The sequence below is a fragment of the Barbus barbus genome (genome assembly GCF_936440315.1).
Source record: "Barbus barbus genome assembly, chromosome: 32".
NCBI lineage: Eukaryota > Metazoa > Chordata > Actinopteri > Cypriniformes > Cyprinidae > Barbus > Barbus barbus.
The window spans coordinates 28,435,589-28,496,536 of NC_136760.1; the positions used below are offsets into that span (position 1 = coordinate 28,435,589).

At 36.0% G+C, this 60,948-nt stretch overlaps 5 protein-coding genes across 6 annotated transcripts in view; 2 read left to right on the forward strand and 3 right to left on the reverse strand.

The window, feature by feature from the left end:
- The window catches only part of ctbp2l (C-terminal binding protein 2, like), a gene marked incomplete at its 5' end in the record, with an annotated part of 43,472 nt that extends 32,969 nt beyond the window's left edge, over positions 1–10,503 (reverse strand). Inside the window, one exon of one of the 2 annotated variants that reach the window (XM_079388438.1) lies at positions 10,217–10,503. The remainder of the gene's footprint in view (positions 1–10,216) is intronic. The other variant, XM_079388437.1, reaches the window with a different exon arrangement.
- Positions 10,504–21,763: 11,260 nt separating this feature from the next.
- On the reverse strand, positions 21,764–28,831 carry mmp21 (matrix metallopeptidase 21; the record flags this gene model as incomplete). Its single annotated transcript, XM_079389819.1, has 7 exons — positions 21,764–22,048; positions 22,172–22,344; positions 23,237–23,494; positions 24,079–24,220; positions 25,864–26,003; positions 26,594–27,221; positions 28,685–28,831. The coding sequence occupies 7 exons, from the start codon at positions 28,829–28,831 to the stop codon at positions 21,764–21,766; spliced, it is 1,773 nt and encodes a 590-aa protein (XP_079245945.1).
- An 875-nt stretch (positions 28,832–29,706) lies between these two features.
- On the reverse strand, positions 29,707–35,848 carry uros (uroporphyrinogen III synthase). The gene is made up of 10 exons (XM_079388984.1): positions 35,755–35,848; positions 35,425–35,508; positions 35,266–35,349; positions 34,218–34,314; positions 33,271–33,342; positions 31,954–32,028; positions 31,791–31,874; positions 30,839–30,924; positions 30,566–30,664; positions 29,707–30,078 (listed from the first exon to the last, which is right to left on the reverse strand). Exons 2-10 carry the CDS (start codon positions 35,497–35,499, stop codon positions 29,953–29,955), a joined length of 798 nt encoding a protein of 265 aa, XP_079245110.1. The 5' UTR covers positions 35,500–35,508; positions 35,755–35,848; the 3' UTR covers positions 29,707–29,952.
- A 2,172-nt stretch (positions 35,849–38,020) lies between these two features.
- On the forward strand, positions 38,021–49,820 carry LOC306852189 (very long chain fatty acid elongase 6). Its single transcript, XM_079388867.1, has 4 exons — positions 38,021–38,178; positions 39,385–39,516; positions 46,821–46,972; positions 47,947–49,820. The coding sequence occupies exons 1-4, from the start codon at positions 38,090–38,092 to the stop codon at positions 48,375–48,377; spliced, it is 804 nt and encodes a 267-aa protein (XP_079244993.1). The 5' UTR covers positions 38,021–38,089; the 3' UTR covers positions 48,378–49,820.
- A 4,211-nt stretch (positions 49,821–54,031) lies between these two features.
- On the forward strand, positions 54,032–60,531 carry LOC306852190 (transmembrane protein 150A; the record flags this gene model as incomplete). The annotated part of the gene is made up of 7 exons (XM_079388868.1): positions 54,032–54,152; positions 54,595–54,642; positions 55,005–55,091; positions 55,177–55,244; positions 57,438–57,565; positions 60,074–60,251; positions 60,344–60,531. Exons 1-7 carry the CDS (start codon positions 54,055–54,057, stop codon positions 60,529–60,531), a joined length of 795 nt encoding a protein of 264 aa, XP_079244994.1. The 5' UTR covers positions 54,032–54,054.
- Positions 60,532–60,948: the final 417 nt, after the last annotated feature.

Below are 60,948 nucleotides of genomic sequence, written 5' to 3' on the forward strand. Positions count from 1 at the left end.
TACGTTTAAATGGATTTTTACCTTTTATGGGCATTTTTAGCATTATAAAGCCATTTTTCGAAAAGTGTGCTTTATGTTTTGAGTCAAATTCTTAATTTAATCATTGAAATAGAATAATAAGACATTTGGGCTGTTACCAAGAAAATGAAATATGTCTCAACAAACTCCATCTTTACAATGCAGAGGAAACACAGAAGCTGCGTCTGAAGTAATGTTTAGATGCATTTACACACTCTTTAATGCAGGACATAACATCATTACAACTGCATAAATAACATTTAATATTATAATGAAATTATTTACATAATAAAAAGTCAAATTAAAACAGCCACCAGGTGGCAGCAACTCACTGTAAATAAGTGAGTCATTGCGATTGAACCGAATCATTTAAACGATTGATTCATTCAGGAACGAATCACCATCATGTTGCTCAGAGACGCAAAACAGTGCTGTGGCTGTGTTTGGAATTATTATTGTTGTCGAAATACAGCAAAAACAGGCAATATAGTGTCTAAAACGTAAGTCTCTTAATTAACTTCTTGTTTTTTGAACTGTTGTAAAACAAATCAATATTATGTTGGTAATCATGGTAATTTTTGGAGAAAGAAATGGCACTCTTTGTGTGATATTGATTGACTATATGAAATGATATAAATATCTACATTTTCTGTCCCCATATCTTGAATTTGTGATCATTCTAAATGTATTTTAATAGACTGACTCATGCAGTGAAGGAACACGCTATAATATAAGCGCACTACTCTAGACTTCGATTAATGCGCTCTTTAAGTGTGTTTTCAATGGTTTTTGCAAAATAGGCTACTCGATAATGTCAAATCACACATCGTTAAAACAACAATTACGATATTATCGCAGACGATATATAGGCTATCGCACACCCCTACGTTCCGCTTTCTCCAATAGTAAAGAAATCCAGAGCCTCTCCTCTTCCTATAGGCTAAGACAATCTCTGACGCATCATCCAAGCACTTCCTGTCTGAGTTACCTGTCTCAGGTAAACATGATGGACAGACGAACCTGTCAGCTTCACATCAGCAAACGCCACACATTCGTCTTTCATCAGCACAGGTTAATGAAGGCTCTCCATCGGGTCACAGCAGGTTAATTACAGAACGCCACGCTGAAATGCAAAGCAGCCGCTCACAATTACTGCACTGACAGATGCACAGCGAGCCTCATTTATTTGTCTTTATGGTCACACGAGGGAGGCTGACATTTATCCATTTTTCATGAGCCGACTTCTGCATGCAACAAACAAATCAATTTCCCAGTGCTAGATTACAGCGCAAAGACAATATTGGCCCTTCTGCAGACCACAAGCAACCAGAACCCTCCAATCACAGCCACTCTACACACAACGCCTGGCGCCTGATTGGCCGATCTGTCGCATGCAACTAGTGGCACCTCAGATGCAGATTTATCACTGAAAAACTCAATTAAGTGTTTAATTTCAGATTTTTTTTAGTACATCTCATTTGCTATCATTAAACTGTATTCTGTCACTTTTGATCAATTTAATGCATAACAAAAATATTAATTTCTTTAAAAAACAATACATGTGTGCATATCAGTAAGTTTTTTTTAAAGAAATTAAGATTTGCATGCATTAAATTGATGAAAAGTGGTAGTAAAGCCATTGATAATGTTACAAAAGAAATGTTGCAAAGATCAGTATATTATTATGATTTCTGAAGATCATGTGACACTGAAGACTGCAGTAAATTCAGCTGCGCATCACAGAAATAAATTACAGTTTAACAGATATTTACATAGAAAACAGGTATTTTAAATTCTAATAATATGTCCCATGATTATGTTCAGTTTAGTTCAGTTTCTGTCATGTCAGTTATGAGCTCTCATTAGTTACCATGGTTTCTGATTAGTTAATCCCTGTCCAGCTGTTCCTGTTTATTTCCCTCGTTTACCATCTGTATTTATACTCCTTATTCCAGTCGCTCCGTCGTTGATGATTATCTTGTGTTATGTGTTGTTACACACCAGCATTCTCAGTAAAGTCTGTTTAAAGTCTCACAGAGCACACTTTTGAATGGTAGTATTGTATATACGCATACCATAATCATAGCATACTGTAAAAAAAAAAAAAGAAAAGCTGAGCAAGCTTAAAAAGTTTAATGTAATCAGCATTAAACTTTTATTATTGGATATTATTGGATACAAATATTATTGGATAAATTGATATACATGTGTTTTTGCATGCATCTTGAAATTAACGTTATTTAATAGTACATTTTTTAGTAATTAAAATGGCCATTTAATTGTGCGCAATTTAAAAAAGTGTTATTTACTATCTTTAACTAGTGTGATATCATATATATATATATATATATATATATAGTGCTGTCAAACGATTAATCGCGATTAATCGCATCCAAAATAAAAGTTGTGTACATAATGTGTGTGTACTGTGTATATTTATTATGTATATATAAATACACATTACACACCCATGCATGTATATTTAAGAAAAATGTTACGTTTATATATTAAATACATTTATACATAATATAAATTATATGAACATACATATATACATGTAAAAAAAATAATAATCTTAATAAAATAAACTACAAAATAAAATACAAAATATTTTTTAGTATATAATAATAATCTTAAAGATAATCTTTACAATACTAATATTTATGGCTGTCTTAATTTCTTAATTTTTAAACATTAAACCACTGAGTTTATATATTTATTTTGCATGTTTCACACAAACGAAAACCACTGAGACACAGAAGGTCCTGCACTAACACAAGCTTTGTGATCTTTACCAAAGGAGTCTCAGATCTTAAGGGTTCACTGCAAACACTGATCTTCTTCTCGCACAGTACTTCAGTCTTGTTTAGTATTGTTTCAGAAAAATAATCCTTTCTTTTTTAATTAAGTTGATTTCTCTCCATCAGCAGATAAACTCACTACATTTATAATTTCTCAGAAAACAAGACAACTTGTCATTTTACATCTTTAGTAAATGCATCTTGATTTAAGGATGCTTAACCAAACATAAATATTGAGCAAGAACATCAGGTTATTAAAATCAACATCAACTCACAACCAGTATTGTTTTAGATACTATTAAAGTTTTTATTTAGGTTTATGTTTTCATTTCAATTTTACTAAAAGTTGTAATAATTGTCATTTTTATTTATTTGTTTATTTTTTAAATATGAAATTTGAATAAATTTGAATTTTTTTTTTTTTTTTTTTTTTTTTTTTTTTTAGTACACCAAGTGAAACTAAATAAAAATGAAGTAAAGCTATAGCTGAATAAACAGCTGAAATAAAGTTATAGCTTTTTTCAATATTTATTTTTGTTTTAGTCAAAGATGTATTTTAAGTAACAAAAAATATTTATGGTTTTTGTTTTGCTTGACTATAATAACCCTTATCATAACTCATTTGTCTTCCATAATAAGATGCATTTCATAATAAAACATGATATTTCATATAAATTGTAAGATGGGACTTTACTGGATGGTGAAAATGATTTCTTTGAATAAAATTCAAAGAATTTAAGCTTTTGATAAAAAATTATGAACAATACATATACTGGTAAATCATTAAAATAATTTTAATGTCAATGTTGACTTGAACCCCTGCTGAGATGATTAGTATTGTCATTTTACAGTTTATTATTATTACTAGTATTATGTTTACTTAAATACTTGATATTGTTTTAATTTACAGTGAAATTATTTTTAATTTTCTTTACTTTTTAGTAATAATAATCCTAATACAATAATAATGATGATTTTAGTCCTAGCTGAGTTAACGTTACACATGATAGTTACAGTTTAACTAGCACTGAAACTAACCCAGAACAAAGACCTGCTCCTAAACAAACAGCATTAGTGTGACAGAAGCGCAGCGGTTAATATTTAACCAGCGGGACTATAAATCATTAGCTAACGAATCAAGACTCGTTCAGAAAGACACCGTTTATTATTCATGAGCATCTTTATTCCTTCAGCGTTCAAACAGCTAAAGCATTTCCTCCAGAGGGACACGCGTCTCTCTAATCGAGGGAAAATAATGTGCAATTTAGGCCCACATTATTTCCAGAGGTCAGCGTGAGGCCTTGAGAAATTACAGGCTTTATACAAAATTGTTACATAAAAAATCACTCGAGACTGACTACAATCGCAGCTCTTCTTCCACTCTCTCCCCACGCACGTAAATATAAAGGCTATTTTAGGGCTCTGAGTGTGAATCTGGCTCTGGTGTAGTAGAATAAACAGAAACACAGCATTCATGGGAGTCTCTAGAATAATCTGAATAATCAGGGTCATAAATTGTGGCTGAATCGGGGAGATGCTCGGACCGTCACGCGCTCAGCTAAAGCAACAGAAGCAGGGTTTGTGTCTTCAGAATGAAGAGGAGCGTTTCAACAGGAGACGCATTCACACACACAAAGTGACATTTAAATACCGGTAGTATGGAGTCGTTTGACACACTGTAATTTACTGTAATGCCGTCACAAACACATCTTCCTGCAGACCTTTGCAAATGTCAAGATGATGATGATGAGCTCTCGTGTGCATATTTATAAACCGTTCTGAATCCGCTCCCTGTTATTGAAGCACTAAATGCTGAATCTACACATAATGAACCTGCATGTGATCAGAAAGCATCATATTTCCTTCATAACTGCTCAAAAATATCGCAATCATGTGTCAATCCTGCCAAGGCTTACATCCACATGATATTATAATCAGGTTTGTGCAAAAATGAAGAATTAAAGAACTGACTCCATTTCAGTAAATGAGTGTGAATGTGAATTTAATTGCATGCAACACATCGGAAGTTGAATTGCAATAAAAGGAAGAGGAATTTACTGAATTGCAAATCAAAGAAATGCAACATTCTTCCACTCTCGGCCCAAAAAAGTTTAATTTGCAGTATTAAATATGATGAAACACTACTCTTGGTAAACCGTTTTTAATGTTTCTTAGTCTCCTCTGCTCACAGAGGCTGCATTTATTTGATCAAAACTACAGTAAAAATTGTGAAATATTATTATAATTTAAAATATCTGTTTTCTCTGTGAATATGTGTTAAACTATAATTTATTTCTGTGATCAAAGCTGTATTTTCAGCATCATTACTGCAGTCTTCAGAGTCACATGATCTTCAGAAATCATTATAATATACTGATTTGCTGCTCAACAAACATTTCACAAGATTATTATAATGTTGAAAACAGTTAGGGTTAGTTATTTTTGTGGAAACCATCATACATTTTATTTCTCAGGATTCACAGATGAATAGAAAGTTCAAAAGAACAGCATTTATTTGAGATAGAAATATTTTATAACATTATAAATGTCTTTACTCTCACTTTTGATCAATTTACAGTAATGCATTCCTGATGAATAAAAGTATTAATTTCTTTCAAAAAAAATCTTTCAGACCCCATACTTTTAAATGAAATACAAACTTTTATACAGTGTATGTAACATTTCAAAATTACAATTTGCTACCTAGAAAAATCCATAACATTACAATGGTACATCCAAAAAAATAATTATGGTACCACATTCCACAAATGATAGTATTACTTCATTCACAAACAACAATGGTATTATCATAGTACAAGTCTGAAAACTGGACATGCCGTCCCATCACAACTGCAGATTGTCTCGACAGATTGTGTCCACGTGTGTGTGTGTGTGTTTGAGTGAGCGAGTGTGTGTGTGTGTGAGTGAGCGAGCGTGCGTGTGTGTGTGTGTGAGTGAGCGAGCGTGCGAGTGTGTGTGTGTGTGTGAGTGAGCGAGCGTGCGAGTGTGTGTGTGTGTGTGTGTTTGTATGTTTCCACCCCTCCTCTCTCTCTGTGTCTAATATAACGCTCCGTCTCTCTCTCTGCTTCCCCGTCGTGTGCACATGGTTCATTGCCTTCAGTTTCCGAAAACATTCCCAGTCCAACAGGACACAAAGTCCAGCTGCACACCACTGCTGTGAGTGTGTGAGGTTAGAGCAGGCTTCTCTCACGTTAACACTGACGGATGAACAAAACCAGTCTCAGTGATCTGGTCTGCACACTGAAAAATGGTTTTACTTTTAAATAACTAGTAAATTAAATAATTACAAAGAAATGGCAAATGAAAAACAGAAAGCAGTTATTTTAAATAGTAAAAATATTTCACAACATTACTGCTTTTGCTGTATTTTGGATCAAAGGCTTGGTGAGCAGAAGAGAATTCTTTAAAAAACATTAAAAATCTTACTGTTCCAAAATTTTTGACTGGTAGTACACACACACGTGTATATATATATATATATATATGTATGTGTGTATGTATATATGTATGTATGTGTTTTTTAGTCCAGCAGAGGAAAATTGTGTGACACATGCGATTTGAGAATAACATTTAATAACAGCTCACATTTACAGCACAGCAGAATCAGGCTGTTATTTTAGTATAATTATAATTTTAAATAATATTTTCAATCAGTTTTATTTTTATATTTTCCATTTTCATTTTAATTTCAGTTGAAGTTTTAGCTTTTTTTTGGTAATTTTTAGTAGTTTTTTATTTATATATTTTATTTTTTATTTCCATTATAGTTCAACTAAAATTAGACATTTTGCCTAGGCAACTAGCTGAAATAAAACGTTTTTAATATTTTAAAATAGAGCACAGTTAATATTTATTTTATTACGGGTAATAAAAATGTTGTTTTTTTTTGTTTGGTTTTAATTTTACTTAATTCAATTCAAGTTTATTTGTATAGTGCTTTTAATGATGCAAATCGTTGCAAAGCAGCTTTACAGAAAATTAAAGTTTCTACATTATATTTAGTAATAGCTTATCTCAAGTTGATGTCATATGGCAAAAATGTACGGTAAAAATCAAGCAGTTAGTTAATGTCATGTAATCAAACAGACGGTGAACACTATTAACAGCAATGATTATATGTTGCGATCAAACTTATAGCAAAATGTGGTAGTTTTGTATGTTGTCTGAGGGTTGGCATCATCTGAGGTCTTCTGGGGGGTTGGCTTAACTATAATAACCTTGGCTCAGATGCAAATGAGGTGGAGCTGCTCTCTCTCAGTTCCTGTTCATTAATTCTCTGGAGGAGCGTTTTATCACAGAGCTCATCATAAACCAATCTGCTACTCAACAATCACTCCATCACTTCAGAGAGCTGCTCTTAGAGCGGAGGATGAAGAGACGCCAGTCAGAGAAACTCTCGTCAGCTGGTTGTTATTCGAGAGTGGTTTGATCTGACTTCATATCGACATGCTGGAGTTACATTCAGAGGCGTTTCCACCGATACGCTTCAGCGAGGGGCTCTTATGTTCCTGCACCGAGAGCGAAGGGTCGCCATCTGTCCGGCCTCCACAGGAGAGTGTGTGTGTGTGTGTGTGAGAGAGAGAGAGATTTCAGAGCCAATCAGATCTCCCGGAATCGACAAACAAACAATCATTAAGAGCTTATAAAGCTGGAGAGCTGCTAAACACCTGATCGTTCCCAGAGAGGATCTGTGAACACATTCAGAGCTGTTCCTACACAAATCCATCAGGCCTCCGAGACCAGACTTCATCTGTTCTGTGAGGTTTTGCAAGAAACTCGTCGCACAGAAAGCGAGAAACTTTCGGATGCCAGAACGAGAGAAATACAAACGCTCGGCTAACACATTACAAACTTCACTCGTTCACAGAAACATGAAGAGTCTGTCATCATTTACTCATCTTCATGTTGTTACCTTCTTTCTTCTGTTGAACACAAAAGGGTCAGTTTTTGGAATTGAGATTAATCTGAAAGCCAAATAAAAATATAAATATAAACTCAATTTCAAATGTACTTTAAACTGTTGCTTTGTCATGACAATAGTAGGAAACTGTCTGAATGTCAAGCTAATGCCTGCTTTAGTGCACCTTTCAGCAATGCAACATGTACTTACGTTATAAACCCACGGAGTTATTTTGAAACACTTGAAATCAAAATTGTGCAAGCCTGTGTAGAGTTTGTATATAGAGGCAGTATTTTATTTATGCAGTGCATATTCTCTCCTGACATTTACAGAAACGAACAATAAACATCTGGTTGATTGTTCATTTAAAATAAGCATAAAGTTATTTTCCAGACCCTTCACCCTCTCTGTTGTCTGAGAATAAGTGTCTGGTTTTGCAGGTTTGGTGTGTGCTTCTGCTGTTTGAGTGACATCTTTCAGAAACTGTGTGACAAGGACAGATTCTGTGTGCAAGCAGCTGAAAACACTGTAACACCGGTGGAACGAGATGCAAACATCCACAAGATCTGCTGAGACCATCACAGCTGTTAAGAATCATGTGCATTTCTCCTTTGCTCTTGTTTGTGTACTAATCTACTATGAATCTTGAGGTTTTCATGGCAAACTGCTTGTGATGTTGCTCATTCTTAAAAGCGTCTGCTAAATGAATGAATATAAACGTAAGCCCGGCATGGCTCTCAGATCAGGCCTCCGTTTGCTCCGTCTGAACCTCGTCCTGCTTTAACCTTGAGACTGATCTGAAGTCCTGCTGACAGCCACACAAAAGCCTGAAGGATGAAATCATCTAACACACTTCTCCTAGCTGATGATATGTAGTATTTCCATTTCACTTAACGCCGCTTTCATACAGCCGCTCACAATAGAGATTTCTCCTTTACATGCCAGTAGAGACTCTCATTCTTTATCATGGTATAAAAGGCTTTTGTCATTTGCCTTTGAGACACCCTTGGAAGACTGTGTGAATGCAAATTCTGGAGTGCATCATTAAAACGAGTTAAATTAGAGCTGGATTATGTTTGAAGCTAATAATAAGTGTAATCGCGGTCAAGACAAATGATGATGACAGCGAGAAGACAGTTCACTAATATTACGTGTACAACCATTACAGAACAGCATAGATGGCATTAGATTCATAAGTGCATCAATTTATTATTAATTAATGTTATTTATGAATTTCTGTGACATTTGGAAAATATATATTTTTAAATAATTCAAATCAAGACTTATTACAAATTACTCCAGACCACTGATTCATTTAAAAGAACGATTCACTGTGAAATAAACCTGAATCAAGCTGTTTTAAACTGTCTTGAAGGAGTTCACTTGTTTTCTGGAGGCTTTTAGCTGCTACAACTCATCCAGCCATATTTGAATAAAAATGTGTGATTTTGTACAGAAATGTTATTGGCATTTAAATTCCTTGAGAAAACTAATTACAAGCGTTTCAGCAGAACCCATTTATATTTAATTTAGCAAATGCTTTTATCTAAAGCAACTTACAAGTGCAGAACATCACAAGCCATCATAACATCATGAGAATCATAAAATCATTCGAGTGCATCCAAACTTTCATCTGAAACGGAGTCTGTCAGAAACACAGAATGACCTCAGATGAACTGAACTACAAGCAGCCTAAATGTGCTCAACAAAACACAAACATCTGAACACGTGTTATTATTTAACCACAACTCAAACCTTCCGTAATCAACCATTCCTATTCATAATTTATGAATAATTAAGGAATTCACAGTAATTCACCTCATCATCATCATCACCACTTCAGACTCACACATTGAGCTCATACTGAACATCTGAATCCAAATAATGCATAATTCTATTGCAATAATGCTATTATTACAAGCAACAGCATCATAATTTGATACCATGGTCCTGAATGATCGGCATTTTTAGACCATGGCCTGTATGGTCCTGTAAATTACAATAACACGGCATTACCATCATGCATGCATGTCAAAAACATGCTATTATCATGGTACTTTTTGCCACTTTTTTGTAAGTGGCAATGGCAATAAATTAATCCAACTTCAAATTTTATGGTTGAATATAATGTGAAAAGCACACATTTAGATCTGAATGCACATTAAACAGCTCCTGTATTGTTTATTAATAATAATCAGATCAATAATTCAAAATTCTCAACCTGAGAAAAACTCTATATGTATCTGGATTATTCACATTTACAAGATTTACAACATTAAAAATAGTACACCTGAAAAATAGTTCATCATCAGAATAGTAATGCAGTATCTCTCTCTCACACACACACACACACACACACAGGTTGCGCAGCGAACCAAACACACACACATATCAAACACGCCGTAAAACCCGATCAGACCCGATTAGACCCGATCTCGATGGATCGATCAGACCCGATCAGTCCCGATGGTCTTACCGTTAACGGCTGATGTCAGTCAGCGGTGAGTTTATGAGCTCATCCTCCTCCAGGAACCGCGTCCAGCTCACAAAGCTTCACACAGCGCCGAGAAACTTCATCATCATCATCTTCATCATCATCGGGAGAAAAATCCAAACCGAACCGGCTCCGGTAACCGGAACGAGTGTATGTGCGCAGGAAACGCGCGAGTGTTTGTGTTCCTCTCTTCCTCTCCTGCTCTTCCTCACTCTCGCTTTCACCTCACACACACACACTCTCTCCCTCTCTCTCTCTCTCTCTCTCTCACACACACACTCTCTCCCTCTCTCTCTCTCTCTCTCTCTCACACACACACTCTCTCCCTCTCTCACTCTCTCTCACACACACACACACACACCGTTCTTCATCAAGGCGGGGTCTTGAGTCGCCCAAACCAATGACACAAACCACACACACACACACCTCATATCTGCATAATAAATCATAAATGCAAACTAAGAATAAACTGCCTCACACGTTGCATTATCTGTATATGTATAATGTGCATGCATTTATGTAGCTATGTGCATAAGAATATGTTGTTATTTTTAAAAAGACAAAAGATCTTCTAAAAATATGAATATATATGAAACTAGTTTAAACTAGAGATCATAACATCAATAAAACGTGCATAGTATTATTTCAGTATCACTGAAATACTATTATAGTTTTTATTTATATTTTTAGTATTAATACATTGGTTGTGTGTTTTTGTCATTTTTAGTTTTTGTTTTTAATATATCTTACTTTTATTAAAGTTTAGTTAAGTACATCAAGATAAAGTTAAATGAGAAATAAATAATTTTTTTTTAAAATCCAGTTATTGTTTATTTTATTTTTATGCATTTAGATTTTATTTTAGTTAGTTACTATAATTCCCCTGCATACATGAACGAGTCACTGTGAGACTGTGTTTAAAGATCATTATATTTGATCAGTATTATTCGTAGAGAGCAGATTTCGTTCTCTAAATGGATCATTTAAATGTGTCAGATGAGTATATATATATATATTATAAGCTCAACTACAGTTGACATGAATTATTCACAGATGTCTTCTGTCTTGTAAATGTTTAATGAAGACAGCCGTCAGATTAATCCATATCTGTATTCCTCTGGGCGTATTATCTCTACGGAGAATCATGAAAACAGCTCAATGATCCTCATCTCTGGACAAACTAACACTGAGTGAATTCATATTATTTAATGAGGCCATATTTTCAGATTTTATGTGTAGCAAGATAGTAAAGAAAAGCTCAATATGTGCTGCACATTCCTCTTCTCTCAGCCTGAAATATGCAGATTATATTTCAATATCGATGGTTTTCATCAAGCTAAATATTATTCTCATGTTTCAACAAGTTTCAGTGGTTTAATAAAACTTTACTATGAAGTTTAGCGGTGAGAAAACTGCAAAAAGTGATGTTCTCATTCAGTATTTTGGTCTTGTTTTCCAGTACAAATGTCTAAAATTAAGATGCATTTACTTGAGAAGCAAAAGTAATGCAAAAATATGCATCTAAATAAAGTGAGTTTATGCCTAACAGGAACAATATTTGCAAATGGGGTCAGAAAAATAGGAAAGGATAGCATGATTATTTTTTTCTGACCACACTGGCAGATGCTAGCTCTTGTTTTAAGCATAAACTCATTTTATTTAGATGCACTTTCTTTATAAAACGAGACTTTTTGCTTCTCAAGTACATGGAAAACAAGTCAAAAACACTGAACAAGAACCATTTTGTGCAATGAAGAACCTCACAGCCAGACATTTATGAGGAGATCTTTACTGATGTTCACATGAACCTTGTGTTTTTGCAAATGTTTGAGGATTCTGTCAGATATTTATTGATTTATTTATTTCTAGCTGAGACCTTCGTCTATCAATCTGTCAATGAATTATTGAACACTTTTGTTCTAGAGAGTGTTTTTCTCATGTGGTTTGGCTCTGCAGCTCAGAGACTTTTATGCCAAATTTACACTGCAAAGGTGGCTCAGAAGCACTTCTGAAGCGGCCTGTACTCAGACTGTTTAATGCTGCTTAGAGGTGGCATAAATGCATTTCCACAGCAATTAGAGCTGAATACTTTAATATAGGAGCTGAGGTGGGTCAGAGCAGGCTTCAGTTTGTCTTGTTTTTAATGTGGCAGTACATCTTTGAGCAAAGCAGCTGTGTAAAGATGCCTTTAGATTCACTTTTCAAACATGCGATGTATTATTCAGCACCATTCACACTGAAGACATCTAGCCTCTGTCCAGAGCTGCTCATTTGCATATTAATGAGAAGGAAGGGGAGGGGCTTCGGCAGCTGTTGACCAAGACTAACAAATAGTGTCTTAGTTTAAATTACACTCAACAAATGTATAGACAGAGAACGTGTCTTTTCTTCTGCTGGAATGAGAATAATTACTGTACCAATAAGAACCGGCTCTCCTTCTGTCTGTGAGATCATGCAAACAGGAGGCTCGCCGCGAATCAATTCTGCTAATTATGTTTGTAATTTAGAGGCTAATGACATGCTCGTGAGCTGGAAGATTGCGTCTGTGAGTCCCTCTTCATGTCGAGAGCTGAAGTCAAACTCACGCTTTCATCTCTGAGCAATAACAGATGAAATATGAACTTTCTGATGTAAAAATAAACGATACAGAGATACTGTAAGACTGAAGACATTTATGTTAAGACATGTCTGAGATGATGCTAATGTTAATGTTTAATTAGAATGAATTAGATCACAAGCTATAATGTTTGCTGTTTATGAATCATCTCAATTAAGGCTGTTTGCTGTACACTAAGTGTTTTAATGTTTTAATGTCTTCTGCTCAACAAGGCTGCATTTATTTGATCAAAAATACAGTAAGAATTGTGAAATAGTATTACAGTTTAAAATAACTGTTTTCTTTGTGAATATGTTGCTAAATGTAATTTATTTCTGTGATTGAAGCTGTATTTTCAGCATCATTACTCCAGTTGCAGTCACATTTATTATAAATGTATTATTATCAATATTGAAAACAGTCGTGCTGCTCAGTTATTTTTAAAACTAAAATAATTTTAAAAAATCATAAATTCAAAGCAACCATTAACAGAAATTACATAAAATATAAAAATATTAATTGTAAATATTTTTTATAAAAACGATTATATATATAGAATTTATCAAATATTTTTAGCTATTTGCCAAAGCAACATTATGTTTTTTGTTTAGTTTTAATAAAGTACAAAAATATAGTAAAAAAAAAATATATATATATACAAAATTAGTTAAATAAATAAAACTAATAAAAATGACAAAAACAAATTACTAAAACTTTAACTTATATAAAAATAAAATGAATGAAAAGTGATAAAATAATTCAAAACAAACTATAATAGTTTATCAATGATACTAAAATGGTTCTGCTTCATTTTTTTATGAATAAAAAGTTCAAAGGAAGAGCATTTGTTTATTTGTTTGTTTGTTCATTTATTTTAATTAATCAATTTAATGCATGCTTGTTGAAATTAAACATGCATTAACATGTGTTGCATCAGGTTTGATGTTGAATAAGGTTTCAGAGCTGCAATAAAAGGACATATTATTAGTGAACAACACAGAAAAATATAGTTTGGCTCACAGTTTGCTGGTCCAAGTCACCAATTCTTTTCACTGTATGTAAAACAGCTTGTTTTTTACCTTCAAAAGTCCTCCTTTTGAGTTTAATTGAAGAAAGAAAAACAGGTTCAGAACAGGTAAATGATGGCAGAATTTTCATTTCAGGATGAACTATTCTTGTAAACATGATCATTTATTACTACAGTGATTATCAGCATAATGAACATGTTAAACGAGGTGAAAGTAATGCAGAGGAAATACTGATGATGATGATGATGAGTGTTTTGTTTGTTGTTCTGCTGTGTTTGACTGTAATGAATCGGAGAGTCATCGTGTCAGAAATCATACACTGCTTTTATCAATCAGTCGCTGTTTATGCAGAACACAGTGATGATTTCCAGCAGATGTTAACGGCCTGGTCTCATTAGCACACTCCTGAAACACTGATAATTGTGTGTTTACACTGATGTGTGTGTGTGTGTGTGTGTGTCCTGTGGGACGTTTATTAAGAGCCTGATCATGAAACACAGAGACTGTAAAACACACAGCGCTGGGATTTGATCACTTTTGCTCTGACTGAGTCGTGCTGCAGGTCATTAAGGGAGTATTTGTTAGTCTCATTAATATGCAAATGAGCGGCTGTGACAGGCATTCAGTGACAGCGTGTAGTTGGAGTGATTCTGCATGTCTTATCTGTGCTTAGCCCCTGAATCCCATCATGATTGGACACGCCTCTTACTGCTGATTGGCTACAAGTGTGTACTGTTGCTCGGTGCGATCCAACAGCGTTCCTCAGGAATCACTTTACTTTAAATATATGCACCTTATGAATAAATTAAATTAGTTATTAATCTATGAGCCTGGTTTGATAAATAGATTGGATGTCATGATATATAAAACATGGTTATTGTGCATTTATTTCAGTATATTTATTAGTATAATATTTAGAATTAGATTTTATTTTCTGTTTTCACATTAAATTTTTAGCAGGTTAATTGTGTTTTTGGTATTAAATTTTTTTTTCATGTATTTTATAGTGCTGTCAAATGATTGCGATGCATCAAATATGATCATCATATGAGACACAGGGTATTCCAAAAAACACAAATGCAAACTTCTTTAAGTAAGCTTTTTCATTTGTAGATTTGTCATATGTTCTCAGATGTTCAGACCAAGCATGCTTCTGTGTGTGGATCAATGTGAAGTGTGTTGAAGGTCAGATCTTGGACTGTTTGACCTGAACTGAGCTTCATTTCCCTCCAGGAGATACGATCAAACACTGAGATCCATCCACTCATTGGATTCTCCTCCTGAATGAGTATAACAGATAAAGCGGGTGGTTTGAGGGTCTCTGTTTATCTCTGTTATGGTGTCTGTTCTTCAGTGTGCGGCCGGCCTGCACGGGCCAGATAACAAGGTCATGTGACCAGAGCACAAAATAATGAAGGACAATAAGAGCCGTAACGACATCATTATCACCGCCTGCAATGACACACATTTGGGGAAAGTGGAATCGGCCTCATAATCATTTTCTTTGAGACGTTCTCCGGGCGGGACGGTGCGCTTCATCTTTATGAGGCGAGAGAAAAGAGAGACGTTTACATCACTCCTCACAGAGCAGAAGAAGACACGATGTGTCTGCAGTATGTACTCTGTGCAGTACGCATGCATGCATACTATGTGCTACAATCATGAAATATCATGCAAAATTCAGAATTTGCTTCCTTTTCATTGCATACAATTTCACACTCTTTTTTCAAAACTTTACACACAAATCCAAGAATTGCACACACAAAATGCCTCACATCTCTTAATGCATTCAAAATATCACAAACACATCTCAAAAGCAAACATTTGCAAACACCTTTGCCATAATATTTATTAATGTTAGATTTGTGTGTGTTACATAGAGAATTGTGTGTTGTGTTTTGCAAAAAGCTGAGAATTAGTGTCTGGTTTTGTAGATTTGGTGTGTGCTTCTGCTGTTTGAGTGACAGCTTTCAGAAACTGTGTGACAAGGAGAGATTTAGTGTGTGAGCAGCTGAAAAACACAGAAAAAACACTGAATTGTCGTATTTAATGCACGCTGATTACACTGATTTTTTTCACAATTAACCAATTTACGCTGAACCTAAGGAGTTCAAATTAAAATGTTGTGAAAATATAATTATTTAAATCAAATTAAACTGAACTGGAATTTGAATTGGAATAAGAGGAAGAAGAATTTATTTGTAATTGAGATGTAAATGAAAGAAATGTATCTTAATGTATCTGTAAGGCATATAAACTTTTAAAATCATAAAAGATAAAAAAAACATACAAAAATTCTACATTTGTACATTTAAATTAAAGTTGCTATTCTGTGTCTTAATTTTGATGTGAATAAAAAATGTGTGATTTTTTTTCCATCTCCGTCACTCAATATTTGGTCAGACAGCCAAAAGGGATGATATTTTTATTAAAAATAAAACTTTTTTTTTTTTGATTACTAGATGCCAAAAAAATGTGAAAAGAAATGCTAAAATTTTAGGTCCTGTAACTAAATTTTTATTTATTTATTTATTTTTTGCTGTTTACATCAATAGTTTCAAGCGTTCCAAAAGTAACTATTCATAAAGTAAGTAAAAATCATAAAGTTGATGAAAACTAATTTGTGACACACAGCATGGGATCTGCTCATGGACTCTGATCATCTGTGAATGCTGGAAATATCGTCTGCAGATGATCTGAAGAGATGAGCGTCAGAAGGACACAGAGGGAGGAACGGGACGCTTTCTGTCCCATTTTCTGACTGTTTGCCCGAAGGATGGCAGTCACACGCCGCCCAGAGGGATTCAACCTACTTTACAAACCAGAATCACAGCACAGACAAACACTCATCAACACAGTTACTGCTTCAACAGAACACACTGACAGACAGAAGTAATCCAATAGAGAAAAAACAGCCATACAGACAAAAGAACTGAAGGGCTTAAAATAATGTGACCCTGGACCACAAAACCAGTCATAAGGGTCCATTTCTTTAAACTGAGATACAACTATTTGAAAATCTGGAATCTGAGGGAGCAAAAAAATCTAAATATAGAGAAAATCACCTTTAAAGTTGTTCAAATGAAGTTCTTAGCAATGCATATTACTAATCAAAAATGAAGTTTTGATATATTTATGGTAGGAAATGTACAAAATATCTTCATGGAACATGATCTTAATATCCTAATGATTTTTGTCATAAAAGAGAAATGTATAATTCTGATCCATACAATATATTGTTGGCTATTGCTACAAATATACCTGTGCTACTGATGACTGCTTCTGTGCTGCAGGGACACATATATAGAAGACACCAAACTGAATACAAACAGGTGTGACCTAATTAATGAGTGTCCATGGTAATTAACAAGTGGCTGGAAAATGAGAGCAAAGGAAAACAGGAAACAAGAATGAGCAAACTAAAAGAAACTAAACTGAACAGTGTTAAGTGTGACAGATCTGACATGAATATGAGAATATTCTGGAATATCTGATCTGAGGAACGCTCTGGGAAAAGTCTGGAGAAATGAGTGGAAAATCAACAAAACCATTGTGTTGTGAACTCACCGTGACCCCAAGAATCTGAGGAGAAAATAGTGCTTCAGATCTGAATTATTCAGTCAAACATCATCCCACGACTGATTATATTCACACACATCAGCTTTAATATGAATGTTAAGATACAGAGTCACATGTCTCATCAGGGTGAATGTTCTGGAATATCATCATCATCATTTCATGAGGTTTGAGCTTCGATTGACCACCTGGAAGCTCATTATTCTGATGTGTGTGTGTGCATGTGTGTGAGTGTGTGTGTGTGTGAGACAAGAAATTACTTCTCTGACCAATATATTCATCAGTTATCACTGGAGAACAAGCTATTAAAAGCTTCACAAAACACAGACTCATTTCCAGTGTGTGTGTGTGTGTGTGTGTGTGTGTGTGCGCGCACAACGCTGTAAACAATTTAATTCTGCATGATGCTCTGAGAGTTTTCACTCAAGCGTTTCCATAGCAACAGCTATTTCACAGTCATATCTTTAATGAAAAGGTAATATGAGACATAGAGCATTCCTCACATCATTACTGTGGTACTCAAACACACTGTGTATAGACCGCCAGGGCCATATACAGATTTCCTAAAAGAATTTGCAGATTTTCTCTCAGATCTATTGGTTAATGTTGATAAAGTGCTAATTGTCGGAGATTTTAACATTCACGTAGATAATACAAATGATGCGTTAGGACTTGCGTTTACTGACCTAATAAACTCTTTTGGAGTCAAGCAAAACGTCACCGGGCCCACTCATCGTTTTAATCATACGCTAGATTTAATTATATTGCATGGACTTGATCTTACGGATATAGATATCGTACCTCAAAGTGATGATGTTACTGATCATTTCCTTGTATCGTGCATGCTGCGTATTACTGATATTATTTATATGGCTCCGCGTTATCGTCCGGGCAGAACTATTGTTCCAGCCACCAAAGACAGATTCACAAATAACCTGCCTGATTTATCTCAACTGCTCTGTGTACCCATAAATACACATGAACTAGACGAAATGACTAGCAACATGGGCACTATCTTCTCTAATACATTAGAAGCTGTTGCCCCCCTCAAATTGAAAAAGGTTAGAGAAAAGCGTACTGCGCCATGGTACAACAGTTATACCCATTCTCTCAAGAAAGAAACTCGTAATCTTGAGCACAAATGGAGAAAAACTAACTCTGAAGTTTTTAGGATTGCGTGGAAAAACAGTATGTCCAGCTATAGACAGGCTCTAAAAGCTGCAGGGCAGAGCATATCCACAAACTCATAGATAATAACTAAAACAATCCAAGGTTCTTATTTAGCACAGTGGCTAGATTAACAAATAAACAGACGCCACTCGATCTAAATATTCCCCCACAGTTTAATAGTCATGACTTTATGAATTTCATCACTGATAAAATAGAAAACATCAGAAATCCAATATCAAATGTAATGTAGATTCTACTGCGTCTAGTATTTCAGCTTCATTCATCGCACCCAAAGAAAAACTGCAGTGCTTTACAACTATAGGACAGGAAGAGCTAAATAAACTTATCAATGCATCTAAACCAACAATGTGTTTATTAGATCCTGTACCTACTAAACTACTGAAAGAGTTGTTACCTGTAGCAGAAGAACCGCTTCTCAATATTATTAACTCATCGTTATATTTAGGTCACGTCCCAAAACCATTCAAGCTGGCAGTTATTAAGCCTCTTATTAAGAAACCACAACTAGATTCTAATGAACTGGCAAATTACACATTTCAAATCTTCCGTTTATGTCAAAAATTTTAGAAAAAGTTGTGTCTGCTCAATTGTGCTTCATGCATTCATGACCTCTAGACTGGACTATTGTAATGCACTGTTAGCTGCTCGTCCTGCATCTTCAATAAACAAGCTACAGATAGTCCAAAATGCAGCGGCTAGAGTTCTTACCAGGTCAAGAAAATATGATCATATTACTCCAATTTTACAGTCTCTGCACTGGCTACCTATTCAGTTCCGTATCATTTACATAATATTATTACTTGCCTATAAGGCCCTAAATGGTTTAGCTCCTGAGTACCTAACTTGTCTTCTACCACGCTACAATCCAACCCGCTCCCTAAGGTCACAAAACTCTGGACTTTTGGTAGTACCTAGGATAGCAAAGTTCACTAAAGGAGGTAGAGCTTTTTCACATTTGGCTCCCAAACTCTGGAATAGCCTTCCTGATAACGTTCAGGGTTCAGACACACTCTCTCTGTTTAAATCTAGATTAAAGACACATCTCTTTAGCCAAGCATTCACATAATGCATCTTATAATCTTGTACTGCAGTTATATCTGATCAAATGTACATTATTATTATTCTTTAGCTTGGGTTGAACAAATCATTTTTGCTTAGATGGAACAGCAGCTACGCTAATTATGTCTCTATTTATATCTCTCATTTCGCCCTCTGCTGGTCAGAAAACCACTAACCAGAAAGTGTGTATACATATAGAATTACATAAAACATATCAAAAATGTCAATGCTTTCATTCATTTATAATCAACAAATTAGAAACACCTTACTCGTCTGGTTATTATTTTAATTGCATGCATGCAATGATCTATTTCTAAGAAATCATTAGTTCTAAGTATCTTACTCTCCATAGCAACAGATCACTACTGGAATACAATTATTTCCTAATTGGTTCCATGCCTGTATTTTTTTATCAAGTGTCATCAGCACATTAATATGCATGATATGTAATCTGACTGCTGCTGACTCATGTTATTAATCACATGAATTCATATTTTGACTGACTGCATTAACTGGGAACTGACGGATTTCTGTAGAATCAGCTGCAGGCCGATGCACTAATTTAATAAACACACATACATTTAATCATTGCAGAATAATAATAAAGAATCCATATATTGTATTTTAATTTGAGTTAAAGTTTATTTGACTTAATTAACAAATATTGTTGTGGTTTTAGTTATAGTTACAGTAACCCTAAGAGCCATTAATTCAGAGATAGTATGAGGTTATTAATATGCACAAGTCGTTAAGCTTCATAAATTAGAGCATAAATAACTCTCAGTATCATAATGTAGGGTTTTTGTTTAAGATAAACAGAGAATCATCACTACAGATATAAAACGATTTCTTGTAGTCAATTAAAAAATTTAATAGTCAATTATTATTCCATTTCAGAACATTAATATATGTGCAGTATATATACAGTAATGTACTGTCAATGTCAGCTCTAATAGAGTTTGAAAGGTTCAGTATTGGTCAAGAAATTAAATTAAAAGCAGCTGTTGCTTGATATTAAACAAAATCAGTATGAAAACTCATTTAATAATCCTCTCAACACACACGATTAATTCAGATATAAGTCAGACTTAAATAATATTAACTGCGCAAACTCACGTCTTCAGCTGCTAATATGAAATTACACACGGCGTTATGTGAAACAGTGATGATTTATATAATAAAAAACAAACATCAGACTCCGAACTCATGTGACTGTAGACATTAAAAACATAAAACATCCACAAATGGTCAAATTAGAAATGTATAAAAGAACATGTTTATAACAAACAAATAAATAACTTAATAAATATGAAGTCATATTCCAGCAAACAGTATAAATACATGTTTTTGTCTAATCTTGTGTTGCACTGCATTGTGTGACAAACATGCTGATTTATATAAATAAACACAACTACAAAAAACACACAAAGAAATAGAGATGTCTGACCAATTATTTCGGTGATTTTGTTGTTAACTATCATAATTCATAAAAAGTGACAATTAGATCTCCTGTTATATCTCACATATTTGTTTAGAGCTGTTTTGTCTTGTAAACGCTGCTTGATCTGCAGATTTCTCTCCTGATTCAGACCAGAACACTTTCACTGGAGGAAGAATTATTATGGATTATGAACTCCAAGTTAAAAATGTCTTAATAATGGATTTGTTTCAGCTTTTGTGTTCTCCAGATGTTAACTAATGGACTGGAGTGGTGTGGATTATTGTGATGTTTTTATCAGACTCTCATTCTGACGGCACCCATTCACTGCAGAGCATCCATTGCTGAGACACTGATGCAGAGACACATTTCTACAAACCTGATGAAGAAACAAACTCATCCTGATCTGGGATGGCCTGTGAGTGAGCACATTTTCAGCAAATGTTCATTTTTGGGTGAGCTATTCCCTTACACTTAACTCTCTGGAGACTTCAGTTATATATTTGAGCTCAGCTGACAACAAAAAGTTTGTGAATCCCTGATTCAGATGAACGTCCTCTTAGTGTTTGTGCAGTTTGTGCTCGTATAAAATCAGCAAAGTGCTGCAGTCTTCCTCCTTCAGTGCGTGTCTGAGATCAGATTCATCTTCTGCGTCCGGTTCTCAGAGAGCTGCTGTGAACGTCACAGATGTCGAACCACTGCTGCTCCACGTCTCTGCGAGGCATCAGTCTGCGATCTCTGCTGCTCACCATCCTCCAGAACCACGAGCCCTTCAGCAGGAACACAGTGTTGTGCGTGTATGAGAAATACGCCGCGTCCAGGTTACTGACGGGATGGTTTCCGGGGATAACAGCGGGAAACACCTCCGTGATTTTTTGTGGGGAAGAAGCAGCCAAGCGATTCATGCGCACATCAAACCTGAACACCTGCGAATTAATATTGTGCAATTACTATCATCCTACTAGATCACCACTGGACACTGGAACTATCTGATTTGCCATGTTATCTTTCATGTTGCATGTTAATTGTAGAATATTAGCAGCTGTTACCTGTGAGCCCTTGAAGAAGTAGATGTGAGCATCTCTCCGGTCGTAGTATGCAGTGTCCACTGGTCCAGACACGCCGGGAAAGCCTTCAGAGATCAGATGAGGATACGAGCCGCTGTCTGAGTCTTCAGTGAAAACCTGATCATTCTCGCTGTCGTAACGCCAGTACTGCAGACCTGAAACATCACAATAACATCAAGAAATACATGGAAAACATCTCAAACACTACAGAAATAGTGTAGTATGCAATTCTGAAAAAAAAAAAAAAAAAAAAAAAAAAAAAAAAAACTCCAAACATGTTAGAGTTCTGGACCTTTAAATATTTAATAAAAAATCATTACTAATTTATTAAATTTAACAAGTGAACAAGGACCATGCAAAATACAAATGTAAAAAAATAAATAAAAAATAAAATAAAAAACACCTTGCAAAAAACAAGTGTAAAAAAAAGGAAAAAAAGTGCAATGCAAAATAATGCAAATGTAAAATATGCAATTCAAAATACAAATTTGTAAACCCCCCACATACTAAATATGTAACATAAATAATAAATACAGTAATTTAAAGAAAACCTGCAAATTACAATTGTGCATTCTGCAATGCACAATACAAACATGAAATAGGTTTTTAAAAAACCCTGCAAAATGCAAATGTACAATGCCAATTAAGCAAAATACAGATGTAAAATAATGCATTTACAAATGCAAAATATACTAAACTTGCAAAATACAAATGTAAATGCAAAATATACTAAACTTGCAAAATACAAATGTAAATGCAAAATATACTAAACTTGCAAAATACAAATGGAAATGCAAAATAGAAATGGAAAAAGAAAAAGAAAAACGACAAAATGCAATACACAATGCAAGAAAAATGCAAATCCATGTAAAACAGGTGAACTGCAAATGTTCTGCTACAAAAGTACACTGTTTGCTGTTCACACAATGAGTTTTCTCTTTAGGGACAGGAGATGCAAATGAGCTTGTGCTGTAATCTCTCTCTTTTAGCTTTCCAGCTAAGATTCTGTTTTTGTACTCAATTGCATGCGAACAAACTTAGTAATACCTTTAAAGAAGTAGACAGCATCAGTTCTGCGGTTCCACACGTGAACGTAAGCGTCCACGCCGCTGGAGGGCAGCCCGTGCCAGCCCACCTGCACCGCCACCGGATCCCCGTACCGCGTCCGGTTATTACGGTTCTCATAGAGCCAGTACCAGCCGTCACGCATGAAGTAGGAGTTAAAACGCACCACCACCTCGCCATACGGCGTCTGCTCCTTCCTGATCCAATCAAACACGGTGCTGAAGCGACCCTTACACACACCTGACAGAGAAAACACACAAACTATTTATATTTATATTTATGCTGTAAGAAAACAGAGCCATTGTGATACTGGGATATTTCCTACTCAAATTCACATTAGTGTAATGAAAAAGGATGAAAATCCTCTTTAAAGTTGTCAAAATGAAGTTCTTAGCCATGCATATTACTAATCAAAAATGAAGTTTTGATATATTTACGGTAGGAAATGGACAGAATATCTTCATGGAACATGATCTTAATATCCTAATGATTTTTGTCATAAAAGAGAAATGTATAATTTTGATCCATACAATGTATTGTTGGCTATTGCTACAAATATACCTGTGTTACTCATGACTGCTTTTGTGCTCCAGAGTCACATATATACAACAAATACTATAATATTGTATACTAAGGTTACTGTATTGTACCTGACAATATAAATATTGTATACATTACATTACAGTGTTTACATCACAATGAGAATTTGGAATGGAATGGGTTTAGTTGTCATGAAAACTGTCATAATGTGTTGAAACCTTTAAAAAGGCATCATTTTCTTAATGCATACATATAATAATATAAATATAATCTCTAGCGCTCACCGTACAGGCTCTGAATGGATTTCCGGTCCATCCAGTCGATCTCAAAGCCGGTGTCCTGAGGAAGGTAACTGGGCTGCATGATAGATCCGGGCCGGTAGATGTGAGGAAGCCCTAAAACATGACCGATCTCATGAACCGCTACCTGAATGAAACACACAACATGCTACAGTCAGAGATTCAGATCAGAAATTCACATCAGAGATTCACAGAGATTGAGATCAGATTCAGATCAGTGATTCAGATAAGAGATTCAGATCAGAGATTCAGATCAGAGATTCACATCAGAGATTCACAGAGATTGAGATCAGATTCAGATCAGTGATTCAGATCAGAGATTCAGATCAGAGATTCACATCAGAGATTGAGATCAGAAATTCAGATAACAGATTCAGATCAGAGATTCACATCAGAGATTGAGATCAGAGATTCACAGAGATTGAGATCAGATTCAGATCAGTGATTCAGATAAAAGATTCAGATCAGACATTGAGATCAGTGATTCAGACCAGAGATTCAGATCAGAAATTCACAGAGATGGAGATCAGATTCAGATCAGCGATTCAGATAAGAGATTCAGATCTGAAAATCAGATCAGAGATTCATGTCAGAGATTGAGATCAGAGCTTCACATCAGAGATTGAGATATTCAGATAAGAGATTCAGATCAGAGAATCAGATTCAGATCACAATCAGATCAGTGATTCGGATAAGAGATTCAGATAAGAGATTCAGATCAGCGATTCAGATTCAGATCAGAGATTCAGATCAAACCCTGCGTCCCAATGTGCATACTATCCACCCTATCTGCCCCAAATAGTATTGCAAATGACTAAAATCACATAGAATTTAGGATGGATAGTATGCACTTTGGGACACAGGGAGAGATTTGGATCAGAGATTCAGATCAATGATTCAGATTGGAGATTCAGATCAGTAATTCAAATCAGAGATCCACAAGCATCTGTTTCAGAGATTACATTAATAAAAACATGCTTGAGTTTTGCATTGTATTTCATTTTCTGGTACAATGATGTCAGTGAGTATTTATTTTAATTTTAATCAGTGCTTCTTTTACACAACATAAAATGGTGACCTTACAAAATGTACGATTTTTACATATACACTTTTTTTTTTAAGTCCTAACCCTCCAGGCCTCTAACACTAACTTGCTCCATTCTTTTTCTATTCTATCTGTTTTCTTTTTATTATATTATTTATTTAAAAACCCTTGCTACGTGTACTGCGTTAAGCTGGCTGAGACTTGTTTCATTGCGCTTTTGTTGATTCTGATTGCTTCTATTGTCCTCATTTGTAAGTCGCTTTGGATAAAAGCATCTGCTAAATGACTAAATGTAAATGTAACCCTAATCAAACATCAAAAATGGATTAATAATACAAGACTGCACAGTCCCAACAATATGCACAAATCACTGACATGATAACGCTTGAATATTAAATTACTGAAACAATATAATTATATAACAATTTTATAATTTTAAATTTAATTTCCTAATTTTCTTAATCTTACATTTTCAGATTTCTTTTTATTTTTTATTATTGTATTCTGTGCACAGAGGCATTTCACTGCACGTTATACTTTGTATGGTTGTGTATGTTACCAATAAACCTTGCAACTTGAAACAATTTTAAAATGCAAGTTTTTTAATAAAACTATTTTTTTCATTTTTCCCCGCATTTTTTCAAAATTTTAATTCAATCTCTTTTGCTCAACAAAGTGAGCCTAGTCAGGTGTGTAGAATAGGTTTGTGCGTGCTCTCACGTTACCTTGAGAAGACTGATCCCGCTGCCCGTGTTTGGGACGGTGAAGTGCTCATCATCATCAAAATGAATGTCTCCGAGGAACCAGGCGTGAGCGAACTCTCGTCCCGCGCCGTCAAACCGCTGAGAGCAGCCCAGATGACGACCTGCAGAGGATTCAGAGAGGACTCGAGACAGGTTTTTTAAAAGTTGAACTACAGTGCTGGCCAAAACACTCCAAGACGCTTCAAGAAACCTCCTGCAAAGCTCCTGAGAAACTCTGCTCAAGTGCACCGAGGACAAAAGCTGCTTTAAACACAAAAGATGCTCACAACAAATGATGATTTCATTTAGTTACTAGAAGTTAATTAATAAAGAAAATCTATTTATGACATTATTTTTGAGAGCATCCTCGTTTTACAGCATTTTTACACAAGTGCCTAAAACTTTTAACAGAAGTGTAGCTTTACAGGAGGTTTCTTGAAGCGTCTTGGAGACACAGTTCTTCTGGATTTAGTCTCAGTTTGTTCTGCTTCTTCATGTCATTCCAGACAGACTGATGATGATCAGATCTCACTGGATTATTACTATTAATGGCTAAATGTTTGGAAATATAGACTGATATTTCCTACTGACACACTACAGCAAAAGATAGAAATAACTGACTTAAAACCATTTTTAGCTGCTGATTATACTAGTGTTCTCATCATTTTGGCCAGCACTGTAAATTGAATGCTGCAGAACTTCTAGTACTGACCCGTCCCGAAGCCCAGCCGGATGTCGATGTCCTCCAGAGGCGAGTGAGTGTCCTCCTCGAACTGCAGCGGAGAGACTTCGCTCCACATGCGGAAGGCCAGTCTGAAGATGTACTTCTGCTCGTCGATGGACAGCTGACTGCTGTATCCTTCTCCGATCAGACGCCACTTCAGGAGGCTCTTGGAGAAAGCCATGTGTCCCTTCCATTCACTCACATCTCTCCTCCTCCTGTTCCTCAGAAGCGCTGCCAGGTGGCGATGTTTCTGGACATGAGGTTCAGTATTATTGGCAGCATCAGTGTGATTGTGTGTTGTGGTGCTGTTGGACTCGGCCGTGTCGTTTAACATTTGTTCAGTAGACTCTAGTTCCTCATCCTGGTCCGGGACGCCACACCTGGGTTTATTCATGGCTGCTTTAGTGGCATCATCAAACACACCTGTGACAGGTAGACCGGACACCTGCTGGAAGTCCTTCAGGGCCGAGATGAACTGAAGATCAGGACTGCTGGATCTGGACGCGGTTCCTCTCTCCTGAAGCTCCAGAGAGAGACTGACCTCCGTCTCAGCGGCTGGGATCTGAGCATCATCACCGTCTGCAGACTTTATGAAGCCGTACTTCGACAGAAACCGCTGGAATGATGCAGACACACACAGAGATCAATGTGTTTGTCAATAACTAACCTGAATAAATAATAAATATATCACTTACTCTACTACACTTTAAAAATTCTAGAAAGAATAGAGGACAATGATATTGAGAAGCAAACGTTCTAGGGAATTGTGTGCTTCTAATTTTATAGCAATAGTTTGGACAAAACCCTTTTCTATTCTAACATGACGATGCCTCTGTGTATAAGGCAAGGTTCAAAAAGAAATGATTGATCGAGTCAGTGTGGAAAATTGGTCTGGTGTATCTTTAAAAGCAGACCTTGAGCCAAAAACTCATCACCAAACGCCAGTTACTTGTACATATACACTAAGGACAAAAGTATTGGTACCCCCTTCTTTAGAACAGAAAAAGGCCCTTCCAAGTCTGTTGCAACCGAGATGGAAATACAATTCTTAAAATGCATGAATTGTGTTTCCATCTTTGTTGCCACAGGTTTGGAAGTGCTTTTTCTGCTCTAAAGAAGGGGGTGCCAATACTTTTGTCCTTATAGTGTATATACAAGTCATTGGTGTTTGTTTGGTGATGAGTTTATGGCTCAAGGTCTGCATTTAAAGTCACCAGACCAGTCAAGTTCTTCCACACTGACTAAACCATTTCTTTTTGAACCTTGACTTATTCACAGATGCATCGTCATGTAAAAAAATGACCGTGAATTTAACAGTAAAAGACTGTAAAAATGCTACAGTAAAAACCTGTTAAATGGTTAATGGTAAGTTCCCATACAATATACAGTGAAAAACTGTATTGGACATTACATGCAATTTTATGGTAGTATACCGTTTTTTGGAAGTGAAAAAGAATGTATAATTTACAGTGAATAACCGTAAATTGACATTTCCAGAATTCCCTGCGTTACATTTCAAATTTGTTGTTTTTTTTAGTTGAAATTACTATGTTTCTTCTTAGTTTTTCTTATCGGTTTTGTACATTAGGATTGTATGTTACATCTACATGTTGTTAAATTAATGCTTAGTGCATTATTTCAGTTTCATGTGTACCATGATGGTGTTTAGTGTTTGTGTGAATGACACTGTGCACCTTCTATATATATGTTAATATTTAAAAGCTGCTTGTGATAGGCTTTGGTTCATCATGTGACTTTATCATCACCTCCTGATTTTGATGGTTATCAGTGTATTACAAAGATACAAAACAGATTTCAGTACTTCAATAGGTATTAACATTATATCAGTTAATGAAATTACGGTATTTAACTGTAAATTTAAGTTAAAACTGTAAAACTGTAAAACAGGCTCCTGTCCAAAACTGTTGCTATAAAATTAGAAGCACACAATTCCCTAGAATATGCTTAAACATTAAGATTCGTAGGCTACTCATGGAAATTACTAAAGTAGTCAAACCTGTTCATTAGAAGGGGGTGCCAATACTTTTGGCAATATAGATTAGATAGATAGATGGATACCTGTGCAGTGTGTGTGTCGGTGATGAGCTCCGCCTGATGGATGTTGTTTATCTCATCTGAATGATCTCTGCTGTGGAAGACTTTCTCCGCGCTGATGAGGAAGATGATGATCCGGAGGATGAAGATCAGCCGGATCACAACCAGCATCGTGTGTCTCTGTCCCGAGCCGAGAATGAGCGCGCTTCCACTCCACGCGCTTTATAGTGTCGTGAACGAGCTCGCGCCTCCGTGTGAAACTAAGATGATTTATTTCACCAGAAACACAGCAAATAAAGCTGCAGGTGAAGCCACGCGACTCACACCTGCGCGAGAGACACACCTGAGCGCGCGCGCCTCTCATCACACCTGCGCGGTGTTTCAGTCAGAAAACACTTCATTATGTCACATTTTAAACATTAATAAACAAGCACATTTCAATACAACTGTATTATTTTAATAAACTTAAATTATAAATGTATTAAAAATGCACAATTTTAAGGGTTTTTGAAACTTGAAATATACACTTGAAAGTAAATGTATAAATTATAAATGTCATTAAAAACATAAGTTATTTAAATTTCTGCTCATCCACATGAAGTAAATATACACTTTAAGAACATATTTAAAAAAAAACAAATAATTCCAAATGTAATTAAAAATGTAACATTTTAAGATTATTTAAATTTCTGGTCATCAACATGGAATAGAATATTTATTTTATTTAACCTTTATTTATAAATAATTATATATTAATATAATATTATGATATACATTTGAAAATTATCATTATTTAAATACAATTAAAATATTTATATTACTGACATTAAATTTAAGTTAAATGTAATTACAAATATAATAGTTTAAATTTATTAAAATTTCTGCCTGTTAACATTGAGCAGAATACACAATTGAATATAATTGTATTTAAATACAATTTAAATCATTATAAATGTAATTAAAAACGAAATGCAATTTAAAGTTATGCCCATCAACATTAAATGAGGACAATATACACAATTAAATTTTTTTTCCATTTTATTTTTCATCTTCCATCCAAATAATGCAGATAAAAATCCTTCAGTTATAACAACAGAAAAGATGTCCAAGCCAGCATTTCACATGGATAATCTCAGACTCAGAGTTACTCACATTCAACATCAAACACAGACACAGACAAAACAGCCACAAAACAGATACAGATAAGAGAGATATTAATGCAATCGCATATTTAAAAGTTCATTATTTATATCTAACGTCTACTGCAAAAGCCCGACGGTGGCGGTCAGAGGTCAGGTGTGTAGGGCGCGTGTGATGGCGGCGGCCAGGTGTTTGGCTGTGGGTTTCTCAGCGCAGCAGCTGACCGTCAGTCCGTGCGACTGCAGCGCCTCTGCCGTGGTCGATCCAATCGATGCAAACTGAAGAACACAATGATCATTTATTATATATAATATGTGACCCTCGAGCACAAAACCAGTCATAAGGGTCCGTTTTTTGAAATTGAGATTTATACATCATCTGAAAGCTGAATGTAATAGTAATTAAACAATAATAATTTCCATTGACAATATTTGTCTGAGATACAACTATTTGAAAATCTGGAATCTGAGGGAGCAAAAAAATCTAAATATTGAGAAAATCTCCTTTAAAGTTGTTCAAATGAAGTTCTTAGCAATGCATATTACTAATCAAAAATGAAGTTTTGATATATTTACGGTAGGAAATGTACTAAATATCTTGATGGAACATGATCTTAATATCCTAATGATTTTTGTCATAAAAGAGAAATGTATCATTTTGATTCATACAATGTATTGTTGTCTATTGCTACAAATATACCTGTGTTACTGATGACTGCTTTTGTGCTGCAGGGACACATTTATTCTCTGATGCTGTGTGTCGTACCTTTATCTGCTCCAGCTGAGATCCTGAGAGTCTCTTCACCAAATCAAAACAGAACGTCACTCCGGACGGACTGAAGAACGCCAAGCTCGCCGGGACGCCCTGAACACACACACACACACAGACACACACACACACACACACACACACACACACACACACGCACACACGCACCCACAGACACACACACACAGACAGACACACACACACAGACACACACACAGGTGAGTGACAGCGCTATCATGAACAGACAGATGTAAGGTCTCTGACACACACCTGCTGAGTGAAATAGTCCGTGATGTTCTTCTGCAGATCAGGATGTTCAGATGTCTGATAGACGGTCAGGGTCTCCAGAGGAATATCTGACACAGAAACAACAACAATAAAGAAATACTGATTCAAATGCAAGAAGAAAATCATTTCTAGGATTAGTTTTGGGCAACAGAACCCATCAAATGTGCATGTCAGAGTCATATTCTACTCCATAATCATAACAAAAAAATTAGACTTCATATTGCAAATGGAAAGCTTCATTCTGGAGTTTCAATATCATTTAAATATAATATTTAAATTAGTTTAAATAATGTGTCCCTGCAGCACAAAAGCAGTCATCAGTAGCACAGCTATATTTGTAGTAATAGCCAACAATACATTGTATGGATCAAAATTATAAATTTCTCTTTTATGACAAAAATCATTAGGATATTAAGATCATGTTCCATGAAGATATTTAGTACATTTCCTACCATAAATATATCAAAACTTCATTTTTGATTAGTAATATGCATTGCTAAGAACTTCATTTGAACAACTTTAAAGGAGATTTTCTCAATATTTAGATTTTTTTGCTCCCTCAGATTCCAGATTTTCTAATAGTTGTATCTCAGCCAAATATTGTCCGATCATAACAAACCATACATCAATGGAAATAATATCTATTCAGATGATGATGATGATGTATAAATCTCAATTTAAAAAATTGTCCCTTATGACTGGTTTTGTGGTCCAAGGTCACATATAATATAATATATATTTTTGATAATATAATTTTTTCTTTTTATTTTGGGGTGAAATTAAACCCTAAAAAGACAACAACAATGAAATGTTCACTGCATTAAAAACATTAATAAATGAGTTTTTATAAGAAATGTTGCACTTTGTAAGGTCGCATCTTTAATATCTGTAAATCCTCTGAAAGTGTTGGTAAATGAGTAATAAATGTTCTCACGGTTCTTTCTGAGCGCGGTGGGCAGAACTTCACGTCTGATGGAGCCGCAGGGAAAGAAAAGCGGCAGAATCTCTTGATTTTCTCCTGCGTTTAACAAAACACAACATTAACAAAGACTCATGTAATTCTGAAATATTTTGATGTCATCAGAGAGGGGTCATACTCTGTAGGATGAGCAGAGCGAGAGCGTCTGCGGTTCCAGTATCTTCACCCAGAGGATTCAGACCCAAATCTACAACTAAACATTTCAGCAGAAAATAGCCATTTAAAGCTTTATTACAATTATACAAGCTTCATTACATGAAATGGTTTCATTACTGGAAGATGCTGACAGGGGAACTCTTGTAAATTAGATTTTGCATTTATACGTGTGACTCTGAAATGTGCAGGTCATATTTCAGCACAAAATAAACAAATTAGTGTCAATTATACTTCACATAATGACAATTAAGCCTATGTTTAGGTCAACAACCATTATTCCAATAATGCAAAAAAAAAAAAAAAAATATTCATTCTCAGCTATATTTCTTATTACTTATATATATATATATATATATATATATATACACACACACACATACATAGATAGATATAGATACACACACTTAAGGCAGTATTAATTTTTTGCATATATACATTTATTATATATACATGATAAATATTATATACAGTGTGTGTGTAGTATATATATATATATATATATATATATATATATATATATATATATATATATATATTAGTGCTGTCAAACGATTAATCGCATCCAAAATATTTTTTTTACATAATATATGCATGTGTACTATGTATATTTATTATGTATATATAAATACACACAAATACAGTATATATTTTACAAATATTTACGTTTAAACATTTATATATTCATATCCTTATATTTTATATATAAACATAACATATGTTTCTTAAATATATACATGCATGCGTTTTTATTTATATATACATAATAAATATACAAGCATATATTATGTAAACAAAAACTTTTATTTGGGATTTTGGATGCGAGTAATTGTTTGACAGCACTAGTGTATATATTATATATAATTTATTCTGGTTTTGGGGCAAAATATGACATTGGTATGTTGTAGATTTTAAACATTCAAATACAGAGAAAAGAGCAGCAGAGAAACACAGAGCAGACGATGAGGATGAGAGAGGAAGGTGATTATCATCTGGTCGTGACGGAGCACAGGTGTGTTCAGTACATCATGCAGGTGTGAGCAGATTTACTCAGGTGACAGGACACAGGTGATCCACAAACACACTTCCTTCATTAACAACAGGGCACTTAAAACACTCGTCAGGGACGTGTGAGCGCCAGCGGTGTGTGAGAAACCTTCTGATGTGCTGCCATTGTGTTCGTCAAAGCACAGACAGGAAAATACTCTTTCATAATCTCCTGATAGATAATAACTCGCTCGGTTCCATCAGAAGTGTGTTTGTGTGTGAAATTATTTCATACCTAAAGATGCTGTCGCTTTTCCAACCACATAAACTGACTTTTCATTCCATTTGTCTTTCACTGCGTCCCATTCTGTAGAATAAAAACAACGCAAATTAACTGCAATACTACAAATACTATGCTAAACCGTCACAATGGTCCAAAATCAGCCATTTTCTTGAACTGTCTTTATAATCTTTGTCATGCATCCAATCATTTATTATGAAAAGTGATAAAAAGTGGTGAAACTGTGGCCTCTAGTGGCTGAGATCAGTGTATTTACTGAGATCAGTCATTTACATGCATGCATTTGACAGATGCTTTTATCATTGCATTCAAGCTAAAGTTTTTCTTTAATTCATGCATTCCCTGGAAATCAAACCCATGACCTTGTGGTTGCTTGCACCGTGTAAGATGTCAGAAACACTGCTTTAATGTTTGAGAATTAATATAATTATAATACACTGCCCCTCGAGTTTCTACATCTGAAAGATTATTTTCATATTATCCTTCCACACACTTACACATCGCAACTAATACATTTTATAACTTATATTGTAGCTCAAGGTTATTTATATGTAATTATAGCTGAGACTATTATTAAAACCATTAAAAACATTTTTGTTACTTGAAATAAAATAAATGTTAACTGTAAATAAAATATAGAATTTTTCATTTTTATTTTATTAACTTAATATTTTCTTTTTATTTCAGCTTGTTGCCACACCAACATTTGCCACACAACTTAATTTGAAAAAAAAAAAAAAAAAAAAGAAAAGAATAAAAACTAATACTAATATATATATATATATATATATAAAAAAAATCTTATTCTGTATGGAAGAGTTGCTCTTTTGTTAAAATGTAATTTTATATATATATATATATATATATATATATTAATCATCCAATAAGAAGCAAAAACATCTCCAAAGGTTCTCATAAAGCACATGATGATCCAGACTCACTCTGTCTGTGCTTCTGAGAGTCTAAACAGGTCCTGACGGCCTCCACGGCTCTGGGGCTGGTGAAGATCAGACCTCCAAACCTCTCGGGCTCAAAGAGCTGGTGTTTCCAGAGCACAAGCACAAAGAGTTCATTTCTAATAAACCACAACAACATTATTCAACTTCAGGGGCCAGCTGTTCAAAATACTGAATCTGGATCAGAATGATCTGTGTTTGGAAATCCCAGTTCTGCAATCCAGGATCAGGAAACCCTTCTTACTTTGTGCTGGTTTTTCAAAGCAAAACTGGATTGCATCACCCTGATCCAGATACACACTTTTCTAGATTACCAAATCTGGATTACTAGTGCTCTACGGAGACCCTAAAGGGACATGATGATGGGAAAAAAACGCCAATGTTTTTCATTGCATTTACACAAATAACTACTTCATCTCTGATGATTGTGCCAGTGTAGTTTACAATCAGTGATAAAAAAAGAGACAACTTTGAATTAAATATAATATTTTGGGGGATTTGGGGATACATTACATGTTACAAATAGTGCTGTCAAATGATTAATCACATCCAATATATATAAATACACACACATACAGTATATATTTAGAAAATATTTACATGTAGTTGCATATATATATATTTAATACATAAACATAACATATTTTTTCTTAAATATATACATGCATGTGTTTGTATTTATATATACGTAATAAATATACACAGTACACACATATATATTATGCAAATAAAAACTTATTTTTAATGCAATTAATCGTAATTACAAATGTTGTATTTTTTGGACCAGTTTTAAAGTTTTATTACATTTTTGTTCCTGAAATCCACCCTTCTGCTGGGATCAGAATAATCAGTTTTTTATCCCAATCTTACTCAAATGTTTTAAACAGCACAAACTGAGGAGTCTAAACCAAGACTGTATTTTGTGATCTAATCCGAATTCAGAATCCTTTGAACAACACATTTTCAATTTTTGACCCAAATCCGATCGGATTACTTTTGAACAGCTGGCTCCAGAAGCAGTTTCCAAACTCACCTGCTCAGAAAGATCATCTAAAGACACAAATCTGAAGGACAGAACCGGAATCAAAGAAGCCGTGTGTCCACATGAGGCCAGTTCCTGAAATAAACACCCACATCACACTCTCAAAACACTGCATTATTATGAATATCATCAGACATCATGAGATATTACCTGGATATAAGGGTCTGCTTCATTCTCACTCTCTCGAGGCTCTTTCAGAAGAAGCACTTTCATGTTTGCAGGCATCTAAAAACACTGAAAGACAATGTGTGCAATGCTTTAATACCGTTTCTGCTGAATGACCTTATCTCAGCATTTGATACAACAACGCCCATCTGTCACACACTGATAACAACAACACAACAGCAAACACAGGCACTGAGGATCTTCTGTTTTAATGCATTGAATTATGAACTATAACACGAGACATGCAGCTGATAAGAGTAATAATGCATGAAGGATTTAGTTTAATAATAGTTGGAAAAATACATCATGACATACTTGCAGTGAGTGAGTTTGTGCAGCTTTCCGCATGATTGTGAATGATATTATACAAACTACAGCAGTGAAGCAGGACGCATTTACAAACTGAACTGTGCCACTTTTCAAAATAAAAGTCCATAAAGGCTAATGTTTATTACTGGTGCTGGAGGGGAAGTATAAATCTCACAATTCAGACCTTTCTCACCATTTCCAGGAAAAATGCATGATATAAAGTCAGAATTGTGTGATATAAACTCCGTTATTTACCTAACAGACCACACATTATACATGTAAAGTTAATCATCCTCTTTTCAAGGTATGCATTTATTTATTCATTCATGCATTGTTTGTGCTGTAAAGCATGCTTTTTATGTATATATTCTATTTTTATGTAAATATTCTATTTGAAATGTACAATAATACTAATACATTATTTTATAATAATTTTTCGACTTGAATGCATGTCCCAATCAATGTAAGTTACTCTAAAAAAGTAATTAATTACTAATTACATCTTCCACAGTGTAATTAGATTACTGCACCAATTACTCTCTCCAAACAGTATTTAATTACTTATTACTAATTACTTTCTAAATCCCATATCAACCTCAACAAGTTAATGACACAAGAAACGCTTCTTTTAATTCTTTCAAGTATCAATTATTCTGCTCACACTTTAGATTAGGGTCCAGTTTTAACTATTAACTATGACTTTTGCCTCAGTATACTGCTTATTAATACTAAATTATTAATAATAAGTTTAAGAATTGGGTAGGATTAAGGATTTAGAATAAGGTCTCACAGAATAAGACATTAATATGTGCTTTTGTAAGTAATAATAAACAGCCAATATGCCAGTAATATTCATGCTAATAACCAAATAGTTACCTGGTGAGTTACCAATATTTTTATTAACTCACCGAAGTATTTAAAGTGAGATGGGTGCATCAAAAGAGTGCATTAGATTTTACATTTTGATGTTAAATCCACTATTGTATAGTTTATAAATGCTCTACAGTCTAGTTCAGTGACATAAGAAGTAACTGTAATTAAATTACAGAAAAAATAAGAGTAATCCCTACTAAGGCTAATAGATGGTGTTTAAATCATTCATAATTGATTGATTCTCCCTAATTCTTAGCTTTTCTCTAAAATCCTATCATTTAGCTTCGACTATATTCACAATATAGAGTTGTCATGTAAATAAATTTGCAATACTTCTGAATTTGAGTGAAGAAAGCACCTCTCAAGCAATTAGACCGCATGTATGAAACAAATTAAATGTGTTGGATTTATGGTTTCATGCATTTAATGATGTTGATATAAAAATGGAATGTAAATATTTTTCTCTTTGCTTTTTTATATCAATATACGTATAATGGTAAATATTAAACGAGTTAGATAAAAAGTAATCTAAAAAGTAGTCAGAATACATTAACTAAAATGAGTAGCCTAGATTACATTACTAACTATATCTATATATATATATAGGCTATATATACACACTGCTTCTCAAAAGTTTGGGATCAGTAAGATTTGTAATGTTTTTGAAGGGAGTTTCTTCTGCTCATCAAGGCTGTATTTATTCGATCAAAAATACAGAATTTTTTTTTTGTAATTGCAATTTCTAATATTGGTTTCCTATTTTAATATATTTTAAAATATAATTTATTTCTGTGACGCAGCGCTGTATTTTCAGCATCATTACTCCAGTCTTCAGAAATCATTCTAATATACTGATTTATTATGAGTGTTGTGCTGCTTCATATTGTTTTTTTGGAAAGTCATACTTTTTTCTTTGATTCTTTGATTAATACAAAGTTAAAAAGAGCAGCATTTGTTCAAAATAGAAATATTTTGTAACAATATAAGTATTTACTATGACTTTTTATTTATTTAACACATCCCTACTGAATAAAAGTATTAATTTCTTTAAAAAAAATAAAAAATGACTGATCTTGATTACTTGATTTTTAATCAAATAGATACAACCTTGATGAGCAGAAGAAACTTCTTTAAAAAATATAAAAAATCTTACTGATCCCTAACTTTTGAGCGGAAGTGTATATAAATATGTTTTTGTTGTTGTTGTTGTTTTTTTATATATATTTATATATATATATATGTGTGTGTGTGCAAATTTTTGCTCATAAATATAAAAGTTGGGAAACTTTTATTGCTCGTCTTATGAAAAATGCACCCGTCTGTTGTATGTTGATGCTGATTGGATGAGACTGCAGCTGTGACTCCTCCCCCTCCCGCATGTAATTAGGAAGTTGAGCACGAGTGCTTCCTCTCGGAAACAGCTTCATCACTTCAGGTTCTCTCTCACCTGCTGAAGATCTGGACTCTGATGATGAAGATGAACCAGTCGCTTCACGCGTTTGACTTCGAGCGTCAGTTTAATGAACGCGCCGCGCTGGAATGGTTCAAGCAGAACTGGTGAGTCGAATCAGAAGCGAATCACTGATTCATTTGATTTCTATTACTTCTGCTGTGCGTCTGCTAACCTGCGCCTATAAATGAAGAATATGATAATGCATATACAAAAGCAGAGTAAAATAGAACAGACTGGGCTGCTATATATACACATAAAGTCTGAAATGCAATGCATAATACATTATAATACTTATTATATAATAAAAACAGTACCAGACAGTCCATAGACGCTTAAAATGTGTAATCTGTGTCACATTTCTATCATGTCTCCTGCTTTAATCTTTCATAAAGGCTGTAGGTAGTATGTTTAAACACTCCCTGCTCATTAAAATAAGCAATAAAGTCTGAGAGAATCACCTTTGACCTTTCATCTTATATCACAATCATATTAACAGACAAGAACGGATGATTCTGTGCATTAATGTGTGTGATTGTGAACCATATGAACTGTTCAGACAGGTTTACAGGAGATTTATGACTCTGATGACTATGATGTCCGTGATAAGAAAGGTTCACGTGGAGGACGGCAGAGATTCCATCACCTTTGACCTTTCAACTGATTACGACATCAATATCTAGCCCATGTCCTAAAAACCTGTTATTTGCAGGTTCAGATCAGGACAGAGACGTTATATATAAAACCATTGAGCTCTCTTCAATGAGAGCTTATATAAGCTTTTTTATTTTAAAAATATGTATTTTTTATGTAAAGCACTTTGAATCACCAGTGTGAATGTATGCTATATATATAATGTGCAATATAAACCTTGCCTTGCTGTCACTTTTATATCTTTAATATCCATACATACTGTATGTGACCCTGGAGCACAAAACCAGTCATGAGGGTCAATTTAGTGAAATTGTGATTTATGCATCATCTGAAAGCTGAATAAATAATCTTTCCATTGATGTATGGTTTGTTATGATCGGACAATATGTGTCTGAGATACAACTATTAGAAAATCTGGAATCTGAGGGAGCAAAAAAATCTAAATATTGAGAAAATCACCTTTAAAGTTGTTCAAATGAAGTTCTTAGTAATGCATATTACTAATAATATGGATAATTTTGACCCCTATTTTTGGCTGTTGCTACAAATATACCCCAGCGACTTCAAACTGGTTTTGTGCTCCAGGATCACACTGTATATGTAATATCTATATTTATATCTTCTCATCAGGTCTGTAAGTGAATCCTAATGTGTTTCAGGGGAACAGCGTTTGTTCTGTCGGGTGTGTATGTGGTGGTTATATTTTTCGGACGCATCTTTATGAAGGACAGGCAGAAGTTGGACCTGCGGAAGCCTCTCGTGCTCTGGTCATTATGTCTGGCCATATTCAGGTGAGACGCCGGCCGTCTGATTAAAAACATACAAGAATTGCATGATATAAACTCAGAATTACAATTCTGAGAAAAAAGTAAGAGTTCTGAGATAAAAAGTTGCTATTACTTTTTTAAATGTCATATTTTGTGGTGGAAAAAACCCTGAATTGTGAGAGATAAATTTGAGTTCACACCTTGCAATTCTGACTTTTTTCTCTTAATTTTGAGTTTTATCTCACAGTTTTTAGAAAAGTCTGAATTGTGACTTTTAAAATCAGAATTCTAAGAAAATCATAATTTTGAGATGTAAACCCAGAATTATGATAAAAAACTGTTAGAATTGTAAGATATAAACTCAGAAATCAGAGGAATAAATTTTTGAATTGTGAGCTGTAAGCTCTGTGAGAAGAATACTACAAATTCTGTTTATATCTTGTAATTCCGTGGTTAGATATCACAAGTCTGTCTTTTTTTCTCAGAAATGTGACGCATTGTGAGTTGCATTTACCTTTTTTATTTTTTGAATGGGCCTCCATGGGACCAGAACTAAGCCTACAGTCCCTCCATAAGTATTGGACAGTAAAGACAAAACTGCTCTGTTGGCTGTGGAGTCAAGACATTTGCAAATATGATTAAAAGATGTATATGAGACAGAACTACAGAATGTCACATTTTATTATTAGCCGTTTCAACACATGGATGTTTTACCAAATAAAAAGAACAGCACTTTTAGAGTTCATCCCACTCATTGATAAGTATTGGGACAGTTGAACATAAGGCAGATATAAAAGATTGAAAGCTATTATTTAGTTGCAGATCCCTTGCACACAATCACAGCAGTGAGTCTGTGACCCATAGACATCACCAGACTCTTGCTCTCATCCTTTGAAATACTTTTCCCAGCCTTTAATGCAGCCAACTCCAATTGTTGCTTGTTTTGGGGAGTTTCTGCCTTTACTCTCCTCTCCAGCTGCTGAAATTCATGTTCAATCGGATTTAAATCTGGAGATTGACTTGGGCAATCTAACACTTTCCATTTCTTTGCTCTTATAAACTCCTTGACTGAACTGGCAGGGTGTTTTGGGTCATTGTCCTGATGCAATATGAAGCACTTCCCAATGAATCTGGTGGCATTTTCTTGAATATTGGTAGGCAAGATGGTTTTGTACCCTTCCAAATTCATTCTGCTACTGTCATCGTACATTAAGTCATCAGTAAAGTTGAGAGGGCCTGTTCCAGAGACAGACATGCATGCCCATGCCATGACACCACCTCCACCATGCTTTACAGATTCAAGAGATTCAAGAGTTTTTATTTGTCACATACACAATTATACAGAGTATAACCTGCAGTGAAATGTAGGTCAGGTCCGCTCCAAGGACAGTGCAATTATATAGAATACAAATATTAAGAAGGAGAAGTACAAAACATAAAATAAAATAAAAGTGTAAAATAAAATAAGATAAAAAATATAAATATAAATGTGCAGGTCAGTATGTTGTTGACTTAAATAGTAATAAGAGGAATGTGCAAAAATAATGTGCAAAAGTGTACAGGGTATTTGAATAGCAGCAATATGAGGTAGAGAAAAATTATGAATGGCTTATTGATATATGATATTTACATGGAGAAAAATTATGAATAGCTTATTGATATGGTGATATTTACATGGAGTCAAGTGATGTTATGACACAGAGTTAGAGTTTAGGAGCCTGATGGCCTGGGGGAAGAAGCTCCTCCTAAGTCTCTCAGTTTTTGCCATCAGGCTACGGAAGCGCTTACCAGATGGAAGCAAAGTGAATAGACGGTTATCAGGGTGATTAGAGTCCTTGATGATTTTGACAGCTCTATTTTTGCAGCGTTTGAGGTAGATGTCCTGCAGAGAGGGGAGAGCAGACCCTGAGATGCGCTCAGCTAAGCGCACAACTCTCTGTAGTGCTTTGCAGTCCTGATTGGAGCTGTTTCCATACCACACTGAGATGCACTGAGTCAATACACTTTCTATGGTCCCTGAATAGAAAGTTTTCAGGATTGCTGGTGAGACCCTGAATTTCCTCAGCTGTCGCAGATGGTACAGTCTTTGCCTGGCTTTCTTAACCTGTGTTTGGATGTGTGTAGTCCAAGTCAGGTTCTCGGAGATGTTTACGCCGAGGTACTTGAAGCTACTCACCCTCTCCAGGGGTCCCACTGATCCTGAGAGGAGAGTAGGGCTGCTGCTGTCTCTTCCTAAAGTCCATGATCAGCTCTTTAGTTTTGCTCACATTCAGAGAGAGACAGTTGTCCTGGCACCATGATGTGAGACTCTCTACCTCGTCCAAGTATGCGGTCTCATCGTTGTTGGAGATGAGGCCCAGAACCACAGTATCATCAGCGAATTTGACAATAGATGTGGAGCTGTGAGAGGACACGCAGTCATGCGTGTAGAGAGAGTAGAGCAGGGGACTCAGGACACAGCCCTGTGGGGCTCCTATGTTCAGGGTGATGGAGTTTGAGGTGAACTGGCCAACTTTCACCACTTGAGGTCTGCCGGTGAGGAAGTCTTGAATCCAGTCACAGAGTGAGGAGTTTAGGCCGAGGTCTGTGAGTTTAGATGCCAGCTTGATGGGGACTATAGTGTTGAAAGCTGAGCTATAGTCAATTGTTGCTGTCCAAGTGTGTGAGGGAAGAGTGGAGAACGTGAGAAATGGCATCGTCCGTGGATCTGTTTGGGCGATAGGCAAACTGAAGAGGGTCCAAAGTATCAGGGATGGAGGAGCAGATGTGGCTCTTTACAAGTCTCTCAAAAACCTTCATAACTATAGATGTGAGTGCAACTGGGCGATAGTCATTCAGGCAAGAGGGTTTATTGTTCTTTGGCACAGGGATAATGATGGATTTTTTAAATGCGGTGGGATCCACGGAGGTAGCAAGGGACTCATTAAAGATGGAAGTGAACAAACCAGCGAGCTGATCGGCGCAGGACCTCAGAACACGGCCGGTTATCCCATCAGGTCCAGCTGCTTCCCTGACGTTCACTCTCTTTAGCGCCCTCCGAACCTCATCCTCCGACACGGTGATTACAGGATCATCGCTGCTCTGCCTGCTGCTTCCTGACGCGCTGGTCGGCAGAGACGCACCGCCGCCGTTGCAATCGAAGCAGCCGTAGAAGATGTTTAACTCGTCGGCCAGCAACGGATCTGCTCTCACCTCTGCGGAGGATTTGTTTCCGAAGTCACAGATGGTCCTCAGTCCCTGCCACATCCGTCGAGAGTCGTTGAGCTGGAAATGAGACCCAATTCTCTCTCTGTATCTGTGTTTGGCGGCTCTTACTGCGCGTCGGAGAGCATAGTACGATGCTTTGTACTCGCTCATATTCCCGGTCAGAAGAGCCTCATTGTAAGCGGCAGTGCGTGTGTTAACCGCGGCACGGATTGTTCTGTCCACCCACGGTTTCTGATTGGAGAATGTCCTTATCATTATTGTTTCTGTAGCTTGCTCGGTTAGCGTGTTTACAAAACTTAATGCTACATCCGTGAACTCGCTGACGTCAGAAGAACTCGCCCGGAACATGTCCCAGTCGACGTCATCAAGCGCCGCCTGCAGCATAGTCTCTGAGTGGGAGGACCAGCGCGTCACTACTCTCTGCACCGGAGGTTCCTGAACGAGCCTTTGTTTGTATCCCGGTGTTAGAAAAATGATGGCATGGTCCGATTTGCCAAAAGCCGGTAGTGAGCGGGCTTTGTAGGCATCCTTGAACTGAGTGTAGCAATGATCCAGTGTGTTTGGTCCTCTAGTTGGACAGGATACGTGTTGATGGAAGTTCGGCATGACCTGCCTGAGGTTGGCTTTGTTAAAGTCCCCCGTGATGATAAAGGCAGCGTCAGGATGTTTGTTAATGTAGCCGCTGAGCACATCGTGAAGTTTAGACAAAGCCAAGCCGGTGTCTGCCTGTGGTGGAATGTACACAGCAGTAACAATGATCGATGAGAACTCCCGGGGCAGATAAAATGGGCGGCAAATAATGGAAAGATGTTCCAGATGAGGCGAGCAGGAACGCGACAGAATGGAGATATTCCTGGGATCTAGGGATGCGCGGTATACCGGTACTGGAAAAATACCGGTATATGTTATATTTTAAACGGTACAATATCATAATTTTGCTCAATTCGGTATTTCATACGCTGCAGTTGCGAAATGCACCTGTAGGTGGCAGTGCTTCCCAAATTGCTGCGCAACCGGTAAAATGTGACAACAGAACAACGCGATGGATCAAACAGATTAAACTCTATCAACGCACCCGAAATTAATACACAAAGAGAACAGTAGAAGTGAAATATGGCATTACTTTGGATACAAAACAGATGACAAAGGTGAACGAACTGACCTTACTGCACCTGTATGCAAGCGTTGCTATAAATCATGCGTTTCCACAGAGACAACACATCAAACCTTTTTAAGCACTTGTCACTTGCTCATCCTGATCTTTTCAAGTGAGTGCATCATTCATAAATTCAGATTTAATTAGAATTTTTATTTACAACTGATCAACGCACATACAGATGTGATACAGTAAGATCAAACGTGCATGTGAGACACGCTAGAACCAGTGAAGTTTTGGTCACGTAATATATGCACTTGCATTTCATACAATCGAATATTAATTGGATTTGAATTGAGCAATAATTTTGCTATATTCATTTTAGTATCAATGATATGAAGGGAATATTTCTGCCGCGCTGTCGACCGCTAATAAGAAGCAGCAGAGAGAGAGATTTATTTCATGCTTTTTCTTTGGCTGAGTCTGAAATCTGAAAACAATCTGAGAGAGAGAAATAATAATGTGATTTTGAATATTACTTTGACTGTTAGAATAACACTTTACAATAAAGCAATATTTATTGCCTTAATTGCGTAACTTCAGTTGTATTTTTTTTTTCTTCAAACTCAGTCAAAATGTAACCTATGTTCCCGGTAGGCCAGACATTTTGTTTGCACTGAAAAGATAAGAAGATTTGAATATATTTTCATCTTATTACTTCAGTTAGCCTTTTTTTTTTTTTTTTTTTTTTTTTCTCCAACATCAAAATGTAACCTATGTTCCCTGTAGGTTTTTTGTTAGTTTGATACAAAGTTATTAAGATATGAATCTGTTTTTATTATTATTATTATTATTATTATATGTAATAAAACTGTTCTAAATTCACTTATCTTTTGAGGCTGGTTATTTGTCACCTATGGTATTGATTTAGTATCGATACCGAGGTACTACATTCTGGTATCGTACCGAAGCCAAAATTATGGTATCGAGCCATCCCTACTGGGATCACACCATTTCTTGTTGATCATGAAACACACTCCTCCACCCCTGGATTTACCGGCCTCTGCTGTTCTGTCCGTCCGAAAGACAGAGAAGTTATCACTCGGCATTACAGCAGTGTCCGGGACCGAGGACGAAAGCCATGTTTCTGACAAACAAAGGATGTTACAGTCCCTAATGTCCCGTTGGAAACTAATCCTGGCTCTAAGATCGTCCATCTTATTCTCCAAGGATTGGACATTAGCGAGGAGAATGCTTGGAAGAGGAGGACTGTGAGCCCTTTTCCTGAGTCTGGCTCGAATTCCAGCGCGCTTCCCGCGGTGTTTCTTGATCCGTCGCCTCGGGGGGTTATTGTTCGTCTCCGCGTTCCGAAGAATCTCCAGAGGCCACGCAGGATTCCTGGATAAAGTGTCCTGAAGCAGGTTGGTGTAGCGGTTTCCAATGTCCAAAAGTGTTTCTATGTTGTAGGTGATCAGTGCCGACGTGAAATGAGTAAAAAGTAAAAGTAAAAAAGTAAGTTAAAGCAAAATCTCAGTGGAGCGACCCGAACGGCGTCCGAACACAGCGGCGCCATCTTGCACTTCCGATGAGGCTGTATGCTTGGGTTCATTGCAGTTCCCTTTTTTTCTCCACATTTTTGCTTTCCCATCACTTAGATAAAGGTTCATCTTTGTCTCATCGGTCCATACTCCGTCTTTCGGATGAGACGTTAAACCGAGGTCCTGACTCTCTGTGGTCATTAAAAATCCTATGACACTTCTCGTAAAGAGTAGGGGTGTAACCCCGGTGTCCTGGCCAAATTCCCTCTACTGGCCCTTGTCTATCATGGCCTCCTAATAATCCTCATCCACTTGATTGGCTCTCTCTCTCTCCTCTCCACCTGTAGCTGGTGTGTGGTGAGCAGGCTGCCGTCGCATCATCCAAGTGGATGCTGCACACTGGTGGTGGTTGAGGAGAGACCCCCCCCCACATGATTGTAAAGCACTTTGGGTGTACAGCAATACACAATAAAGCGCTATATAAATGCATCATTCATTCATTCATTCAAACACAGTTCCAAAACTCTTCTGGCTCACCTTTGTGCTTTTTTGCAAACTCTAATCTTGTCTTTCTATGTTTGGTGCTGGTCAGAGGTCTGCATCTTGCTGTGTAGCATCTGTAATTCTGTGTCAAAGTCTCCTGAGGACAGTAGATTGTCAGAGCATCACCCCAGCTTTCTGGAAGTTGTTGCTGATTTTACAGACACGTCTTTTAGGATTCATTTTCACAGCTTTTATGATCTGTCTGTCATCATCTACTGTTGTTTTCTCAGCCGATCAGGTCGTTGTTGGTTGCTGGTGTCGCTGGTGGTTTCCAAACTCTTGATTTCTCCATGCCCTTTGTTTTTGCTAGAGCTCTAATTGACTTCCTCTTTTCTTTTAGCATCCAAATTGCTTGTTTTTCTCTCAAAGTCAGCTCCCTCGTCTTCATCCTGGTTTGTGTGTCATCATCGAATGCAGGATTCAGAATACAGAAGTAATGGATATAACTGATACGACACATTCCCTGCTTTTAATATCTGAAGAATTAATGCAACAGGACACAGCTGATCACTTAGAAAGACCTGAGAGGCAACTGCTCCAATACTTATGCTCACATCAGATAGAGGGATGAAACTCTAAAAGTGCTGAACTTCCTAGCTGCTAAAACATCTGTGTGTTGAATCACCCAATAATAAAATGTCACATTCTGTAGTTTTGTCTCATATTCATCTTTTAATCATATTTGTAAATGTCTTGACTCCACAGCCAACAGAGCAATTTTGTCTTTACTGTTACAATACTTTTGGAGGGCACTGTATATTGTGGCAGTGAGTTTTACTCAGACTTTCTCTGTTTTGATGAGAAGTCAGGTCTTTTGGGTCAGATACGATCTCAGTTTGACGGTATCTCTCCTCTGTGAGTTCTCTCGTTGCTCTGATAGTCTTGGAGGAATGGAACAGATATGGTGTGTTTCCTCATTGCTGTTGTCTGTGTGTCCGTGTCAGTATAATGGGAGCGACGCGGACGAGCTGGTACATGTTCAATATGGTGCGGTCACATGGGCTCCAGGAGTCTGTGTGTGACTCTGAGTTCTACAGCGCCCCCATCAGCAAGTTCTGGGCGTTTGCCTTCACTCTGAGTAAAGCACCTGAGCTCGGTAAGACTTTCACATTAACTAATCATTCATCCGTTATTCCTTTGTTCTTCAGTGAAAAAAATTGGAAATGGAGTAGGAATTACTTTGAAACTATATTCCCTCAGAAACTGCTAGTAAATTTCACAAGTGTGTCCCTGCAGCACAAAAGCAGTCATCAGTAGCACAGGTATATTTGTAGCAATAGACAACAATACATTGTATGGATCAAAATTATACATTTCTCTTTTATGCCAAAAATCATTAGGATATTAAGATCATGTTCCATGAAGATATTTTGTACATTTCCTACTGTTAATATATCAAAACTTCATTTTTGATTGGTAATATGCATTGCTAAGAACTTCATTTGAACAACTTTAAAGGTGATTTTCTCAATATTTAGATTTTTTTGCTCCCTCAGATTCCAGATTTTCAAATAGTTGTATCTCAGACAAATATTGTCCTATCATAACAAACCATACATCAATGGAAAGATTATTTATTCAAATGATGTATAAATCTCAATTTCACAAAACTGACCCTCATAACTGGGTTTTAGCTCCAGGGTCACAAATAGTTACAAAAAAATGGCAAGTGACACATTAAATTAAACTTGAAATTTTGATGTTGAAAGACTGAATTAGTATTTTCATGTAAAACATACTTTATTAATCTTTGAAAAATTATTTTTCATAGTGAAAAGTCATACACATTATGTAAAGGTGTTTGGAAAGTGTGGAAAGTGTTGAAAAACTGATCAAATATACACCTTGAATGCAATGTACTCTAAGCATCTGTCAAATGCATGCATGTAAATGTAAAACAACTTTGCACAGATATGCTTGGCAAATGATTTTATGCATGCATAATAACTCTAAACTTCCATTATAAGTGCATTAGTGTCTCTGAAGGCCAGCTGAAATAATTTTTTGTGAAATGCATGTCACAGATGCTTTACATAGAGCTGCTTGTGTTGTGTTTGTGATGTTGTTCAGGGGACACAGTGTTCATCGTCCTGCGTAAGCAGCGTCTGATCTTCCTGCACTGGTATCATCACATCACCGTCCTGCTCTACAGCTGGTACACATATAAAGACCGTGTGGCCGGCGGTGGCTGGTTCATGGCCATGAACTACACAGTCCATGCATTCATGTACAGCTACTACACGGCTAGAGCGGCCGGCGCTCGTGTGCCGCGACCCCTCGCCATGCTGATCACGCTCATGCAGATCACGCAGATGATCGTGGGGCTGAGCATTGTGGGGCTCCTCTATTACTGGAAGCATGACATCCACTGCTTCTCCACCATGCACAACATTGTCTACGCCTCTGTGATGTACTTCAGCTACCTGCTGCTCTTCTCCGTTTTCTTCTATCAGTCCTACTTTAAACGCCCTGAAGACGAGAAGAGGGTGAAACGAGAGTGAGAAGAACTTATCACTGCCATCCACATCCGTCCTGTTCCTTTAAAATAATGCAAAACCATCCGGGAATTGAAACCACTAGTTTATATGCTCAAAGATTAAAATACTGTATATGACTGCATCATAAATGTTCATGAAGTGAATGTCACAAAACCAGTCAACAACACCCAATATCATATAGCATTAGGAAAATATAGAACAATCCCTTTAAGGGTTAAATGTTGTTTTTAGTGATTAGAGTTTAAAGAAGAAATAATAAAAATTTTATTAAATATAACTTTTATAAATGTAATTTTTTTTTTTGTGGATTTTTGCATTGTGACATTTTTTTTTAATGACAATTAAGAACATGAGACCTCCACATTCTCATTACTGTAATGTAATAATAAAACAATTATATATTATTTCTGTTGTAAAGCACTTACAGGACAATATTTCTCCTATAGTATATAAGTTGTTGATTTAATTTGAAAAAAATATTGTATGACAGTATTTTTATAAGGTGTGCATAACTGAATTAATTGTTATGAATATAATGTCACAATACAAAAAAAAAAGTAAAAAGTGTTCTTTAAAAAAATACTTATTTTATTCATGCAAAATGTGATTTGATATGCTTTTCTAATGGTTTTAGGGTAAAATGTGACTGATCAAATGTTTTGTGAGATTCGCCTGCTAATCGTGTTAATGTTTGTAAGTCTTGTGTGTTAAAGCATTGATTTTATCACAGTGAAACAAAGCCACACATTCTCCTCTGATGACTGAAACAATGAAACTATTGATCATATAATGTCGACTTGTTACAAACGTGAGTGATTAAAACCCTTCAAAACAGCAAAACAATCCCCAAAAGTTGAGCTGAAGCTGCTGAATATTACAGTATATTCACACACAGCTACATTTGCCATGAAATGTCCAAATTTAATATTCAGACATGTAAGAAAGAATTTAAAAGGGTTTGCTGTTTATAGAGTTAAATGTTTAAACGTGTCAGTAAAAAAGAGCATTTGCAGTTTTTTTCAGTATATATTACTGTAAAACAGATGCTGCATGTGACAGATTTCTGCACTTCCTATAAGCTTACTGTGAAGCTCACTTCAGTCTGTAACAAAGATCTATGTGTAACTCTAAACTAGTTCTCTAAAACAAGTTCCTATTGTGGTTGTGGTTGTCGAGGCCTGTCTTTCTGGTTAGTCAACATGCAGCATTTGAGCTGATCTGGTTGATTGTCTCAGCGTCAGTGCTTTTCTATCTATTTGTTTATCTGTTCTTCTAGATCTTCTCAAACATTATACATACCAAACATCATTTGAATGTATTTCTCTCACCTTTTATTAATATGAACAATTAACCAAATGTTTTATTCATTTAAAAAAATATTTGAGTTTGTTTGCAAAGTCCTGTTCTGAATGTTCTGAAGCATGGGTTTATTAATAATAAATGCCTAATAAACATATTTTTTTGTCCTGTCATTTCTCAGCAAGGTCTTTTGATCTTAATCTCTTAAGTAAGAGTTCAAATGTTTGGGGTCAGGCAGATTTTTTTATTTTTTTTTATGTTATTGAAAGAGTCTCTTCTGCTCAGCAAGGCTGCATTTATTTGGTCCAAAACAATGTAAAATTGTGAAATAATATTAGAATGTAAAACAGCCGTTTTCTGTGTGTATATCTGTTAAAGTGTAATTTATTTCTGTGATCTGCAGCTGTATTTTCAGCATCATTACTCCAGTCTTCAGTGTCACATAATCTTCAGAAATCATAATAATATACTGATTTACTGCTCAACAAACATTTCTGAACACAGTTGTGCTGCACAATATTTTTGTGGAAACTTTTGATCAATTCAATGCATATTTGATTTATAAAAGTAAGAAATATTAACTTCCTACATATATATATATATATATATATATATATATATATATATACAGTCCCCTCCATAAGTATTGGAACAGTAAAGACAAAATTGCTCTGTTGGCTGTGGAGTCAAGACATTTGCAAATATGATTAAAAGATGAATATGAGACAAAACTACAGAATGTCACATTTTATTATTAGCCGTTTCAACACATACATGTTTTACCAAATAAAAAGATCAGCACTTTTAGAGTTCATCCCACTCATTGATAAGTATTGGGACAGTTGAACATAAGGCAGATATAAAAGATTAAAAGCTATTATTTAGTTGCAGATCCCTTGCACACAATCACAGCAGTGAGTCTGTGACCCATAGACATCACCAGACTCTTGCTCTCATCCTTTGAAATACTTTTCCCAGCCTTTAATGCAGACAATCCCAATTGTTGCTTGTTTTGTGGAGTTTCTGCCTTTACTCTCCTCTTCAGCTGCTGAAATTCATGTTCAATCAGATTTAAATCTGGAGATTGACTTGGGCAATCTAAGACTTTCCCTTTTTTTCTCCACATTTTTGCTTTCCCATCACTTAGATAAAGGTTCATCTTTGTCTCATCGGTCCATAAACACAGTCCCAAAACACTTCTGGCTCACCTTTGTGCTTTTTTGCAAACTCTATCTTGTCTTTCTATGTTTGGTGCTGGTCAGAGGTTTGCATCTTGCTGTGTAGCATCTGTAATTCTGTGTCAAAGTCTCCTGAGGACAGTAGATTGTCAGAGCATCACCCCAGCTTTCTGGAAGTTGTTGCTGATTTTACAGACACGTCTTTTAGGATTCATTTTCACAGCTTTTATGATTTGTCTGTCATCAACTACTGTTGTTTTCTCAGCCGATCAGGTCGTTGTTGGTTGCTGGTGGTTTCCAAACTCTTGATTTCTCCATGCCCTTTGTTTTTGCAAGAGCTCTAATTGACTTCCTCTTTTCTTTTAGCATCCAAATTGCTTGCTTTTCTCTCAAAGTCAGCTCCCTCATCTTCATCCTGGTTTGTGTGTGTCATCATCGAATGCATGATAATGGATATAACTGATACGACACATTCCCTGCTTTTAATATCTGAAGAATTAATGCAACAGGACACAGCTGATCACTTAGAAAGACCTGTGAGGCAACTGTTCCAATACATTTACATTTAGTTATTTGGCAGATGCCTTTATCCAAAGCGACTTACAATTGGGGAATACAAAAAGCAATTAATCTTGAAGAGGCAATCAGACAGAGGAAGTGCTCGTAACACCAAGTCTCAGTCATTGTTCAAATAAGTACAAGCTAGTGAGGGAGGGAGAGAAAGATAGAGGGAATTTTTTTTTTTTTTTTTGAGTTTAGGATGAAGTCAAGTACTGCCGAAAGAGATGAGTTTTCAGTTGTTGCTTGAAGATTGCCAGGGATCCGGCGTTCCGGATAGGGGTGGGAAGATTATTCCACCAGCCAGGAATGGTGAACGAGAATGTTCTGGAGAGGGATTTTGAGCCTCTGTGATGGTACCACAAGGCGTCGCTCACTAGCAGATCTCAGACTTCTGGAGGGGATGTAGGTACGTAATAGTGAGTGGAAGTAGGAGGGTGCTGAGCCTGTGGTAGTTCTGTACGCAAGCATCAGTGTCTTGAACTGGATGCGAGCTGCCACTGGTAGCCAGTGCAAGGAGATGAAGAGAGGTGTAACATGCGCTCTTTTGGGCTCGTTGAAGATCAGTCGTGCCGCTGCATTCTGAATCATTTGTAGAGGTTTGATGGCAGACCAGCCAGAAGAGCATTGCATCTATACAATGCACTGCCCTTGGAGCGGACCTGACTTACATTTCACTGCTGGTTATACTCTGTATAACTGTGTATGTGACGAATAAAAATCTTGAATCATTGCAGTAGTCCAGTCTAGAAACAACAAGGGCCTGGACAAGAAGTTGTGCAGTATACTCTGTCAGAAAGGGCCTGATCTTTCTGATGTTGTGTAGTGCAAACCTGCAGGATCGAGCAGTCTTTGCAATGTGCTCTTTGAAGGTCAGCTGGTCATCAAAGATTACACCAAGATTTCTGACCGAAGTTGATGGAGTAATCATTGATGAGCCTAACTGAATTGTGAAGTCATGCTGTAGAGTCGGAGTGGCAGGGAAGACCAGAAGTTCTGTCTTTGCCAGGTTGAGATGTAGGTGATGTTCTTTCATCCATGCCGAGATGTCCGCCAGGCAGCCTGAGATCCGTGCAGCTACCGTTGGGTCATCTGGTTGAAAAGAGAGATAGAGCTGTGTGTCATCGGCGTAGCAGTGATAGGAGAAGCCATGTGCATGTATGATGGGACCCAGCGATGTAGTGTACGTGGAGAAGAGGACGGGTCCAAGAACCGATCCCTGAGGAACTCCAGTGATCAGTTGATGTGGTTTGGATACCTCCCCTCCCCAGGCCACCCTGAAAGATCTACCGGTGAGATAGGATTCAAACCAGCGAAGTGGAATTCCAGTGATGCCCAGTGATGAGAGGGTAGACAGGAGAATCTGATGATTGACAGTGTCAAAAGCAGCAGAAAGATCCAGCAGAATGAGGACTGATGATTTGGAATCAGCCTTTGCAGTTCGCAGGGCTTCAGTGACTGAGAGTAGCGCAATCTCTGTTGAATGGCCACTCCTGAAACCTGACTGTTTAGCATCCAGTTTGTTGTACTGTGAAAGAAACAGTGAGAACTGATTGAAGACAACTCGTTCGAGTGTTTTCCCTACGAATGGAAGGAGAGAGACAGGTCTGTAGTTTTCTAAAAGAGAAGTTTTCGTTTTTTGATCAGTGGGGTTACCCGAGCCTGCTTGAATGCTGTGGGGAAGATGCCTGTGAGGAGAGATGTGTTGATAATGTGTGTGAGTGCCGGTACTTATGCTCACGATACAATACTTATGCTCACATCAGATAAAGGGATGAAACTCTAAAAGTGCTGAACTTCTTAGCTGTATGTGTTGAAACGGTAAAAATAAAATGTGACATTCTGTAGTTTTGTCTCATATTCATCTTTTAATCATATTTATAAATGTCTTGACTCCACAGCCAATAGAGCAATTATATATATATATATATATAGTGGTGGCCAAAATTATTAGAACACTAGTATTTTCAGCAGCTTAAAAAAAGAGTTTTCTTTTTCTGTGGTGAAAATCTTTTTCTGTGGTGTGTCAGTCGGAAATATAGTTTACATTTCAAAACACAAAGGATGCTCACACCAAATGTTGATTTAATTTAGGTAATATAAATTAATTGATAAATAAAATCTATTTATGACATTATTTTCGACAGCACCCTCATTTTACAGCATTTTTACACAAGTGCCTAAAACTGTTAACAGCACTGTAGCTTTGCAGGAGGTTTCTTGAAGCGTCTTGGAGATATTGCCACAGTACAAAACCATTTGAAATATTATTTTAATATTTCTTACTTTTATTAATCAAGGATGCATGAATTTATATATGGCCCTATACACACACACACACACACACACACAGAATTTTGACTAAAGCCATATGGCGTTATTTTAATGACAAATGCTGCCCTCTGCTGGACTGATGAACACTCGCTGCTGGTGTTTCTCCTCTGAGCTCAGTGTGATGATGAACTGCTGGACATGAGAGGAGAGGAGGAGCATCAGATCAGACCTCATGTGTTCCTCTCTCACAGTATCTGCAGAAACAACACCAGACACGGACAGAAAAACACTTCAGACTCTGCTCCTGCTGTCATGTGTTGTTCTGGGAGGTTTGACACTGAATGAAGATGAGTGGAGTTTCATTTGATGCAATGATTCAGAGAAACTCTTCAGGAGGAGGGAAAATGTCTCTGTGGTTTCTGGTTCCTATCAGTTTGCCTGTGTTCACACTGCCTGGAATCTGGATCATGTGAGTATATTAGTTTATGTCAAGTAATGAATTTGATGGTTTTAGTTCTACAGTAGTTAAAAATAATGGCTGATATATTGAGTAAAAAAGTATATTTTTGTTTTTAAAATGGTATTGTATATATTACTGAATATATTGTAAATTTGTCTTAGAGAATTGGCGTTAATCCATTTAATCATAATGTGTTTATATTTACTCATTAAATGCCTAAATGTTTGCCATGTGTTTTAATTTAATTTTAGCTTGAGTGGAGTTAAATGCCTTTCAAAAATGTATCACTTTGTAAAAACAGTTTCTAAGCAAATCTTTTTGCAAATTTTTTTGTAATTTTTGCATTTAGTAGTAATTAAGAATCAATTTTGCCCAGTTGATCTGAAAACTTTTGTAAAGACTTCTGAAAGATTTGTAAAGATTTCTGAAAGTCTCTCTCTTTCTCTCACAGATATGCGATGGCCCTTTACAATCAGCACATTTGTCCTGTGAATAACTGGTGAATATTGAACCTTCTCTTGGTGGAAAACAGAGAATGTTGTGATTGATTTATTCAGATATCAATAGAATCTCCTCAACAATAAATGAATAAGATTTAGTTGAAGTGTTTGATTAGATCACATTGATTTTAAGGTTAAAGAGGCTGTTTGACTGTCACGTCTCTGTGTTTGATCACATTGATCAGTCTGTTAAATGCTGAACTATACAGTTTACTATCTCAAGAGTTTAGTTATATCACATTCGCTAATGAGAAGGAAGGATTTTGCAATGTTAAAAATCAAAACCCTTGTAAAATCTTTGTTTTATCTTGTTTTATGCATGCAGTCAGCAAATATTGTCACAGTATGTGTGTGTTTGTAGGGTATATAATTCAACCTGTGAGACGTCTTTGGTTCTTCAGAGCGGATCTGATCTGTGCTGCACGCTGGACAACATCCCACTCATCAGGTACCAAAACATTACATTTTAGTAGAAGATGAGGTAAAATGATATATTGTCAGACATGTTTTTGATCCTCCTAATGTGTGTGCAGTAAATGTGGCGGTGTTCCTCCAGAGAGCTGCTGGTTCAGTCTGCTGTGCAGCACGGCTTCATTCGTGGGTGAGTGATTCACTGATTCAATTATTCAGATCTGAACTATAGAAACACTCATCTGACTCTAACGGCTCTTTCAGCATATTTAATCTGTTTTTGATGTGATTGCTCTGTTTAATGTGTTACAGTGATTGTGATTGTTCTGTTTAGTGTGTTACCGTGATTGTGATTGTTCTGTTTGTGTTACAGTGATTGTTCTGTTTGTGTTACAGTGATTGTGATTGTTCTGTTTGTGTTACAGTGATTGTGATTGCTCTGTTTAGTGTGTTACAGTGATTGTTCTGTTTGAGTTACAGTGATTGTGATGATGGCTCTGTTTAGTGTGTTACAGTGATTGTTCTGTTTGTGTTACAGTGATTGTGATTGTTCTGTTTAGTGTGTTACAGTGATTGTGATAGTTCTGTTTCGTGTGTTACAGTGATTGTGATTGTTCTGTTTGTGTTACAGTGATAGTGATTGCTCTGTTTAATGTGTTACAGTGATAGTGATTGCTCTGTTTAGTGTGTTACAGTGATTGTGATTGTTCTGTTTGTGTTACAGTGATAGTGATTGTTCTGTTTGTGTTACAGTGATAGTGATTGCTCTGTTTAATGTGTTACAGTGATTGTGATTGTTCTGTTTGTGTTACAGTGATAGTGATTGTTCTGTTTGTGTTACAGTGATTGTGATTGTTCTGTTTAGTGTGTTACAGTGATTGTGATAGTTCTGTTTCGTGTGTTACAGTGATTGTGATTGTTCTGTTTGTGTTACAGTGATAGTGATTGCTCTGTTTAATGTGTTACAGTGATAGTGATTGCTCTGTTTAGTGTGTTACAGTGATTGTGATTGTTCTGTTTGTGTTACAGTGATAGTGATTGTTCTGTTTGTGTTACAGTGATAGTGATTGCTCTGTTTAGTGTGTTACAGTGATTGTGATTGTTCTGTTTCGTGTGTTACAGTGATTGTGATTGTTCTGTTTGTGTTACAGTGATAGTGATTGCTCTGTTTAATGTGTTACAGTGATAGTGATTGCTCTGTTTAATGTGTTACAGTGATTGTGATTGTTCTGTTTCGTGTGTTACAGTGATTGTGATTGCTCTGTTTGTGTTACAGTGATAGTGATTGCTCTGTTTAATGTGTTACAGTGATTGTGATTGTTCTGTTTCGTGTGTTACAGTGATTGTGATTGCTCTGTTTAGACTGTTAAAGTGATTGTGATTGTTCTGTTTGTGTTACAGTGATTGTGATTGCTCTGTTTAGACTGTTACAGTGATTGTGATTGTTCTGTTTGTGTTACAGTGATAGTGATTGCTCTGTTTAATGTGTTACAGTGATTGTGATTGCTTTGTTTAGACTGTTACAGTGATTGTGATTGCTCTGTTTGTGTTACAGTGATAGTGATTGCTCTGTTTAATGTGTTACAGTGATTGTGATTGCTCTGTTTAGACTGTTACAGTGATTGTGATTGTTCTGTTTGTGTTACAGTGATTGTGATTGCTCTGTTTAGACTGTTACAGTGATTGTGATTGTTCTGTTTGTGTTACAGTGATAGTGATTGTTCTGTTTGTGTTACAGTGATAGTGATTGCTCTGTTTAATGTGTTACAGTGATTGTGATTGCTTTGTTTAGACTGTTACAGTGATTGTGATTGTTCTGTTTGTGTTACAGTGATAGTGATTGCTCTGTTTAATGTGTTACAGTGATTGTGATTGCTCTGTTTAGACTGTTACAGTGATTGTGATTGTTCTGTTTGTGTTACAGTGATAGTGATTGCTCTGTTTAATGTGTTACAGTGATTGTGATTGCTCTGTTTAGACTGTTACAGTGATTGTGATTGTTCTGTTTGTGTTACAGTGATAGTGATTGCTCTGTTTAATGTGTTACAGTGATTGTGATTGTTCTGTTTGTGTTACAGTGATAGTGATTGCTCTGTTTAGTGTGTTACAGTGATTGTGATTGTTCTGTTTGTGTTACAGTGATAGTGATTGCTCTGTTTAGTGTGTTACAGTGATTGTGATTGTTCTGTTTGTGTTACAGTGATAGTGATTGCTCTGTTTAATGTGTTACAGTGATTGTGATTGTTCTGTTTGTGTTACAGTGATAGTGATTGCTCTGTTTAATGTGTTACAGTGATTGTGATTGCTCTGTTTAGACTGTTACAGTGATTGTGATTGTTCTGTTTGTGTTACAGTGATTGTGATTGCTCTGTTTGTGTTACAGTGATTTTGATTGGTCTGCTGCGTTACGCTCAGCTCATCCATAAGCACACCAACAGCGTGTTGAACATCGAGGGTCTGTTTGCTGGATGGCTCTGTGCTGCAGGACTCATGATTGTGGGAAATTTTCAAGTAAGAAAACAAGCACAAAGCAGCAATTCTCAGTTTTTCTTCCACCTTTCAGATGAGAATTTTTCCATAGACACCATTTGGTTATTAGTTATTTAATATGCTACATTCACCAGGGTTCAATATTTTGAAACTTATTTGACTAGGTTATGATGTTTTTAACTCCTCTCTTTTTTAAATTTGGTTGATACATATGAAAATAATTCTCCAGAATAGTTGATTTGGTAGAATGTTCTGGAACATCTTAAGTGCTGCTCTTTGTCCAGGCGTCTCCTCCAGATCTCTGCCTGCGCCTTTCAACTTTTATCAACATAAGAACAAACACGATATTTTTCCTCATTCATTGAGACTTCTTTCCTGCTGCTATAGTTTATTAGAGTTTTAAATAAGCACATAAATATGTGCTTTTCTTTGCTTCAGCAGATATTATGTAATTTTATTATCAGCGTGATCAGATAAACACAGCTCACCGCATAGCGTCTCTCCTGTCCACATCCGCTGATTGTGTGTTATTGCATAAGTGTGAAATCAAAGGCATTCTGCCGTTTGATGTGTGTCTGTCTGCGTGTCCTGCAGTGATGGAGGTGTGTGCGGATGCGCTTTAAGCAGTGAAAGAGGTTAGAGATCTGGGATGGTAACTCAAGGGCTCCAGGTTCAAACCCAGCAAGAGTTGCTCTGTAAATCATCACCAGGAACAAAACACTAAACCTCGGGTTAATCGAGTGCAGTGATTCTCTTTTTGACTGTAATGCCCTCCAATGACAAAGACGGTATTCAAAGATATTTCTGAGACTTCTGCTGCTCAATTAACTGTTTATTATGAGTGATGAATTTACGTTTAGTTTCTAGTCATTTGTGATTTTTTTTTTTTTTAAGGAATTGGTTTTTAAAAAATTGTAATTTCTACTCTGGAAAAAAAAATACAGTTGTTTTGTCATTTTGAAGTTTAAACAGATTTTTGGAGCACATTTTCAATACTATTTCATTCTTTGTACTTCAAAATTTCATGTTTAATTCAATATATAACTTGCTATTTATTTGTAATTATTTGTGAAACTTTTTCTAAACTATTTCTAAATGAAAATTGTTATACCCCGATGTTTTATTATTTATTTTTTTAGAATACATGATAAAATATTTTAGAGCTTGATCAAATTTGTATTGATAATAGAAATTTCCATGAGTTTTTTTTTTTTTGTTACTTTTGCAGGTCTACAAATCACCTCTTATATCCAGATTTTCTAAGACCACAAGAAAACTGATTCTTAACTTTTGTTGTTGGTTATTAAATAATACAGTTGAAGTCAAAAGGTTACATACACCTTGCAGAATCAGCTAAATGTTAATTAATTTACCAAAATAAGAGGGATTTTACAAAATGCATGTTATTGTTTATTTAGTACTGACCTGAATAAGATATTTCACGTAAAAGATGTTTACATATAGTCCACAAGAGAAGTAATAGTTTAATTTATAAAAATGACCCGTTCAGAAGTTTACCTTTGATTTTTAAAACTGTGTTGTTACCTGAACGATCCACAGCTGTTTTTGTTTTTTTTTAGTGATAGTTGTTCATGAGTCCCTTGTTTGTCCTGAACAGTTAAACTGCCTGAAGTTTTGAACAGAACGAATGTGTACATTTTTCTTATTTTGCCCTAAATATAATATTTTTTCCATTTAGTACTGCCCTTCAGAAGCTACAGAAGAGACTTACATGCTTCCCAGAAGACAAAATAAGTCAAAGTACTAAATAAACAATAACATGCATTTTGTATGATCTCCCTTATTTGGTAAAATAATGAACATTTAGCAGATTCTGAAAAGGTGTATGTAAACTTTTGACCTCAACTGTTAATGTGATGTCATTTTACATCTTGATTTTTTGCCTTTTTTTTTTAAAGCAAATTTTAAAGCTTGTTTTTCTTCATTTTTAAGTCATGTTGCAAAGATGGAAGTGAGAACCAGTGCTCTAAAAGATAGAAAAGCTGTCACTGGGCCAGTAGCTTTTAAAAAAAAGTACACTTTTGCACCTAATTTACCACTAAAGGGTGCATATTATTACCTTAAAGGTACGCATATAACCTAAACTGTGCATATGTGACCCTGCAGCACAAAAGCAGTCATGAGTAACACAGGTATATCTGTAGCAATAGCCAACAATACATTGTATGGATCAAAATTATACATTTCTCTTTTATGCCAAAAATCATTAGGATATTAAGATCATGTTCCATGAAGATATTTAGTACATTTCCTACCGTAAATATATCAAAACTTCATATTTGATTATTAATATGCATTGGTAAGAACTTCATTTGAACAACTTTAAAGGAGATTTTCTCAATATTTAGATTTTTTTGCTCCCTCAGATTCCAGATTTTCTAATAGTTGTATCTCAGACAAATATTGTCCGATCATAACAAACCATACATCAATGGAAAGATTATTTATTCAGCTCTCAGATGATGTAATTTCAATTTCAAACAAATGACTCTGTGCTGTTTTCTGCAGGTGGACCATGCTAAAGTTCTTCATTATGTGGGTGCGGGTCTGGCCTTCCCTGGCAGTCTGCTGTTTGTGTGCGTGCAGACGCTGCTTTCGTACCGTGCAGCCGAGACGCCGAGAGACTTCCAGACGGCTCATCTGCGGCTGACGCTCACTGCACTGGCCTTCACCACCCTCATACTCAATATCCACCACATACAGTGCTCACAAAGTCCTAAAGCCACTCTATATGGCCATAAATGCTGTGCAGTTGTTCCTTAACGTTGTGTCCTGCAGGCGGTGTGTTTTTCATTCAGGAGAGTTTTGTTCTCCAGCATGCGGCTGCTATATTGGAGTGGATGTTTGCCATCATCGTGCTGCTGTTTTACAGCTCCTTCTCGCTCGAGTTCAGCTCCATCTCTCCAGAAACACTCGCTGCTCTGATGACGAGACGAGAGGAGGGACGGAAACTAGAGAAAGTCTAGACAAACGTCTGAAGTGTGAACCTCAGCCTAAAGAGAACATGAGGATTAATGTGCAACCTGCTGGAAAACCTTTAGTTACATTACAGACAATCTGCATTTAAGAACGTAGACGAAATCCTTGTTAAGATTAACAGCCCTTATGTAATGTCATGTTTATGACTGGAGTAAAAAATAAATAATTGCATAATTAGTGAAGGGCTGTTTTGTGAGTAAGTTGATTTATGACCTGCTGTTTCTTTACTGTGTAGGCCTTTATTCAAATATCTGTTTTAGTATTAGAAAGAAGACAATTCAGTAATAAAGCACTTTTACAGAATGATTAAACATGATTATAGCAGGATCCCAGATTACTTTCATTAACGCTTTTAAACTTATAGAAATGTTAGGAAAAATGTTTTAAAGTCATTTTTATGGAAC

Coding starts and splice junctions, on each gene's coding strand:
- uros (XM_079388984.1), bottom strand. CDS start 35,499: ATGCCTGCAAACATGAAAGTGCTTCTTCTGAAAGAGCCTCGAGAGAGT. Junction 30,925..31,790: donor CACCGCGCTCAGAAAGAACC/GTGAGAACATTT, acceptor TTTCTGTGTCAG/ATATTCCTCTGGAGACCCTG. Junction 30,079..30,565: donor CTCAGCTGGAGCAGATAAAG/GTACGACACACA, acceptor TGTGTTCTTCAG/TTTGCATCGATTGGATCGAC.
- LOC306852189 (XM_079388867.1), top strand. CDS start 38,090: ATGATGAAGATGAACCAGTCGCTTCACGCGTTTGACTTCGAGCGTCAG. Junction 38,179..39,384: donor GAATGGTTCAAGCAGAACTG/GTGAGTCGAATC, acceptor AATGTGTTTCAG/GGGAACAGCGTTTGTTCTGT. Junction 46,973..47,946: donor GAGTAAAGCACCTGAGCTCG/GTAAGACTTTCA, acceptor GATGTTGTTCAG/GGGACACAGTGTTCATCGTC.